This window comes from Alosa pseudoharengus, unplaced genomic scaffold (assembly GCF_046254945.1).
Source record: "Alosa pseudoharengus isolate Yale_2024_CS ecotype anadromous, Long Island Sound unplaced genomic scaffold, YU_APseudo_1.1 YU_APseudo_1.1_scf_8, whole genome shotgun sequence".
Lineage (NCBI taxonomy): Eukaryota > Metazoa > Chordata > Actinopteri > Clupeiformes > Clupeidae > Alosa > Alosa pseudoharengus.
Genome location: NW_027468870.1, coordinates 2,714 through 74,802, shown reverse-complemented (window position 1 = coordinate 74,802; position 72,089 = coordinate 2,714).

Here is a 72,089-nt window from a genome sequence, read left to right as displayed (position 1 = left end):
GTTTAAGGTGGCGTCTTACCCAATCAAGCGGGTGAGGTTCTAGATTAATTAGGCCTAGTGTTGAAATTTAAGTTTTATTATTGGATTTAGGTGTATGGTTAAAACAAGAGTCTAAGAAAGTTATTATTTACTCAGTTGTTCCAGTCAGAAGAGAAACACAAGTGCTACAGAGAAGAACTCTTCGCGGCACCCAAGGCGTCCACGGCTTTATGTGTTCTCAGACCAGACTTTGAGTAAGGATTGGGGGCGTAAATTTAAGATATCTAATTAAGGTTAGCGAGGTGTTGAGTTTTAGGAGTCAGGCCGTGTAGGGGTTAAGCTCAGAATTAAGTTTGGATATAGGGTTACATTTTTTAGGTGTATGGTTAAAACGAAAGACTAAGAAAGTTATTATTTACTCAGTCGTTCAAGTCAGAAGAGAAACACAAGTGCTACAGAGAAGAACTCTTCGCGGCACCCGAGGCGTCCACGGCTTTATGTGTTCTCAGACCAGACTCTGAGCAAGGATTGGGGGCGTAAATTTAAGATATCCAGTTAAGGTTAGCGAGGTGTTGAGTTTTAGGAGTCAGGCCGTGTAGGGGTTAACCTCAGAATTAAGTTTATATATAGGGTTAAATTTTAGGTGTATGGTTAAAACGAAAGACTAAGAAAGTTATTATTTACTCAGTCGTTCAAGTCAGAAGAGAAACACCAGTGCTACAGAGAAGAACTCTTCGCGGCACCCAAGGCGTCCACGGCTTTATGTGTTCTCAGACCAGACTTTGAGTAAGGATTGGGGGCGTAAATTTAAGATATCTAATTAAGGTTAGCGAGGTGTTGAGTTTTAGGAGTCAGGCCGTGTAGGGGTTAAGCTCAGAATTAAGTTTTAGATATAGGGTTACATTTTTTAGGTGTATGGTTAAAACGAAAGACTAAGAAGGTTATTATTTACTCAGTCGTTCAAGTCAGAAGAGAAACACAAGTGCTACAGAGAAGAACTCTTCGCGGCACCCAAGGCGTCCACGGCTTTATGTGTTCTCAGACCAGACTCTGAGCAAAGATTGGGGGTGTAAATTTAAGATATCAGGTTAAGGTTAACGAGGTGTTGAGTTTTAGGAGTCAGGCCGTGTAGGGCTTAAGTTCAGAATTAAGTTTAGATACAGGGTTAAATTTTAGGTGTATGGTTAAAACGAAAGACTAAGAAAATTATTATCGACTCAGTTGTTCAAGTCAGATGAGAAACACAAGTGCTACAGAGGGAACCTCTTCGCGGCACCCAAGGCGTCCACGGCTTTATGTGTTCTCAGACCAGACTCTGAGTGAGGATTGGGGGCGGAGTAGGATTAGTTATTTTTGTATGTAAAAATTATTTTGGGGTGTGATGAAAGGGTTAAGTTAAGGATAAGGGCATGTAATGGCATTACATTTTAGATTTAGAAGCGATGGTTGAGGGTGTTACGAAAAGGGGGTCGACTCATGATTAGAGGGGGATATTACGTGGGGAAGAGTCACCACAGTGAGCTGTTATCACCACTGTGCCAAGATCGGCATCTAAGAATTTTAGACCTCCAACAATTCATTGCCCCAGGCGGGGAATGGAGCATCAGGAGGTTTGATGAAAGGAATTTTTATTTTTTCAACCTTGTGTCTTTGTAACAGGCTTGGTCCGATAGGCTCTGGCGGGTTAGGTGTTAGACAATGTACAACGATCCTCCCCAAACTTAGATTTACTCCAAGCGAGGTTGAAAGGAGGAGTCGAGGGAAATGCACGGGCCGGCGCTTGTTAAGCATTGTCACAAGACTTGTGGTTATTTCTGGTGTGGAAAGCTTTTATGGGCTTAGAATTCCTCTTAATCCTATCTACATATCAATTTTTAAGGTGGCGACTTAACGGATCAAAATGGTGAGTTTCTAGAATAATTGGTCATAGTGTTGAGTTTTAGGAGGTCAGACCGTTTTCAGGTTAAATTTAGAGTTAAATTTAAATGTAGGATTACAAGAAGAGACCATATAGTGTTGAGTTTTAAGAGTCAGGCCCTACTGGGTTAATTTTAGGATTGAATTTTTAGGTGTAGGGTCAAGGTGAGAAACCCTATTGCTGTGGGTTGGTTAAGTTAAGGGTTAAGATTAGGCATAATGTTGCAGTGACAGGTTAAGGTTAGTAGTTGGGTTAGATTCAGGGATACAATACATATGTGTTTTTGGTTAAGATTAGGTATAATGTTGCAGTGACAGGTTAAGGTTAGTAGTTGGGTAAGATTCAGGGATACAATACATATATGTTTTTGGTTAAGATTTAGGCATAATGTTGCAGTGACAGGTTAAGGTTAGTAGTTGGGTAAGATTCAGGGATACAATACATATGTGTTTTTGGTTAAGACTAGGCATAATGTTCCAGTGACAGGTTAAGGTTAGTAGTTGGGTTAGATTCAGGGATACAATACATATGTGTTTTTGGTTAAGATTAGGTATAATGTTGCAGTGATAGGTTAAGGTTAGTAGTTGGGTAAGATTCAGGGATACAATACATATGTGTTTTTGGTTAAGATTTAGGCATAATGTTGCAGTGACAGGTTAAGGTTAGTAGTTGGGTTAGATTCAGGGATACAATACATACTTTGAGTAAGGATTGGGGGCGTAAATTTAAGATATCTAATTAAGGTTAGCGAGGTGTTGAGTTTTAGGAGTCAGGTCGTGTAGGGGTTAAGCTCAGAATTAAGTTTTAGATATAGGGTTAAATTTTTTAGGTGTATGGTTAAAACGAAAGACTAAGAAGGTTATTATTTACTCAGTCGTTCAAGTCAGAAGAGAAACACAAGTGCTACAGAGAAAAACTCTTCGCGGCACCCGAGGCGTCCACGGCTTTATGTGTTCTCAGACCAGACTCTGAGCAAAGATTGGGGGCGTAAATTTAAGATATCCAGTTAAGGTTAGCGAGGTGTTGAGTTTTAGGAGTCAGGCCGTGTAGGGCTTAAGCTCAGAATTAAGTTTAGATATAGGGTTAAATTTTAGGTGTATGGTTAAAACGAAAGACTAAGAAAGTTATTATTTACTCAGTTGTTCAAGTCAGAAGAGAAACACAAGTGCTACAGAGAAGAACTCTTCGCGGCACCCAAGGCGTCCACGGCTTTATGTGTTCTCAGACCAGACTCTGAGCAAAGATTGGGGGTGTAAATTTAAGATATCAGGTTAAGGTTAGCGAGGTGTTGAGTTTTAGGAGTCAGGCCGTGTAGGGCTTAAGTTCAGAATTAAGTTTAGATATAGGGTTAAATTTTAGGTGTATGGTTAAAACGAAAGACTAAGAAAGTTATTATCGACTCAGTTGTTCAAGTCAGATGAGAAACACAAGTGCTACAGAGGGAACCTCTTCGCGGCACCCAAGGCGTCCACGGCTTTATGTGTTCTCAGACCAGACTCTGAGCGAGGATTGGGGGCGGAGTAGGATTAGTTATTTTTGTATGTAAAAATTATTTTGGGGTGTGATGAAAAGGTTAAGTTAAGGATAAGGGCATGTAATGGCATTACATTTTAGATTTAGAAGCGATGGTTGAGGGTGTTACGAAAAGGGGTCGACTCATGATTAGGGGGGGATATTACGTGGGGAAGAGTCACCACAGTGAGCTGTTATCACCACTCTGCCAAGATCGGCATCTAAGAATTTTAGACCTCCAACAATTCATTGCCCCAGGCGGGGAATGGAGCCTCAGGAGGTTTGATGAAAGGAATTTTTATTTTTTCAACCTTGTGTCTTTGTAACAGGCTTGGTCCGATAGGCTCTGGCGGGTTAGGTGTTAGACAATGTACAACGATCCTCCCCAAACTTAGATTTACTCCAAGCGAGGTTGAAAGGAGGAGTCGAGGGAAATGCACGGGCCAGCGCTTGTTAAGCATTGTCACAAGACTTGTGGTTATTTCTGGTGTGGAAAGCTTTTATGGGCTTAGAATTCCTCTTAATCCTATCTACATATCAATTTTTAAGGTGGCGACTTAACGGATCAAAATGGTGAGTTTCTAGAATAATTGGTCATAGTGTTGAGTTTTAGGAGGTCAGACCGTTTTCAGGTTAAATTTAGAGTTAATTTTAGATGTAGGATTACCAGAAGAGACCATATAGTGTTGAGTTTTAAGAGTCAGGCCCTACTGGGTTAATTTTAGGATTGAATTTTTAGGTGTAGGGTCAAGGTGAGAAACCCTACTGATGTGGGTTGGTTAAGTTAAGGGTTAAGATTAGGCATAATGTTGCAGTGACAGGTTAAGGTTAGTAGTTGGGTTAGATTCAGGGATACAATACATATGTGTTTTTGGTTAAGATTAGGTATAATGTTGCAGTGACAGGTTAAGGTTAGTAGTTGGGTAAGATTCAGGGATACAATACATATGTGTTTTTGGTTAAGATTTAGGTATAATGTTGCAGTGACAGGTTAAGGTTAGTAGTTGGGTAAGATTCAGGGATACAATACATATGTGTTTTTGGTTAAGATTAGGCATAATGTTCCAGTGACAGGTTAAGGTTAGTAGTTGGGTTAGATTCAGGGATACAATACATATGTGTTTTTGGTTAAGATTTAGGCATAATGTTGCAGTGACAGGTTAAGGTTAGTAGTTGGGTTAGATTCAGGGATACAATACATATGTGTTTTTGGTTAAGATTAGGTATAATGTTGCAGTGACAGGTTAAGGTTAGTAGTTGGGTAAGATTCAGGGATACAATACATATGTGTTTTTGGTTAAGCTTAGGCATAATGTTGTAATGACAGGTTAAGGTTAGTAGTTGGGTTAGATTCAGGGATACAATCCCTATGTGTTTCGAGTGAGTCTGTAATTGGGTTTGGCTTGACGTCTATTTAGATAAGCCATTTTGGAGTGGGTTGGTACAGATAGGGGTTAAATTTAATTATAATGTTGAGTTTAAGGGGGTTTTCAGATTAAGTTTATAGTTTATAGTTAAGAAGAGCTTTAGGGATACCTAAAGTTAGAAAGTAAGTGAAACGTTGGACTTTTTGATGAATCAGTGACAGGTTAAGGTTAGGAATTGGAATCAGTGACCGGTTAAGATGAGGAATTGGATTAGGTTCAGGAATATAGACACTATGTGCTCGGAGTGAGTCTGGAGTTGATTTTGATATGTCATTTAAGAAGTTCTAAACTTCAAAGATTTTTCATGCGGAATTGTTTTTGATTTTGTATAAACCTTGTATAAATAAAGATGAAAGAGTCCGACTGTATTTCTTTGAAAAGTCCTATTTTCACAGAAACTAAGTGGGAGGCCCCACCAGACTGTGAAATGTTTTGTAGGACACATCTTCAGTAGTGCTCCTCAGAATCATCGGATGTTTCAGGCCTTTAATCACTATACACCCTCATCTGAGGCGGCCTCGCTATAGGATGATCAGTCCTTAGCGTGTGTCCCCTGTCCAATTGGGTTAACCTATTACGACAAAAATGGAGTGAAAATTCGCAGTAAAGGTTGAGTAGAACCATAGTAGAACCTGTGGAGTTGGTTTTAAATCATGATAGTGCTGTTTGTCTTTTATGGGGGGCCCGTGAATGGTATTGTGCACCATCCCCAATGAGGGGCTAAGCAGAACATTTTGAATGTTTTGAGGCTCCTATTAAAGGATACAGAATGTTTGATAGATAAAGCATATGGTCCAGCTTCTCTGTTTTTATTGTTCCATAAGTTGAGAGTGGTTTGAATAGGGTAGGGTAATCGCCGGTTGCGTTAGCTGGGAGTAAGAGTTGTTGACCTGGAATTGGGATAAATGGTGCTGGTAAATGTTGTCCAGATTAGTGCCGATGAGGTGCAAAGGAGGCTAACGATTCAGGAGTAGGGAGGTCATTGTTTAATGTAATTATCACTTAAAGGGTGGAATAATAACGATCTCAAAACGTGGCTACTGGGGTTGATATCCTAATTAGTTTAATAGTAGAGATTGTGCTCTTTATAACGTAAAAAACCGGAAGTTTTTAACTGTTACCGTTCCAGAGATATAAGCTTTTTTATGTCCTTAATTTAAACTGCATCTTAAGATTGGAAAATCGCGATTTCAAAAAAAACGGTTGTAGGGGTTGCTGACCTAGTCAGTTTAATAGTAGAGACTGTGCTCTTTACAATGCAAAAAACTAGAAGTTTCTAACCCTTTTGGTTCTCGAGATATGGGGGGTTTTGTGCTTAGTGTTTACCACATTTTCATATTACCTACATTTTGAACTTCGTCTTCGATCCGTCGTTGCGGGATTATGACGATTGTTCTCTTAGTGGGTTTAAAAGTAGAGAAGAGGCTCTTTTTAATGCAAAAAACTAGAAGTTAGTAGCTTTTGTTGTTCCCGAGATACGGAGGCTCAAACGTGGTGAGGTTGATCTCTCACTCACTTCCTGGTTCTGAGGTTTGTTGAACTTCCGGTTTACGATTCCGTCTTTGGTTCGCTGATTCGGGATTATTAAGGTTGCACAATCAGTCGGTTTACATGAGAAAAATCAGCTCTTTTCAATGTAACAAACCCCGAGTTTCTATCTATTACGGTTCCAAAGATATAAGCGTATTTGTGTTTCCACATGTTAAGTTCCATTGATAGAGAATAAACTGCAATGTTATTATGCTGGTGCCCTCTAGTGGACAATGAAAAAGTAAACAGATTGCCATTTTCACCTGACTCAGAAAAGAAGGTTAGAAATATTTTGTTTACTGATTATCTCTTGCCAGTATCTTGTGTTTTAATTGATGTTAACTTGTTTTTTTCCTTTTATTATGGTGTTTATTTTTTACTATAATCTTTATCTATTAAATGTTTTAGAATATATTGTCCTTCTATGCTTCCATTTGTTGTCATTGTTTGTTTTTTGTTTGTGTAAAGCGCATTAAGTGAATCCTGTGAATCCGACGCGCTGCATAGAAGGTTTTTAAGGAGTCAGCGTATTGGTTCCATCAGATGAGACCCGTTTGCACCATGGCGTAGGTGTTCCAAATCAACCTCTAGTGGGTTTATATTAGGTTTATCCACCTTATCCTAAAAGGAAGTAAAGATCAGACAGGATTAATTTGTACTTTTGTGTAAAATAAGTAAGTCAATCATTTTTATTAATAAAGAACATTTACGGCAGTGCAAAAACAACCAAAGTGTTGTACAGTGACTAGCTAGAATGAAAATAGAAAAATAAAAGCAACCAGTGTACAGTTGCAACACTGGCCTTCCAATAGATAAGCAGGATAAGGAAAAACTCTGTCCAAAGTGTACAGTTGCCACACTGACAGTATTGATTAAAATGATACACAACGTGAGCTAAGGGCAATTTAGATACATAGAGTGTTTAAAACAGTGTCTTAAAGGAAGAAAGAAGCTAAAAACTAAGAGGCAAAGGCCAATTGTATATATAGTTAGAATGAAATCAGATAATTAAATGGATAAATAAATAAGAGTATGCAGTGTACCGTTACAACACTGGCATTCCAATATACTAAAGGGAAAAAAACATCTGCAAAAAGTGTACAGTTGCAACACTGACAGTATTGATTAATAGGATACATAACGTGAGCTAAGAGCGATTTAGATACATAAGGTATTTTTTCACATTGTATTAAAAAAGGTTGGATTCTGATGTGAGCGGCGTGGTATTTATTAGATGATCAACTCTATGGTTTTCTGTGGTTTGGTATATAGGGGTTTTTATTTTCCGTTCTACTTACCTGTGATAATTTCGTTTCTGATTTGAGACTAATTTGATCACTTTTCCGAGCGGTATTCGATTCTGATGTGCGCGGCGTGGCGTTTGTTGGACGATCAACTCTATGGCCCTCTGTGGCTTGGTATCTAGGGGTTTTTATTTTCCGTTCTACTTACCTGTAATAATTTCATTTCTGATTTGAGACTAATTTGATCACTTTTCAGAGCGGTATTCGATTCTGACGTGTGCGGCGTGGCGTTTATTGCAAATTCCAAAAAAGCGGAGGTGAAGGAGCCAATTTTAGAAACTTTTATACGACACAGGTGTATCAAACGGTCTTGTGACGAGAAGCCGTGAGGGAAGATCACCAGATTGGGCAGGCCTCCCTTGATGCCGGGATTGGCATTCATACGGCCACCTCCCCAATCCTCCAGAACCCCCACAGGGGATGGAGGGCCGGAGAGGTGTGGAAAGATACAAAATAACCTGGTCACAGATCCGGTGTGGAACATGATACAACGGTCCTCACTCACGACTGGATTTACTCCAAGCGAGGTTAATGGAGGGAACGAGGGAAATGCACGGGCCAGCGCTTGTTAAGTATTTTTATAGAATCCGCGGTTATTTCCGGTGTGGAAAGCTTTTATGGGCTTGGAATTCCTCTTAATCCTATCTCTATAACCGCTGTTTAAGGTGGCGTCTTACCCAATCAAGCGGGTGAGGTTCTAGATTAATTAGGCCTAGTGTTGAAATTTAAGTTTTATTATTGGATTTAGGTGTATGGTTAAAACAAGAGTCTAAGAAAGTTATTATTTACTCAGTTGTTCCAGTCAGAAGAGAAACACAAGTGCTACAGAGAAGAACTCTTCGCGGCACCCAAGGCGTCCACGGCTTTATGTGTTCTCAGACCAGACTTTGAGTAAGGATTGGGGGCGTAAATTTAAGATATCTAATTAAGGTTAGCGAGGTGTTGAGTTTTAGGAGTCAGGCCGTGTAGGGGTTAAGCTCAGAATTAAGTTTGGATATAGGGTTACATTTTTTAGGTGTATGGTTAAAACGAAAGACTAAGAAAGTTATTATTTACTCAGTCGTTCAAGTCAGAAGAGAAACACAAGTGCTACAGAGAAGAACTCTTCGCGGCACCCGAGGCGTCCACGGCTTTATGTGTTCTCAGACCAGACTCTGAGCAAGGATTGGGGGCGTAAATTTAAGATATCCAGTTAAGGTTAGCGAGGTGTTGAGTTTTAGGAGTCAGGCCGTGTAGGGGTTAACCTCAGAATTAAGTTTATATATAGGGTTAAATTTTAGGTGTATGGTTAAAACGAAAGACTAAGAAAGTTATTATTTACTCAGTCGTTCAAGTCAGAAGAGAAACACCAGTGCTACAGAGAAGAACTCTTCGCGGCACCCAAGGCGTCCACGGCTTTATGTGTTCTCAGACCAGACTTTGAGTAAGGATTGGGGGCGTAAATTTAAGATATCTAATTAAGGTTAGCGAGGTGTTGAGTTTTAGGAGTCAGGCCGTGTAGGGGTTAAGCTCAGAATTAAGTTTTAGATATAGGGTTACATTTTTTAGGTGTATGGTTAAAACGAAAGACTAAGAAGGTTATTATTTACTCAGTCGTTCAAGTCAGAAGAGAAACACAAGTGCTACAGAGAAGAACTCTTCGCGGCACCCAAGGCGTCCACGGCTTTATGTGTTCTCAGACCAGACTCTGAGCAAAGATTGGGGGTGTAAATTTAAGATATCAGGTTAAGGTTAACGAGGTGTTGAGTTTTAGGAGTCAGGCCGTGTAGGGCTTAAGTTCAGAATTAAGTTTAGATACAGGGTTAAATTTTAGGTGTATGGTTAAAACGAAAGACTAAGAAAATTATTATCGACTCAGTTGTTCAAGTCAGATGAGAAACACAAGTGCTACAGAGGGAACCTCTTCGCGGCACCCAAGGCGTCCACGGCTTTATGTGTTCTCAGACCAGACTCTGAGTGAGGATTGGGGGCGGAGTAGGATTAGTTATTTTTGTATGTAAAAATTATTTTGGGGTGTGATGAAAGGGTTAAGTTAAGGATAAGGGCATGTAATGGCATTACATTTTAGATTTAGAAGCGATGGTTGAGGGTGTTACGAAAAGGGGGTCGACTCATGATTAGAGGGGGATATTACGTGGGGAAGAGTCACCACAGTGAGCTGTTATCACCACTGTGCCAAGATCGGCATCTAAGAATTTTAGACCTCCAACAATTCATTGCCCCAGGCGGGGAATGGAGCATCAGGAGGTTTGATGAAAGGAATTTTTATTTTTTCAACCTTGTGTCTTTGTAACAGGCTTGGTCCGATAGGCTCTGGCGGGTTAGGTGTTAGACAATGTACAACGATCCTCCCCAAACTTAGATTTACTCCAAGCGAGGTTGAAAGGAGGAGTCGAGGGAAATGCACGGGCCGGCGCTTGTTAAGCATTGTCACAAGACTTGTGGTTATTTCTGGTGTGGAAAGCTTTTATGGGCTTAGAATTCCTCTTAATCCTATCTACATATCAATTTTTAAGGTGGCGACTTAACGGATCAAAATGGTGAGTTTCTAGAATAATTGGTCATAGTGTTGAGTTTTAGGAGGTCAGACCGTTTTCAGGTTAAATTTAGAGTTAAATTTAAATGTAGGATTACAAGAAGAGACCATATAGTGTTGAGTTTTAAGAGTCAGGCCCTACTGGGTTAATTTTAGGATTGAATTTTTAGGTGTAGGGTCAAGGTGAGAAACCCTATTGCTGTGGGTTGGTTAAGTTAAGGGTTAAGATTAGGCATAATGTTGCAGTGACAGGTTAAGGTTAGTAGTTGGGTTAGATTCAGGGATACAATACATATGTGTTTTTGGTTAAGATTAGGTATAATGTTGCAGTGACAGGTTAAGGTTAGTAGTTGGGTAAGATTCAGGGATACAATACATATATGTTTTTGGTTAAGATTTAGGCATAATGTTGCAGTGACAGGTTAAGGTTAGTAGTTGGGTAAGATTCAGGGATACAATACATATGTGTTTTTGGTTAAGACTAGGCATAATGTTCCAGTGACAGGTTAAGGTTAGTAGTTGGGTTAGATTCAGGGATACAATACATATGTGTTTTTGGTTAAGATTAGGTATAATGTTGCAGTGATAGGTTAAGGTTAGTAGTTGGGTAAGATTCAGGGATACAATACATATGTGTTTTTGGTTAAGATTTAGGCATAATGTTGCAGTGACAGGTTAAGGTTAGTAGTTGGGTTAGATTCAGGGATACAATACATACTTTGAGTAAGGATTGGGGGCGTAAATTTAAGATATCTAATTAAGGTTAGCGAGGTGTTGAGTTTTAGGAGTCAGGTCGTGTAGGGGTTAAGCTCAGAATTAAGTTTTAGATATAGGGTTAAATTTTTTAGGTGTATGGTTAAAACGAAAGACTAAGAAGGTTATTATTTACTCAGTCGTTCAAGTCAGAAGAGAAACACAAGTGCTACAGAGAAAAAATCTTCGCGGCACCCGAGGCGTCCACGGCTTTATGTGTTCTCAGACCAGACTCTGAGCAAAGATTGGGGGCGTAAATTTAAGATATCCAGTTAAGGTTAGCGAGGTGTTGAGTTTTAGGAGTCAGGCCGTGTAGGGCTTAAGCTCAGAATTAAGTTTAGATATAGGGTTAAATTTTAGGTGTATGGTTAAAACGAAAGACTAAGAAAGTTATTATTTACTCAGTTGTTCAAGTCAGAAGAGAAACACAAGTGCTACAGAGAAGAACTCTTCGCGGCACCCAAGGCGTCCACGGCTTTATGTGTTCTCAGACCAGACTCTGAGCAAAGATTGGGGGTGTAAATTTAAGATATCAGGTTAAGGTTAGCGAGGTGTTGAGTTTTAGGAGTCAGGCCGTGTAGGGCTTAAGTTCAGAATTAAGTTTAGATATAGGGTTAAATTTTAGGTGTATGGTTAAAACGAAAGACTAAGAAAGTTATTATCGACTCAGTTGTTCAAGTCAGATGAGAAACACAAGTGCTACAGAGGGAACCTCTTCGCGGCACCCAAGGCGTCCACGGCTTTATGTGTTCTCAGACCAGACTCTGAGCGAGGATTGGGGGCGGAGTAGGATTAGTTATTTTTGTATGTAAAAATTATTTTGGGGTGTGATGAAAAGGTTAAGTTAAGGATAAGGGCATGTAATGGCATTACATTTTAGATTTAGAAGCGATGGTTGAGGGTGTTACGAAAAGGGGTCGACTCATGATTAGGGGGGGATATTACGTGGGGAAGAGTCACCACAGTGAGCTGTTATCACCACTCTGCCAAGATCGGCATCTAAGAATTTTAGACCTCCAACAATTCATTGCCCCAGGCGGGGAATGGAGCCTCAGGAGGTTTGATGAAAGGAATTTTTATTTTTTCAACCTTGTGTCTTTGTAACAGGCTTGGTCCGATAGGCTCTGGCGGGTTAGGTGTTAGACAATGTACAACGATCCTCCCCAAACTTAGATTTACTCCAAGCGAGGTTGAAAGGAGGAGTCGAGGGAAATGCACGGGCCAGCGCTTGTTAAGCATTGTCACAAGACTTGTGGTTATTTCTGGTGTGGAAAGCTTTTATGGGCTTAGAATTCCTCTTAATCCTATCTACATATCAATTTTTAAGGTGGCGACTTAACGGATCAAAATGGTGAGTTTCTAGAATAATTGGTCATAGTGTTGAGTTTTAGGAGGTCAGACCGTTTTCAGGTTAAATTTAGAGTTAATTTTAGATGTAGGATTACCAGAAGAGACCATATAGTGTTGAGTTTTAAGAGTCAGGCCCTACTGGGTTAATTTTAGGATTGAATTTTTAGGTGTAGGGTCAAGGTGAGAAACCCTACTGATGTGGGTTGGTTAAGTTAAGGGTTAAGATTAGGCATAATGTTGCAGTGACAGGTTAAGGTTAGTAGTTGGGTTAGATTCAGGGATACAATACATATGTGTTTTTGGTTAAGATTAGGTATAATGTTGCAGTGACAGGTTAAGGTTAGTAGTTGGGTAAGATTCAGGGATACAATACATATGTGTTTTTGGTTAAGATTTAGGTATAATGTTGCAGTGACAGGTTAAGGTTAGTAGTTGGGTAAGATTCAGGGATACAATACATATGTGTTTTTGGTTAAGATTAGGCATAATGTTCCAGTGACAGGTTAAGGTTAGTAGTTGGGTTAGATTCAGGGATACAATACATATGTGTTTTTGGTTAAGATTTAGGCATAATGTTGCAGTGACAGGTTAAGGTTAGTAGTTGGGTTAGATTCAGGGATACAATACATATGTGTTTTTGGTTAAGATTAGGTATAATGTTGCAGTGACAGGTTAAGGTTAGTAGTTGGGTAAGATTCAGGGATACAATACATATGTGTTTTTGGTTAAGCTTAGGCATAATGTTGTAATGACAGGTTAAGGTTAGTAGTTGGGTTAGATTCAGGGATACAATCCCTATGTGTTTCGAGTGAGTCTGTAATTGGGTTTGGCTTGACGTCTATTTAGATAAGCCATTTTGGAGTGGGTTGGTACAGATAGGGGTTAAATTTAATTATAATGTTGAGTTTAAGGGGGTTTTCAGATTAAGTTTATAGTTTATAGTTAAGAAGAGCTTTAGGGATACCTAAAGTTAGAAAGTAAGTGAAACGTTGGACTTTTTGATGAATCAGTGACAGGTTAAGGTTAGGAATTGGAATCAGTGACCGGTTAAGATGAGGAATTGGATTAGGTTCAGGAATATAGACACTATGTGCTCGGAGTGAGTCTGGAGTTGATTTTGATATGTCATTTAAGAAGTTCTAAACTTCAAAGATTTTTCATGCGGAATTGTTTTTGATTTTGTATAAACCTTGTATAAATAAAGATGAAAGAGTCCGACTGTATTTCTTTGAAAAGTCCTATTTTCACAGAAACTAAGTGGGAGGCCCCACCAGACTGTGAAATGTTTTGTAGGACACATCTTCAGTAGTGCTCCTCAGAATCATCGGATGTTTCAGGCCTTTAATCACTATACACCCTCATCTGAGGCGGCCTCGCTATAGGATGATCAGTCCTTAGCGTGTGTCCCCTGTCCAATTGGGTTAACCTATTACGACAAAAATGGAGTGAAAATTCGCAGTAAAGGTTGAGTAGAACCATAGTAGAACCTGTGGAGTTGGTTTTAAATCATGATAGTGCTGTTTGTCTTTTATGGGGGGCCCGTGAATGGTATTGTGCACCATCCCCAATGAGGGGCTAAGCAGAACATTTTGAATGTTTTGAGGCTCCTATTAAAGGATACAGAATGTTTGATAGATAAAGCATATGGTCCAGCTTCTCTGTTTTTATTGTTCCATAAGTTGAGAGTGGTTTGAATAGGGTAGGGTAATCGCCGGTTGCGTTAGCTGGGAGTAAGAGTTGTTGACCTGGAATTGGGATAAATGGTGCTGGTAAATGTTGTCCAGATTAGTGCCGATGAGGTGCAAAGGAGGCTAACGATTCAGGAGTAGGGAGGTCATTGTTTAATGTAATTATCACTTAAAGGGTGGAATAATAACGATCTCAAAACGTGGCTACTGGGGTTGATATCCTAATTAGTTTAATAGTAGAGATTGTGCTCTTTATAACGTAAAAAACCGGAAGTTTTTAACTGTTACCGTTCCAGAGATATAAGCTTTTTTATGTCCTTAATTTAAACTGCATCTTAAGATTGGAAAATCGCGATTTCAAAAAAAACGGTTGTAGGGGTTGCTGACCTAGTCAGTTTAATAGTAGAGACTGTGCTCTTTACAATGCAAAAAACTAGAAGTTTCTAACCCTTTTGGTTCTCGAGATATGGGGGGTTTTGTGCTTAGTGTTTACCACATTTTCATATTACCTACATTTTGAACTTCGTCTTCGATCCGTCGTTGCGGGATTATGACGATTGTTCTCTTAGTGGGTTTAAAAGTAGAGAAGAGGCTCTTTTTAATGCAAAAAACTAGAAGTTAGTAGCTTTTGTTGTTCCCGAGATACGGAGGCTCAAACGTGGTGAGGTTGATCTCTCACTCACTTCCTGGTTCTGAGGTTTGTTGAACTTCCGGTTTACGATTCCGTCTTTGGTTCGCTGATTCGGGATTATTAAGGTTGCACAATCAGTCGGTTTACATGAGAAAAATCAGCTCTTTTCAATGTAACAAACCCCGAGTTTCTATCTATTACGGTTCCAAAGATATAAGCGTATTTGTGTTTCCACATGTTAAGTTCCATTGATAGAGAATAAACTGCAATGTTATTATGCTGGTGCCCTCTAGTGGACAATGAAAAAGTAAACAGATTGCCATTTTCACCTGACTCAGAAAAGAAGGTTAGAAATATTTTGTTTACTGATTATCTCTTGCCAGTATCTTGTGTTTTAATTGATGTTAACTTGTTTTTTTCCTTTTATTATGGTGTTTATTTTTTACTATAATCTTTATCTATTAAATGTTTTAGAATATATTGTCCTTCTATGCTTCCATTTGTTGTCATTGTTTGTTTTTTGTTTGTGTAAAGCGCATTAAGTGAATCCTGTGAATCCGACGCGCTGCATAGAAGGTTTTTAAGGAGTCAGCGTATTGGTTCCATCAGATGAGACCCGTTTGCACCATGGCGTAGGTGTTCCAAATCAACCTCTAGTGGGTTTATATTAGGTTTATCCACCTTATCCTAAAAGGAAGTAAAGATCAGACAGGATTAATTTGTACTTTTGTGTAAAATAAGTAAGTCAATCATTTTTATTAATAAAGAACATTTACGGCAGTGCAAAAACAACCAAAGTGTTGTACAGTGACTAGCTAGAATGAAAATAGAAAAATAAAAGCAACCAGTGTACAGTTGCAACACTGGCCTTCCAATAGATAAGCAGGATAAGGAAAAACTCTGTCCAAAGTGTACAGTTGCCACACTGACAGTATTGATTAAAATGATACACAACGTGAGCTAAGGGCAATTTAGATACATAGAGTGTTTAAAACAGTGTCTTAAAGGAAGAAAGAAGCTAAAAACTAAGAGGCAAAGGCCAATTGTATATATAGTTAGAATGAAATCAGATAATTAAATGGATAAATAAATAAGAGTATGCAGTGTACCGTTACAACACTGGCATTCCAATATACTAAAGGGAAAAAAAATATCTGCAAAAAGTGTACAGTTGCAACACTGACAGTATTGATTAATAGGATACATAACGTGAGCTAAGAGCGATTTAGATACATAAGGTATTTTTTCACATTGTATTAAAAAAGGTTGGATTCTGATGTGAGCGGCGTGGTATTTATTAGATGATCGATCAACTCTATGGTTTTCTGTGGTTTGGTATATAGGGGTTTTTATTTTCCGTTCTACTTACCTGTGATAATTTCGTTTCTGATTTGAGACTAATTTGATCACTTTTCCGAGCGGTATTCGATTCTGATGTGCGCGGCGTGGCGTTTGTTGGACGATCAACTCTATGGCCCTCTGTGGCTTGGTATCTAGGGGTTTTTATTTTCCGTTCTACTTACCTGTAATAATTTCATTTCTGATTTGAGACTAATTTGATCACTTTTCAGAGCGGTATTCGATTCTGACGTGTGCGGCGTGGCGTTTATTGCAAATTCCAAAAAAGCGGAGGTGAAGGAGCCAATTTTAGAAACTTTTATACGACACAGGTGTATCAAACGGTCTTGTGACGAGAAGCCGTGAGGGAAGATCACCAGATTGGGCAGGCCTCCCTTGATGCCGGGATTGGCATTCATACGGCCACCTCCCCAATCCTCCAGAACCCCCACAGGGGATGGAGGGCCGGAGAGGTGTGGAAAGATACAAAATAACCTGGTCACAGATCCGGTGTGGAACATGATACAACGGTCCTCACTCACGACTGGATTTACTCCAAGCGAGGTTAATGGAGGGAACGAGGGAAATGCACGGGCCAGCGCTTGTTAAGTATTTTTATAGAATCCGCGGTTATTTCCGGTGTGGAAAGCTTTTATGGGCTTGGAATTCCTCTTAATCCTATCTCTATAACCGCTGTTTAAGGTGGCGTCTTACCCAATCAAGCGGGTGAGGTTCTAGATTAATTAGGCCTAGTGTTGAAATTTAAGTTTTATTATTGGATTTAGGTGTATGGTTAAAACAAGAGTCTAAGAAAGTTATTATTTACTCAGTTGTTCCAGTCAGAAGAGAAACACAAGTGCTACAGAGAAGAACTCTTCGCGGCACCCAAGGCGTCCACGGCTTTATGTGTTCTCAGACCAGACTTTGAGTAAGGATTGGGGGCGTAAATTTAAGATATCTAATTAAGGTTAGCGAGGTGTTGAGTTTTAGGAGTCAGGCCGTGTAGGGGTTAAGCTCAGAATTAAGTTTGGATATAGGGTTACATTTTTTAGGTGTATGGTTAAAACGAAAGACTAAGAAAGTTATTATTTACTCAGTCGTTCAAGTCAGAAGAGAAACACAAGTGCTACAGAGAAGAACTCTTCGCGGCACCCGAGGCGTCCACGGCTTTATGTGTTCTCAGACCAGACTCTGAGCAAGGATTGGGGGCGTAAATTTAAGATATCCAGTTAAGGTTAGCGAGGTGTTGAGTTTTAGGAGTCAGGCCGTGTAGGGGTTAACCTCAGAATTAAGTTTATATATAGGGTTAAATTTTAGGTGTATGGTTAAAACGAAAGACTAAGAAAGTTATTATTTACTCAGTCGTTCAAGTCAGAAGAGAAACACCAGTGCTACAGAGAAGAACTCTTCGCGGCACCCAAGGCGTCCACGGCTTTATGTGTTCTCAGACCAGACTTTGAGTAAGGATTGGGGGCGTAAATTTAAGATATCTAATTAAGGTTAGCGAGGTGTTGAGTTTTAGGAGTCAGGCCGTGTAGGGGTTAAGCTCAGAATTAAGTTTTAGATATAGGGTTACATTTTTTAGGTGTATGGTTAAAACGAAAGACTAAGAAGGTTATTATTTACTCAGTCGTTCAAGTCAGAAGAGAAACACAAGTGCTACAGAGAAGAACTCTTCGCGGCACCCAAGGCGTCCACGGCTTTATGTGTTCTCAGACCAGACTCTGAGCAAAGATTGGGGGTGTAAATTTAAGATATCAGGTTAAGGTTAACGAGGTGTTGAGTTTTAGGAGTCAGGCCGTGTAGGGCTTAAGTTCAGAATTAAGTTTAGATACAGGGTTAAATTTTAGGTGTATGGTTAAAACGAAAGACTAAGAAAATTATTATCGACTCAGTTGTTCAAGTCAGATGAGAAACACAAGTGCTACAGAGGGAACCTCTTCGCGGCACCCAAGGCGTCCACGGCTTTATGTGTTCTCAGACCAGACTCTGAGTGAGGATTGGGGGCGGAGTAGGATTAGTTATTTTTGTATGTAAAAATTATTTTGGGGTGTGATGAAAGGGTTAAGTTAAGGATAAGGGCATGTAATGGCATTACATTTTAGATTTAGAAGCGATGGTTGAGGGTGTTACGAAAAGGGGGTCGACTCATGATTAGAGGGGGATATTACGTGGGGAAGAGTCACCACAGTGAGCTGTTATCACCACTGTGCCAAGATCGGCATCTAAGAATTTTAGACCTCCAACAATTCATTGCCCCAGGCGGGGAATGGAGCATCAGGAGGTTTGATGAAAGGAATTTTTATTTTTTCAACCTTGTGTCTTTGTAACAGGCTTGGTCCGATAGGCTCTGGCGGGTTAGGTGTTAGACAATGTACAACGATCCTCCCCAAACTTAGATTTACTCCAAGCGAGGTTGAAAGGAGGAGTCGAGGGAAATGCACGGGCCGGCGCTTGTTAAGCATTGTCACAAGACTTGTGGTTATTTCTGGTGTGGAAAGCTTTTATGGGCTTAGAATTCCTCTTAATCCTATCTACATATCAATTTTTAAGGTGGCGACTTAACGGATCAAAATGGTGAGTTTCTAGAATAATTGGTCATAGTGTTGAGTTTTAGGAGGTCAGACCGTTTTCAGGTTAAATTTAGAGTTAAATTTAAATGTAGGATTACAAGAAGAGACCATATAGTGTTGAGTTTTAAGAGTCAGGCCCTACTGGGTTAATTTTAGGATTGAATTTTTAGGTGTAGGGTCAAGGTGAGAAACCCTATTGCTGTGGGTTGGTTAAGTTAAGGGTTAAGATTAGGCATAATGTTGCAGTGACAGGTTAAGGTTAGTAGTTGGGTTAGATTCAGGGATACAATACATATGTGTTTTTGGTTAAGATTAGGTATAATGTTGCAGTGACAGGTTAAGGTTAGTAGTTGGGTAAGATTCAGGGATACAATACATATATGTTTTTGGTTAAGATTTAGGCATAATGTTGCAGTGACAGGTTAAGGTTAGTAGTTGGGTAAGATTCAGGGATACAATACATATGTGTTTTTGGTTAAGACTAGGCATAATGTTCCAGTGACAGGTTAAGGTTAGTAGTTGGGTTAGATTCAGGGATACAATACATATGTGTTTTTGGTTAAGATTAGGTATAATGTTGCAGTGATAGGTTAAGGTTAGTAGTTGGGTAAGATTCAGGGATACAATACATATGTGTTTTTGGTTAAGATTTAGGCATAATGTTGCAGTGACAGGTTAAGGTTAGTAGTTGGGTTAGATTCAGGGATACAATACATACTTTGAGTAAGGATTGGGGGCGTAAATTTAAGATATCTAATTAAGGTTAGCGAGGTGTTGAGTTTTAGGAGTCAGGTCGTGTAGGGGTTAAGCTCAGAATTAAGTTTTAGATATAGGGTTAAATTTTTTAGGTGTATGGTTAAAACGAAAGACTAAGAAGGTTATTATTTACTCAGTCGTTCAAGTCAGAAGAGAAACACAAGTGCTACAGAGAAAAACTCTTCGCGGCACCCGAGGCGTCCACGGCTTTATGTGTTCTCAGACCAGACTCTGAGCAAAGATTGGGGGCGTAAATTTAAGATATCCAGTTAAGGTTAGCGAGGTGTTGAGTTTTAGGAGTCAGGCCGTGTAGGGCTTAAGCTCAGAATTAAGTTTAGATATAGGGTTAAATTTTAGGTGTATGGTTAAAACGAAAGACTAAGAAAGTTATTATTTACTCAGTTGTTCAAGTCAGAACAGAAACACAAGTGCTACAGAGAAGAACTCTTCGCGGCACCCAAGGCGTCCACGGCTTTATGTGTTCTCAGACCAGACTCTGAGCAAAGATTGGGGGTGTAAATTTAAGATATCAGGTTAAGGTTAGCGAGGTGTTGAGTTTTAGGAGTCAGGCCGTGTAGGGCTTAAGTTCAGAATTAAGTTTAGATATAGGGTTAAATTTTAGGTGTATGGTTAAAACGAAAGACTAAGAAAGTTATTATCGACTCAGTTGTTCAAGTCAGATGAGAAACACAAGTGCTACAGAGGGAACCTCTTCGCGGCACCCAAGGCGTCCACGGCTTTATGTGTTCTCAGACCAGACTCTGAGCGAGGATTGGGGGCGGAGTAGGATTAGTTATTTTTGTATGTAAAAATTATTTTGGGGTGTGATGAAAAGGTTAAGTTAAGGATAAGGGCATGTAATGGCATTACATTTTAGATTTAGAAGCGATGGTTGAGGGTGTTACGAAAAGGGGTCGACTCATGATTAGGGGGGGATATTACGTGGGGAAGAGTCACCACAGTGAGCTGTTATCACCACTCTGCCAAGATCGGCATCTAAGAATTTTAGACCTCCAACAATTCATTGCCCCAGGCGGGGAATGGAGCCTCAGGAGGTTTGATGAAAGGAATTTTTATTTTTTCAACCTTGTGTCTTTGTAACAGGCTTGGTCCGATAGGCTCTGGCGGGTTAGGTGTTAGACAATGTACAACGATCCTCCCCAAACTTAGATTTACTCCAAGCGAGGTTGAAAGGAGGAGTCGAGGGAAATGCACGGGCCAGCGCTTGTTAAGCATTGTCACAAGACTTGTGGTTATTTCTGGTGTGGAAAGCTTTTATGGGCTTAGAATTCCTCTTAATCCTATCTACATATCAATTTTTAAGGTGGCGACTTAACGGATCAAAATGGTGAGTTTCTAGAATAATTGGTCATAGTGTTGAGTTTTAGGAGGTCAGACCGTTTTCAGGTTAAATTTAGAGTTAATTTTAGATGTAGGATTACCAGAAGAGACCATATAGTGTTGAGTTTTAAGAGTCAGGCCCTACTGGGTTAATTTTAGGATTGAATTTTTAGGTGTAGGGTCAAGGTGAGAAACCCTACTGATGTGGGTTGGTTAAGTTAAGGGTTAAGATTAGGCATAATGTTGCAGTGACAGGTTAAGGTTAGTAGTTGGGTTAGATTCAGGGATACAATACATATGTGTTTTTGGTTAAGATTAGGTATAATGTTGCAGTGACAGGTTAAGGTTAGTAGTTGGGTAAGATTCAGGGATACAATACATATGTGTTTTTGGTTAAGATTTAGGTATAATGTTGCAGTGACAGGTTAAGGTTAGTAGTTGGGTAAGATTCAGGGATACAATACATATGTGTTTTTGGTTAAGATTAGGCATAATGTTCCAGTGACAGGTTAAGGTTAGTAGTTGGGTTAGATTCAGGGATACAATACATATGTGTTTTTGGTTAAGATTTAGGCATAATGTTGCAGTGACAGGTTAAGGTTAGTAGTTGGGTTAGATTCAGGGATACAATACATATGTGTTTTTGGTTAAGATTAGGTATAATGTTGCAGTGACAGGTTAAGGTTAGTAGTTGGGTAAGATTCAGGGATACAATACATATGTGTTTTTGGTTAAGCTTAGGCATAATGTTGTAATGACAGGTTAAGGTTAGTAGTTGGGTTAGATTCAGGGATACAATCCCTATGTGTTTCGAGTGAGTCTGTAATTGGGTTTGGCTTGACGTCTATTTAGATAAGCCATTTTGGAGTGGGTTGGTACAGATAGGGGTTAAATTTAATTATAATGTTGAGTTTAAGGGGGTTTTCAGATTAAGTTTATAGTTTATAGTTAAGAAGAGCTTTAGGGATACCTAAAGTTAGAAAGTAAGTGAAACGTTGGACTTTTTGATGAATCAGTGACAGGTTAAGGTTAGGAATTGGAATCAGTGACCGGTTAAGATGAGGAATTGGATTAGGTTCAGGAATATAGACACTATGTGCTCGGAGTGAGTCTGGAGTTGATTTTGATATGTCATTTAAGAAGTTCTAAACTTCAAAGATTTTTCATGCGGAATTGTTTTTGATTTTGTATAAACCTTGTATAAATAAAGATGAAAGAGTCCGACTGTATTTCTTTGAAAAGTCCTATTTTCACAGAAACTAAGTGGGAGGCCCCACCAGACTGTGAAATGTTTTGTAGGACACATCTTCAGTAGTGCTCCTCAGAATCATCGGATGTTTCAGGCCTTTAATCACTATACACCCTCATCTGAGGCGGCCTCGCTATAGGATGATCAGTCCTTAGCGTGTGTCCCCTGTCCAATTGGGTTAACCTATTACGACAAAAATGGAGTGAAAATTCGCAGTAAAGGTTGAGTAGAACCATAGTAGAACCTGTGGAGTTGGTTTTAAATCATGATAGTGCTGTTTGTCTTTTATGGGGGGCCCGTGAATGGTATTGTGCACCATCCCCAATGAGGGGCTAAGCAGAACATTTTGAATGTTTTGAGGCTCCTATTAAAGGATACAGAATGTTTGATAGATAAAGCATATGGTCCAGCTTCTCTGTTTTTATTGTTCCATAAGTTGAGAGTGGTTTGAATAGGGTAGGGTAATCGCCGGTTGCGTTAGCTGGGAGTAAGAGTTGTTGACCTGGAATTGGGATAAATGGTGCTGGTAAATGTTGTCCAGATTAGTGCCGATGAGGTGCAAAGGAGGCTAACGATTCAGGAGTAGGGAGGTCATTGTTTAATGTAATTATCACTTAAAGGGTGGAATAATAACGATCTCAAAACGTGGCTACTGGGGTTGATATCCTAATTAGTTTAATAGTAGAGATTGTGCTCTTTATAACGTAAAAAACCGGAAGTTTTTAACTGTTACCGTTCCAGAGATATAAGCTTTTTTATGTCCTTAATTTAAACTGCATCTTAAGATTGGAAAATCGCGATTTCAAAAAAAACGGTTGTAGGGGTTGCTGACCTAGTCAGTTTAATAGTAGAGACTGTGCTCTTTACAATGCAAAAAACTAGAAGTTTCTAACCCTTTTGGTTCTCGAGATATGGGGGGTTTTGTGCTTAGTGTTTACCACATTTTCATATTACCTACATTTTGAACTTCGTCTTCGATCCGTCGTTGCGGGATTATGACGATTGTTCTCTTAGTGGGTTTAAAAGTAGAGAAGAGGCTCTTTTTAATGCAAAAAACTACAAGTTAGTAGCTTTTGTTGTTCCCGAGATACGGAGGCTCAAACGTGGTGAGGTTGATCTCTCACTCACTTCCTGGTTCTGAGGTTTGTTGAACTTCCGGTTTACGATTCCGTCTTTGGTTCGCTGATTCGGGATTATTAAGGTTGCACAATCAGTCGGTTTACATGAGAAAAATCAGCTCTTTTCAATGTAACAAACCCCGAGTTTCTATCTATTACGGTTCCAAAGATATAAGCGTATTTGTGTTTCCACATGTTAAGTTCCATTGATAGAGAATAAACTGCAATGTTATTATGCTGGTGCCCTCTAGTGGACAATGAAAAAGTAAACAGATTGCCATTTTCACCTGACTCAGAAAAGAAGGTTAGAAATATTTTGTTTACTGATTATCTCTTGCCAGTATCTTGTGTTTTAATTGATGTTAACTTGTTTTTTTCCTTTTATTATGGTGTTTATTTTTTACTATAATCTTTATCTATTAAATGTTTTAGAATATATTGTCCTTCTATGCTTCCATTTGTTGTCATTGTTTGTTTTTTGTTTGTGTAAAGCGCATTAAGTGAATCCTGTGAATCCGACGCGCTGCATAGAAGGTTTTTAAGGAGTCAGCGTATTGGTTCCATCAGATGAGACCCGTTTGCACCATGGCGTAGGTGTTCCAAATCAACCTCTAGTGGGTTTATATTAGGTTTATCCACCTTATCCTAAAAGGAAGTAAAGATCAGACAGGATTAATTTGTACTTTTGTGTAAAATAAGTAAGTCAATCATTTTTATTAATAAAGAACATTTACGGCAGTGCAAAAACAACCAAAGTGTTGTACAGTGACTAGCTAGAATGAAAATAGAAAAATAAAAGCAACCAGTGTACAGTTGCAACACTGGCCTTCCAATAGATAAGCAGGATAAGGAAAAACTCTGTCCAAAGTGTACAGTTGCCACACTGACAGTATTGATTAAAATGATACACAACGTGAGCTAAGGGCAATTTAGATACATAGAGTGTTTAAAACAGTGTCTTAAAGGAAGAAAGAAGCTAAAAACTAAGAGGCAAAGGCCAATTGTATATATAGTTAGAATGAAATCAGATAATTAAATGGATAAATAAATAAGAGTATGCAGTGTACCGTTACAACACTGGCATTCCAATATACTAAAGGGAAAAAAACATCTGCAAAAAGTGTACAGTTGCAACACTGACAGTATTGATTAATAGGATACATAACGTGAGCTAAGAGCGATTTAGATACATAAGGTATTTTTTCACATTGTATTAAAAAAGGTTGGATTCTGATGTGAGCGGCGTGGTATTTATTAGATGATCAACTCTATGGTTTTCTGTGGTTTGGTATATAGGGGTTTTTATTTTCCGTTCTACTTACCTGTGATAATTTCGTTTCTGATTTGAGACTAATTTGATCACTTTTCCGAGCGGTATTCGATTCTGATGTGCGCGGCGTGGCGTTTGTTGGACGATCAACTCTATGGCCCTCTGTGGCTTGGTATCTAGGGGTTTTTATTTTCCGTTCTACTTACCTGTAATAATTTCATTTCTGATTTGAGACTAATTTGATCACTTTTCAGAGCGGTATTCGATTCTGACGTGTGCGGCGTGGCGTTTATTGCAAATTCCAAAAAAGCGGAGGTGAAGGAGCCAATTTTAGAAACTTTTATACGACACAGGTGTATCAAACGGTCTTGTGACGAGAAGCCGTGAGGGAAGATCACCAGATTGGGCAGGCCTCCCTTGATGCCGGGATTGGCATTCATACGGCCACCTCCCCAATCCTCCAGAACCCCCACAGGGGATGGAGGGCCGGAGAGGTGTGGAAAGATACAAAATAACCTGGTCACAGATCCGGTGTGGAACATGATACAACGGTCCTCACTCACGACTGGATTTACTCCAAGCGAGGTTAATGGAGGGAACGAGGGAAATGCACGGGCCAGCGCTTGTTAAGTATTTTTATAGAATCCGCGGTTATTTCCGGTGTGGAAAGCTTTTATGGGCTTGGAATTCCTCTTAATCCTATCTCTATAACCGCTGTTTAAGGTGGCGTCTTACCCAATCAAGCGGGTGAGGTTCTAGATTAATTAGGCCTAGTGTTGAAATTTAAGTTTTATTATTGGATTTAGGTGTATGGTTAAAACAAGAGTCTAAGAAAGTTATTATTTACTCAGTTGTTCCAGTCAGAAGAGAAACACAAGTGCTACAGAGAAGAACTCTTCGCGGCACCCAAGGCGTCCACGGCTTTATGTGTTCTCAGACCAGACTTTGAGTAAGGATTGGGGGCGTAAATTTAAGATATCTAATTAAGGTTAGCGAGGTGTTGAGTTTTAGGAGTCAGGCCGTGTAGGGGTTAAGCTCAGAATTAAGTTTGGATATAGGGTTACATTTTTTAGGTGTATGGTTAAAACGAAAGACTAAGAAAGTTATTATTTACTCAGTCGTTCAAGTCAGAAGAGAAACACAAGTGCTACAGAGAAGAACTCTTCGCGGCACCCGAGGCGTCCACGGCTTTATGTGTTCTCAGACCAGACTCTGAGCAAGGATTGGGGGCGTAAATTTAAGATATCCAGTTAAGGTTAGCGAGGTGTTGAGTTTTAGGAGTCAGGCCGTGTAGGGGTTAACCTCAGAATTAAGTTTATATATAGGGTTAAATTTTAGGTGTATGGTTAAAACGAAAGACTAAGAAAGTTATTATTTACTCAGTCGTTCAAGTCAGAAGAGAAACACCAGTGCTACAGAGAAGAACTCTTCGCGGCACCCAAGGCGTCCACGGCTTTATGTGTTCTCAGACCAGACTTTGAGTAAGGATTGGGGGCGTAAATTTAAGATATCTAATTAAGGTTAGCGAGGTGTTGAGTTTTAGGAGTCAGGCCGTGTAGGGGTTAAGCTCAGAATTAAGTTTTAGATATAGGGTTACATTTTTTAGGTGTATGGTTAAAACGAAAGACTAAGAAGGTTATTATTTACTCAGTCGTTCAAGTCAGAAGAGAAACACAAGTGCTACAGAGAAGAACTCTTCGCGGCACCCAAGGCGTCCACGGCTTTATGTGTTCTCAGACCAGACTCTGAGCAAAGATTGGGGGTGTAAATTTAAGATATCAGGTTAAGGTTAACGAGGTGTTGAGTTTTAGGAGTCAGGCCGTGTAGGGCTTAAGTTCAGAATTAAGTTTAGATACAGGGTTAAATTTTAGGTGTATGGTTAAAACGAAAGACTAAGAAAATTATTATCGACTCAGTTGTTCAAGTCAGATGAGAAACACAAGTGCTACAGAGGGAACCTCTTCGCGGCACCCAAGGCGTCCACGGCTTTATGTGTTCTCAGACCAGACTCTGAGTGAGGATTGGGGGCGGAGTAGGATTAGTTATTTTTGTATGTAAAAATTATTTTGGGGTGTGATGAAAGGGTTAAGTTAAGGATAAGGGCATGTAATGGCATTACATTTTAGATTTAGAAGCGATGGTTGAGGGTGTTACGAAAAGGGGGTCGACTCATGATTAGAGGGGGATATTACGTGGGGAAGAGTCACCACAGTGAGCTGTTATCACCACTGTGCCAAGATCGGCATCTAAGAATTTTAGACCTCCAACAATTCATTGCCCCAGGCGGGGAATGGAGCATCAGGAGGTTTGATGAAAGGAATTTTTATTTTTTCAACCTTGTGTCTTTGTAACAGGCTTGGTCCGATAGGCTCTGGCGGGTTAGGTGTTAGACAATGTACAACGATCCTCCCCAAACTTAGATTTACTCCAAGCGAGGTTGAAAGGAGGAGTCGAGGGAAATGCACGGGCCGGCGCTTGTTAAGCATTGTCACAAGACTTGTGGTTATTTCTGGTGTGGAAAGCTTTTATGGGCTTAGAATTCCTCTTAATCCTATCTACATATCAATTTTTAAGGTGGCGACTTAACGGATCAAAATGGTGAGTTTCTAGAATAATTGGTCATAGTGTTGAGTTTTAGGAGGTCAGACCGTTTTCAGGTTAAATTTAGAGTTAAATTTAAATGTAGGATTACAAGAAGAGACCATATAGTGTTGAGTTTTAAGAGTCAGGCCCTACTGGGTTAATTTTAGGATTGAATTTTTAGGTGTAGGGTCAAGGTGAGAAACCCTATTGCTGTGGGTTGGTTAAGTTAAGGGTTAAGATTAGGCATAATGTTGCAGTGACAGGTTAAGGTTAGTAGTTGGGTTAGATTCAGGGATACAATACATATGTGTTTTTGGTTAAGATTAGGTATAATGTTGCAGTGACAGGTTAAGGTTAGTAGTTGGGTAAGATTCAGGGATACAATACATATATGTTTTTGGTTAAGATTTAGGCATAATGTTGCAGTGACAGGTTAAGGTTAGTAGTTGGGTAAGATTCAGGGATACAATACATATGTGTTTTTGGTTAAGACTAGGCATAATGTTCCAGTGACAGGTTAAGGTTAGTAGTTGGGTTAGATTCAGGGATACAATACATATGTGTTTTTGGTTAAGATTAGGTATAATGTTGCAGTGATAGGTTAAGGTTAGTAGTTGGGTAAGATTCAGGGATACAATACATATGTGTTTTTGGTTAAGATTTAGGCATAATGTTGCAGTGACAGGTTAAGGTTAGTAGTTGGGTTAGATTCAGGGATACAATACATACTTTGAGTAAGGATTGGGGGCGTAAATTTAAGATATCTAATTAAGGTTAGCGAGGTGTTGAGTTTTAGGAGTCAGGTCGTGTAGGGGTTAAGCTCAGAATTAAGTTTTAGATATAGGGTTAAATTTTTTAGGTGTATGGTTAAAACGAAAGACTAAGAAGGTTATTATTTACTCAGTCGTTCAAGTCAGAAGAGAAACACAAGTGCTACAGAGAAAAACTCTTCGCGGCACCCGAGGCGTCCACGGCTTTATGTGTTCTCAGACCAGACTCTGAGCAAAGATTGGGGGCGTAAATTTAAGATATCCAGTTAAGGTTAGCGAGGTGTTGAGTTTTAGGAGTCAGGCCGTGTAGGGCTTAAGCTCAGAATTAAGTTTAGATATAGGGTTAAATTTTAGGTGTATGGTTAAAACGAAAGACTAAGAAAGTTATTATTTACTCAGTTGTTCAAGTCAGAAGAGAAACACAAGTGCTACAGAGAAGAACTCTTCGCGGCACCCAAGGCGTCCACGGCTTTATGTGTTCTCAGACCAGACTCTGAGCAAAGATTGGGGGTGTAAATTTAAGATATCAGGTTAAGGTTAGCGAGGTGTTGAGTTTTAGGAGTCAGGCCGTGTAGGGCTTAAGTTCAGAATTAAGTTTAGATATAGGGTTAAATTTTAGGTGTATGGTTAAAACGAAAGACTAAGAAAGTTATTATCGACTCAGTTGTTCAAGTCAGATGAGAAACACAAGTGCTACAGAGGGAACCTCTTCGCGGCACCCAAGGCGTCCACGGCTTTATGTGTTCTCAGACCAGACTCTGAGCGAGGATTGGGGGCGGAGTAGGATTAGTTATTTTTGTATGTAAAAATTATTTTGGGGTGTGATGAAAAGGTTAAGTTAAGGATAAGGGCATGTAATGGCATTACATTTTAGATTTAGAAGCGATGGTTGAGGGTGTTACGAAAAGGGGTCGACTCATGATTAGGGGGGGATATTACGTGGGGAAGAGTCACCACAGTGAGCTGTTATCACCACTCTGCCAAGATCGGCATCTAAGAATTTTAGACCTCCAACAATTCATTGCCCCAGGCGGGGAATGGAGCCTCAGGAGGTTTGATGAAAGGAATTTTTATTTTTTCAACCTTGTGTCTTTGTAACAGGCTTGGTCCGATAGGCTCTGGCGGGTTAGGTGTTAGACAATGTACAACGATCCTCCCCAAACTTAGATTTACTCCAAGCGAGGTTGAAAGGAGGAGTCGAGGGAAATGCACGGGCCAGCGCTTGTTAAGCATTGTCACAAGACTTGTGGTTATTTCTGGTGTGGAAAGCTTTTATGGGCTTAGAATTCCTCTTAATCCTATCTACATATCAATTTTTAAGGTGGCGACTTAACGGATCAAAATGGTGAGTTTCTAGAATAATTGGTCATAGTGTTGAGTTTTAGGAGGTCAGACCGTTTTCAGGTTAAATTTAGAGTTAATTTTAGATGTAGGATTACCAGAAGAGACCATATAGTGTTGAGTTTTAAGAGTCAGGCCCTACTGGGTTAATTTTAGGATTGAATTTTTAGGTGTAGGGTCAAGGTGAGAAACCCTACTGATGTGGGTTGGTTAAGTTAAGGGTTAAGATTAGGCATAATGTTGCAGTGACAGGTTAAGGTTAGTAGTTGGGTTAGATTCAGGGATACAATACATATGTGTTTTTGGTTAAGATTAGGTATAATGTTGCAGTGACAGGTTAAGGTTAGTAGTTGGGTAAGATTCAGGGATACAATACATATGTGTTTTTGGTTAAGATTTAGGTATAATGTTGCAGTGACAGGTTAAGGTTAGTAGTTGGGTAAGATTCAGGGATACAATACATATGTGTTTTTGGTTAAGATTAGGCATAATGTTCCAGTGACAGGTTAAGGTTAGTAGTTGGGTTAGATTCAGGGATACAATACATATGTGTTTTTGGTTAAGATTTAGGCATAATGTTGCAGTGACAGGTTAAGGTTAGTAGTTGGGTTAGATTCAGGGATACAATACATATGTGTTTTTGGTTAAGATTAGGTATAATGTTGCAGTGACAGGTTAAGGTTAGTAGTTGGGTAAGATTCAGGGATACAATACATATGTGTTTTTGGTTAAGCTTAGGCATAATGTTGTAATGACAGGTTAAGGTTAGTAGTTGGGTTAGATTCAGGGATACAATCCCTATGTGTTTCGAGTGAGTCTGTAATTGGGTTTGGCTTGACGTCTATTTAGATAAGCCATTTTGGAGTGGGTTGGTACAGATAGGGGTTAAATTTAATTATAATGTTGAGTTTAAGGGGGTTTTCAGATTAAGTTTATAGTTTATAGTTAAGAAGAGCTTTAGGGATACCTAAAGTTAGAAAGTAAGTGAAACGTTGGACTTTTTGATGAATCAGTGACAGGTTAAGGTTAGGAATTGGAATCAGTGACCGGTTAAGATGAGGAATTGGATTAGGTTCAGGAATATAGACACTATGTGCTCGGAGTGAGTCTGGAGTTGATTTTGATATGTCATTTAAGAAGTTCTAAACTTCAAAGATTTTTCATGCGGAATTGTTTTTGATTTTGTATAAACCTTGTATAAATAAAGATGAAAGAGTCCGACTGTATTTCTTTGAAAAGTCCTATTTTCACAGAAACTAAGTGGGAGGCCCCACCAGACTGTGAAATGTTTTGTAGGACACATCTTCAGTAGTGCTCCTCAGAATCATCGGATGTTTCAGGCCTTTAATCACTATACACCCTCATCTGAGGCGGCCTCGCTATAGGATGATCAGTCCTTAGCGTGTGTCCCCTGTCCAATTGGGTTAACCTATTACGACAAAAATGGAGTGAAAATTCGCAGTAAAGGTTGAGTAGAACCATAGTAGAACCTGTGGAGTTGGTTTTAAATCATGATAGTGCTGTTTGTCTTTTATGGGGGGCCCGTGAATGGTATTGTGCACCATCCCCAATGAGGGGCTAAGCAGAACATTTTGAATGTTTTGAGGCTCCTATTAAAGGATACAGAATGTTTGATAGATAAAGCATATGGTCCAGCTTCTCTGTTTTTATTGTTCCATAAGTTGAGAGTGGTTTGAATAGGGTAGGGTAATCGCCGGTTGCGTTAGCTGGGAGTAAGAGTTGTTGACCTGGAATTGGGATAAATGGTGCTGGTAAATGTTGTCCAGATTAGTGCCGATGAGGTGCAAAGGAGGCTAACGATTCAGGAGTAGGGAGGTCATTGTTTAATGTAATTATCACTTAAAGGGTGGAATAATAACGATCTCAAAACGTGGCTACTGGGGTTGATATCCTAATTAGTTTAATAGTAGAGATTGTGCTCTTTATAACGTAAAAAACCGGAAGTTTTTAACTGTTACCGTTCCAGAGATATAAGCTTTTTTATGTCCTTAATTTAAACTGCATCTTAAGATTGGAAAATCGCGATTTCAAAAAAAACGGTTGTAGGGGTTGCTGACCTAGTCAGTTTAATAGTAGAGACTGTGCTCTTTACAATGCAAAAAACTAGAAGTTTCTAACCCTTTTGGTTCTCGAGATATGGGGGGTTTTGTGCTTAGTGTTTACCACATTTTCATATTACCTACATTTTGAACTTCGTCTTCGATCCGTCGTTGCGGGATTATGACGATTGTTCTCTTAGTGGGTTTAAAAGTAGAGAAGAGGCTCTTTTTAATGCAAAAAACTAGAAGTTAGTAGCTTTTGTTGTTCCCGAGATACGGAGGCTCAAACGTGGTGAGGTTGATCTCTCACTCACTTCCTGGTTCTGAGGTTTGTTGAACTTCCGGTTTACGATTCCGTCTTTGGTTCGCTGATTCGGGATTATTAAGGTTGCACAATCAGTCGGTTTACATGAGAAAAATCAGCTCTTTTCAATGTAACAAACCCCGAGTTTCTATCTATTACGGTTCCAAAGATATAAGCGTATTTGTGTTTCCACATGTTAAGTTCCATTGATAGAGAATAAACTGCAATGTTATTATGCTGGTGCCCTCTAGTGGACAATGAAAAAGTAAACAGATTGCCATTTTCACCTGACTCAGAAAAGAAGGTTAGAAATATTTTGTTTACTGATTATCTCTTGCCAGTATCTTGTGTTTTAATTGATGTTAACTTGTTTTTTTCCTTTTATTATGGTGTTTATTTTTTACTATAATCTTTATCTATTAAATGTTTTAGAATATATTGTCCTTCTATGCTTCCATTTGTTGTCATTGTTTGTTTTTTGTTTGTGTAAAGCGCATTAAGTGAATCCTGTGAATCCGACGCGCTGCATAGAAGGTTTTTAAGGAGTCAGCGTATTGGTTCCATCAGATGAGACCCGTTTGCACCATGGCGTAGGTGTTCCAAATCAACCTCTAGTGGGTTTATATTAGGTTTATCCACCTTATCCTAAAAGGAAGTAAAGATCAGACAGGATTAATTTGTACTTTTGTGTAAAATAAGTAAGTCAATCATTTTTATTAATAAAGAACATTTACGGCAGTGCAAAAACAACCAAAGTGTTGTACAGTGACTAGCTAGAATGAAAATAGAAAAATAAAAGCAACCAGTGTACAGTTGCAACACTGGCCTTCCAATAGATAAGCAGGATAAGGAAAAACTCTGTCCAAAGTGTACAGTTGCCACACTGACAGTATTGATTAAAATGATACACAACGTGAGCTAAGGGCAATTTAGATACATAGAGTGTTTAAAACAGTGTCTTAAAGGAAGAAAGAAGCTAAAAACTAAGAGGCAAAGGCCAATTGTATATATAGTTAGAATGAAATCAGATAATTAAATGGATAAATAAATAAGAGTATGCAGTGTACCGTTACAACACTGGCATTCCAATATACTAAAGGGAAAAAAACATCTGCAAAAAGTGTACAGTTGCAACACTGACAGTATTGATTAATAGGATACATAACGTGAGCTAAGAGCGATTTAGATACATAAGGTATTTTTTCACATTGTATTAAAAAAGGTTGGATTCTGATGTGAGCGGCGTGGTATTTATTAGATGATCAACTCTATGGTTTTCTGTGGTTTGGTATATAGGGGTTTTTATTTTCCGTTCTACTTACCTGTGATAATTTCGTTTCTGATTTGAGACTAATTTGATCACTTTTCCGAGCGGTATTCGATTCTGATGTGCGCGGCGTGGCGTTTGTTGGACGATCAACTCTATGGCCCTCTGTGGCTTGGTATCTAGGGGTTTTTATTTTCCGTTCTACTTACCTGTAATAATTTCATTTCTGATTTGAGACTAATTTGATCACTTTTCAGAGCGGTATTCGATTCTGACGTGTGCGGCGTGGCGTTTATTGCAAATTCCAAAAAAGCGGAGGTGAAGGAGCCAATTTTAGAAACTTTTATACGACACAGGTGTATCAAACGGTCTTGTGACGAGAAGCCGTGAGGGAAGATCACCAGATTGGGCAGGCCTCCCTTGATGCCGGGATTGGCATTCATACGGCCACCTCCCCAATCCTCCAGAACCCCCACAGGGGATGGAGGGCCGGAGAGGTGTGGAAAGATACAAAATAACCTGGTCACAGATCCGGTGTGGAACATGATACAACGGTCCTCACTCACGACTGGATTTACTCCAAGCGAGGTTAATGGAGGGAACGAGGGAAATGCACGGGCCAGCGCTTGTTAAGTATTTTTATAGAATCCGCGGTTATTTCCGGTGTGGAAAGCTTTTATGGGCTTGGAATTCCTCTTAATCCTATCTCTATAACCGCTGTTTAAGGTGGCGTCTTACCCAATCAAGCGGGTGAGGTTCTAGATTAATTAGGCCTAGTGTTGAAATTTAAGTTTTATTATTGGATTTAGGTGTATGGTTAAAACAAGAGTCTAAGAAAGTTATTATTTACTCAGTTGTTCCAGTCAGAAGAGAAACACAAGTGCTACAGAGAAGAACTCTTCGCGGCACCCAAGGCGTCCACGGCTTTATGTGTTCTCAGACCAGACTTTGAGTAAGGATTGGGGGCGTAAATTTAAGATATCTAATTAAGGTTAGCGAGGTGTTGAGTTTTAGGAGTCAGGCCGTGTAGGGGTTAAGCTCAGAATTAAGTTTGGATATAGGGTTACATTTTTTAGGTGTATGGTTAAAACGAAAGACTAAGAAAGTTATTATTTACTCAGTCGTTCAAGTCAGAAGAGAAACACAAGTGCTACAGAGAAGAACTCTTCGCGGCACCCGAGGCGTCCACGGCTTTATGTGTTCTCAGACCAGACTCTGAGCAAGGATTGGGGGCGTAAATTTAAGATATCCAGTTAAGGTTAGCGAGGTGTTGAGTTTTAGGAGTCAGGCCGTGTAGGGGTTAACCTCAGAATTAAGTTTATATATAGGGTTAAATTTTAGGTGTATGGTTAAAACGAAAGACTAAGAAAGTTATTATTTACTCAGTCGTTCAAGTCAGAAGAGAAACACCAGTGCTACAGAGAAGAACTCTTCGCGGCACCCAAGGCGTCCACGGCTTTATGTGTTCTCAGACCAGACTTTGAGTAAGGATTGGGGGCGTAAATTTAAGATATCTAATTAAGGTTAGCGAGGTGTTGAGTTTTAGGAGTCAGGCCGTGTAGGGGTTAAGCTCAGAATTAAGTTTTAGATATAGGGTTACATTTTTTAGGTGTATGGTTAAAACGAAAGACTAAGAAGGTTATTATTTACTCAGTCGTTCAAGTCAGAAGAGAAACACAAGTGCTACAGAGAAGAACTCTTCGCGGCACCCAAGGCGTCCACGGCTTTATGTGTTCTCAGACCAGACTCTGAGCAAAGATTGGGGGTGTAAATTTAAGATATCAGGTTAAGGTTAACGAGGTGTTGAGTTTTAGGAGTCAGGCCGTGTAGGGCTTAAGTTCAGAATTAAGTTTAGATACAGGGTTAAATTTTAGGTGTATGGTTAAAACGAAAGACTAAGAAAATTATTATCGACTCAGTTGTTCAAGTCAGATGAGAAACACAAGTGCTACAGAGGGAACCTCTTCGCGGCACCCAAGGCGTCCACGGCTTTATGTGTTCTCAGACCAGACTCTGAGTGAGGATTGGGGGCGGAGTAGGATTAGTTATTTTTGTATGTAAAAATTATTTTGGGGTGTGATGAAAGGGTTAAGTTAAGGATAAGGGCATGTAATGGCATTACATTTTAGATTTAGAAGCGATGGTTGAGGGTGTTACGAAAAGGGGGTCGACTCATGATTAGAGGGGGATATTACGTGGGGAAGAGTCACCACAGTGAGCTGTTATCACCACTGTGCCAAGATCGGCATCTAAGAATTTTAGACCTCCAACAATTCATTGCCCCAGGCGGGGAATGGAGCATCAGGAGGTTTGATGAAAGGAATTTTTATTTTTTCAACCTTGTGTCTTTGTAACAGGCTTGGTCCGATAGGCTCTGGCGGGTTAGGTGTTAGACAATGTACAACGATCCTCCCCAAACTTAGATTTACTCCAAGCGAGGTTGAAAGGAGGAGTCGAGGGAAATGCACGGGCCGGCGCTTGTTAAGCATTGTCACAAGACTTGTGGTTATTTCTGGTGTGGAAAGCTTTTATGGGCTTAGAATTCCTCTTAATCCTATCTACATATCAATTTTTAAGGTGGCGACTTAACGGATCAAAATGGTGAGTTTCTAGAATAATTGGTCATAGTGTTGAGTTTTAGGAGGTCAGACCGTTTTCAGGTTAAATTTAGAGTTAAATTTAAATGTAGGATTACAAGAAGAGACCATATAGTGTTGAGTTTTAAGAGTCAGGCCCTACTGGGTTAATTTTAGGATTGAATTTTTAGGTGTAGGGTCAAGGTGAGAAACCCTATTGCTGTGGGTTGGTTAAGTTAAGGGTTAAGATTAGGCATAATGTTGCAGTGACAGGTTAAGGTTAGTAGTTGGGTTAGATTCAGGGATACAATACATATGTGTTTTTGGTTAAGATTAGGTATAATGTTGCAGTGACAGGTTAAGGTTAGTAGTTGGGTAAGATTCAGGGATACAATACATATATGTTTTTGGTTAAGATTTAGGCATAATGTTGCAGTGACAGGTTAAGGTTAGTAGTTGGGTAAGATTCAGGGATACAATACATATGTGTTTTTGGTTAAGACTAGGCATAATGTTCCAGTGACAGGTTAAGGTTAGTAGTTGGGTTAGATTCAGGGATACAATACATATGTGTTTTTGGTTAAGATTAGGTATAATGTTGCAGTGATAGGTTAAGGTTAGTAGTTGGGTAAGATTCAGGGATACAATACATATGTGTTTTTGGTTAAGATTTAGGCATAATGTTGCAGTGACAGGTTAAGGTTAGTAGTTGGGTTAGATTCAGGGATACAATACATACTTTGAGTAAGGATTGGGGGCGTAAATTTAAGATATCTAATTAAGGTTAGCGAGGTGTTGAGTTTTAGGAGTCAGGTCGTGTAGGGGTTAAGCTCAGAATTAAGTTTTAGATATAGGGTTAAATTTTTTAGGTGTATGGTTAAAACGAAAGACTAAGAAGGTTATTATTTACTCAGTCGTTCAAGTCAGAAGAGAAACACAAGTGCTACAGAGAAAAACTCTTCGCGGCACCCGAGGCGTCCACGGCTTTATGTGTTCTCAGACCAGACTCTGAGCAAAGATTGGGGGCGTAAATTTAAGATATCCAGTTAAGGTTAGCGAGGTGTTGAGTTTTAGGAGTCAGGCCGTGTAGGGCTTAAGCTCAGAATTAAGTTTAGATATAGGGTTAAATTTTAGGTGTATGGTTAAAACGAAAGACTAAGAAAGTTATTATTTACTCAGTTGTTCAAGTCAGAAGAGAAACACAAGTGCTACAGAGAAGAACTCTTCGCGGCACCCAAGGCGTCCACGGCTTTATGTGTTCTCAGACCAGACTCTGAGCAAAGATTGGGGGTGTAAATTTAAGATATCAGGTTAAGGTTAGCGAGGTGTTGAGTTTTAGGAGTCAGGCCGTGTAGGGCTTAAGTTCAGAATTAAGTTTAGATATAGGGTTAAATTTTAGGTGTATGGTTAAAACGAAAGACTAAGAAAGTTATTATCGACTCAGTTGTTCAAGTCAGATGAGAAACACAAGTGCTACAGAGGGAACCTCTTCGCGGCACCCAAGGCGTCCACGGCTTTATGTGTTCTCAGACCAGACTCTGAGCGAGGATTGGGGGCGGAGTAGGATTAGTTATTTTTGTATGTAAAAATTATTTTGGGGTGTGATGAAAAGGTTAAGTTAAGGATAAGGGCATGTAATGGCATTACATTTTAGATTTAGAAGCGATGGTTGAGGGTGTTACGAAAAGGGGTCGACTCATGATTAGGGGGGGATATTACGTGGGGAAGAGTCACCACAGTGAGCTGTTATCACCACTCTGCCAAGATCGGCATCTAAGAATTTTAGACCTCCAACAATTCATTGCCCCAGGCGGGGAATGGAGCCTCAGGAGGTTTGATGAAAGGAATTTTTATTTTTTCAACCTTGTGTCTTTGTAACAGGCTTGGTCCGATAGGCTCTGGCGGGTTAGGTGTTAGACAATGTACAACGATCCTCCCCAAACTTAGATTTACTCCAAGCGAGGTTGAAAGGAGGAGTCGAGGGAAATGCACGGGCCAGCGCTTGTTAAGCATTGTCACAAGACTTGTGGTTATTTCTGGTGTGGAAAGCTTTTATGGGCTTAGAATTCCTCTTAATCCTATCTACATATCAATTTTTAAGGTGGCGACTTAACGGATCAAAATGGTGAGTTTCTAGAATAATTGGTCATAGTGTTGAGTTTTAGGAGGTCAGACCGTTTTCAGGTTAAATTTAGAGTTAATTTTAGATGTAGGATTACCAGAAGAGACCATATAGTGTTGAGTTTTAAGAGTCAGGCCCTACTGGGTTAATTTTAGGATTGAATTTTTAGGTGTAGGGTCAAGGTGAGAAACCCTACTGATGTGGGTTGGTTAAGTTAAGGGTTAAGATTAGGCATAATGTTGCAGTGACAGGTTAAGGTTAGTAGTTGGGTTAGATTCAGGGATACAATACATATGTGTTTTTGGTTAAGATTAGGTATAATGTTGCAGTGACAGGTTAAGGTTAGTAGTTGGGTAAGATTCAGGGATACAATACATATGTGTTTTTGGTTAAGATTTAGGTATAATGTTGCAGTGACAGGTTAAGGTTAGTAGTTGGGTAAGATTCAGGGATACAATACATATGTGTTTTTGGTTAAGATTAGGCATAATGTTCCAGTGACAGGTTAAGGTTAGTAGTTGGGTTAGATTCAGGGATACAATACATATGTGTTTTTGGTTAAGATTTAGGCATAATGTTGCAGTGACAGGTTAAGGTTAGTAGTTGGGTTAGATTCAGGGATACAATACATATGTGTTTTTGGTTAAGATTAGGTATAATGTTGCAGTGACAGGTTAAGGTTAGTAGTTGGGTAAGATTCAGGGATACAATACATATGTGTTTTTGGTTAAGCTTAGGCATAATGTTGTAATGACAGGTTAAGGTTAGTAGTTGGGTTAGATTCAGGGATACAATCCCTATGTGTTTCGAGTGAGTCTGTAATTGGGTTTGGCTTGACGTCTATTTAGATAAGCCATTTTGGAGTGGGTTGGTACAGATAGGGGTTAAATTTAATTATAATGTTGAGTTTAAGGGGGTTTTCAGATTAAGTTTATAGTTTATAGTTAAGAAGAGCTTTAGGGATACCTAAAGTTAGAAAGTAAGTGAAACGTTGGACTTTTTGATGAATCAGTGACAGGTTAAGGTTAGGAATTGGAATCAGTGACCGGTTAAGATGAGGAATTGGATTAGGTTCAGGAATATAGACACTATGTGCTCGGAGTGAGTCTGGAGTTGATTTTGATATGTCATTTAAGAAGTTCTAAACTTCAAAGATTTTTCATGCGGAATTGTTTTTGATTTTGTATAAACCTTGTATAAATAAAGATGAAAGAGTCCGACTGTATTTCTTTGAAAAGTCCTATTTTCACAGAAACTAAGTGGGAGGCCCCACCAGACTGTGAAATGTTTTGTAGGACACATCTTCAGTAGTGCTCCTCAGAATCATCGGATGTTTCAGGCCTTTAATCACTATACACCCTCATCTGAGGCGGCCTCGCTATAGGATGATCAGTCCTTAGCGTGTGTCCCCTGTCCAATTGGGTTAACCTATTACGACAAAAATGGAGTGAAAATTCGCAGTAAAGGTTGAGTAGAACCATAGTAGAACCTGTGGAGTTGGTTTTAAATCATGATAGTGCTGTTTGTCTTTTATGGGGGGCCCGTGAATGGTATTGTGCACCATCCCCAATGAGGGGCTAAGCAGAACATTTTGAATGTTTTGAGGCTCCTATTAAAGGATACAGAATGTTTGATAGATAAAGCATATGGTCCAGCTTCTCTGTTTTTATTGTTCCATAAGTTGAGAGTGGTTTGAATAGGGTAGGGTAATCGCCGGTTGCGTTAGCTGGGAGTAAGAGTTGTTGACCTGGAATTGGGATAAATGGTGCTGGTAAATGTTGTCCAGATTAGTGCCGATGAGGTGCAAAGGAGGCTAACGATTCAGGAGTAGGGAGGTCATTGTTTAATGTAATTATCACTTAAAGGGTGGAATAATAACGATCTCAAAACGTGGCTACTGGGGTTGATATCCTAATTAGTTTAATAGTAGAGATTGTGCTCTTTATAACGTAAAAAACCGGAAGTTTTTAACTGTTACCGTTCCAGAGATATAAGCTTTTTTATGTCCTTAATTTAAACTGCATCTTAAGATTGGAAAATCGCGATTTCAAAAAAAACGGTTGTAGGGGTTGCTGACCTAGTCAGTTTAATAGTAGAGACTGTGCTCTTTACAATGCAAAAAACTAGAAGTTTCTAACCCTTTTGGTTCTCGAGATATGGGGGGTTTTGTGCTTAGTGTTTACCACATTTTCATATTACCTACATTTTGAACTTCGTCTTCGATCCGTCGTTGCGGGATTATGACGATTGTTCTCTTAGTGGGTTTAAAAGTAGAGAAGAGGCTCTTTTTAATGCAAAAAACTAGAAGTTAGTAGCTTTTGTTGTTCCCGAGATACGGAGGCTCAAACGTGGTGAGGTTGATCTCTCACTCACTTCCTGGTTCTGAGGTTTGTTGAACTTCCGGTTTACGATTCCGTCTTTGGTTCGCTGATTCGGGATTATTAAGGTTGCACAATCAGTCGGTTTACATGAGAAAAATCAGCTCTTTTCAATGTAACAAACCCCGAGTTTCTATCTATTACGGTTCCAAAGATATAAGCGTATTTGTGTTTCCACATGTTAAGTTCCATTGATAGAGAATAAACTGCAATGTTATTATGCTGGTGCCCTCTAGTGGACAATGAAAAAGTAAACAGATTGCCATTTTCACCTGACTCAGAAAAGAAGGTTAGAAATATTTTGTTTACTGATTATCTCTTGCCAGTATCTTGTGTTTTAATTGATGTTAACTTGTTTTTTTCCTTTTATTATGGTGTTTATTTTTTACTATAATCTTTATCTATTAAATGTTTTAGAATATATTGTCCTTCTATGCTTCCATTTGTTGTCATTGTTTGTTTTTTGTTTGTGTAAAGCGCATTAAGTGAATCCTGTGAATCCGACGCGCTGCATAGAAGGTTTTTAAGGAGTCAGCGTATTGGTTCCATCAGATGAGACCCGTTTGCACCATGGCGTAGGTGTTCCAAATCAACCTCTAGTGGGTTTATATTAGGTTTATCCACCTTATCCTAAAAGGAAGTAAAGATCAGACAGGATTAATTTGTACTTTTGTGTAAAATAAGTAAGTCAATCATTTTTATTAATAAAGAACATTTACGGCAGTGCAAAAACAACCAAAGTGTTGTACAGTGACTAGCTAGAATGAAAATAGAAAAATAAAAGCAACCAGTGTACAGTTGCAACACTGGCCTTCCAATAGATAAGCAGGATAAGGAAAAACTCTGTCCAAAGTGTACAGTTGCCACACTGACAGTATTGATTAAAATGATACACAACGTGAGCTAAGGGCAATTTAGATACATAGAGTGTTTAAAACAGTGTCTTAAAGGAAGAAAGAAGCTAAAAACTAAGAGGCAAAGGCCAATTGTATATATAGTTAGAATGAAATCAGATAATTAAATGGATAAATAAATAAGAGTATGCAGTGTACCGTTACAACACTGGCATTCCAATATACTAAAGGGAAAAAAACATCTGCAAAAAGTGTACAGTTGCAACACTGACAGTATTGATTAATAGGATACATAACGTGAGCTAAGAGCGATTTAGATACATAAGGTATTTTTTCACATTGTATTAAAAAAGGTTGGATTCTGATGTGAGCGGCGTGGTATTTATTAGATGATCAACTCTATGGTTTTCTGTGGTTTGGTATATAGGGGTTTTTATTTTCCGTTCTACTTACCTGTGATAATTTCGTTTCTGATTTGAGACTAATTTGATCACTTTTCCGAGCGGTATTCGATTCTGATGTGCGCGGCGTGGCGTTTGTTGGACGATCAACTCTATGGCCCTCTGTGGCTTGGTATCTAGGGGTTTTTATTTTCCGTTCTACTTACCTGTAATAATTTCATTTCTGATTTGAGACTAATTTGATCACTTTTCAGAGCGGTATTCGATTCTGACGTGTGCGGCGTGGCGTTTATTGCAAATTCCAAAAAAGCGGAGGTGAAGGAGCCAATTTTAGAAACTTTTATACGACACAGGTGTATCAAACGGTCTTGTGACGAGAAGCCGTGAGGGAAGATCACCAGATTGGGCAGGCCTCCCTTGATGCCGGGATTGGCATTCATACGGCCACCTCCCCAATCCTCCAGAACCCCCACAGGGGATGGAGGGCCGGAGAGGTGTGGAAAGATACAAAATAACCTGGTCACAGATCCGGTGTGGAACATGATACAACGGTCCTCACTCACGACTGGATTTACTCCAAGCGAGGTTAATGGAGGGAACGAGGGAAATGCACGGGCCAGCGCTTGTTAAGTATTTTTATAGAATCCGCGGTTATTTCCGGTGTGGAAAGCTTTTATGGGCTTGGAATTCCTCTTAATCCTATCTCTATAACCGCTGTTTAAGGTGGCGTCTTACCCAATCAAGCGGGTGAGGTTCTAGATTAATTAGGCCTAGTGTTGAAATTTAAGTTTTATTATTGGATTTAGGTGTATGGTTAAAACAAGAGTCTAAGAAAGTTATTATTTACTCAGTTGTTCCAGTCAGAAGAGAAACACAAGTGCTACAGAGAAGAACTCTTCGCGGCACCCAAGGCGTCCACGGCTTTATGTGTTCTCAGACCAGACTTTGAGTAAGGATTGGGGGCGTAAATTTAAGATATCTAATTAAGGTTAGCGAGGTGTTGAGTTTTAGGAGTCAGGCCGTGTAGGGGTTAAGCTCAGAATTAAGTTTGGATATAGGGTTACATTTTTTAGGTGTATGGTTAAAACGAAAGACTAAGAAAGTTATTATTTACTCAGTCGTTCAAGTCAGAAGAGAAACACAAGTGCTACAGAGAAGAACTCTTCGCGGCACCCGAGGCGTCCACGGCTTTATGTGTTCTCAGACCAGACTCTGAGCAAGGATTGGGGGCGTAAATTTAAGATATCCAGTTAAGGTTAGCGAGGTGTTGAGTTTTAGGAGTCAGGCCGTGTAGGGGTTAACCTCAGAATTAAGTTTATATATAGGGTTAAATTTTAGGTGTATGGTTAAAACGAAAGACTAAGAAAGTTATTATTTACTCAGTCGTTCAAGTCAGAAGAGAAACACCAGTGCTACAGAGAAGAACTCTTCGCGGCACCCAAGGCGTCCACGGCTTTATGTGTTCTCAGACCAGACTTTGAGTAAGGATTGGGGGCGTAAATTTAAGATATCTAATTAAGGTTAGCGAGGTGTTGAGTTTTAGGAGTCAGGCCGTGTAGGGGTTAAGCTCAGAATTAAGTTTTAGATATAGGGTTACATTTTTTAGGTGTATGGTTAAAACGAAAGACTAAGAAGGTTATTATTTACTCAGTCGTTCAAGTCAGAAGAGAAACACAAGTGCTACAGAGAAGAACTCTTCGCGGCACCCAAGGCGTCCACGGCTTTATGTGTTCTCAGACCAGACTCTGAGCAAAGATTGGGGGTGTAAATTTAAGATATCAGGTTAAGGTTAACGAGGTGTTGAGTTTTAGGAGTCAGGCCGTGTAGGGCTTAAGTTCAGAATTAAGTTTAGATACAGGGTTAAATTTTAGGTGTATGGTTAAAACGAAAGACTAAGAAAATTATTATCGACTCAGTTGTTCAAGTCAGATGAGAAACACAAGTGCTACAGAGGGAACCTCTTCGCGGCACCCAAGGCGTCCACGGCTTTATGTGTTCTCAGACCAGACTCTGAGTGAGGATTGGGGGCGGAGTAGGATTAGTTATTTTTGTATGTAAAAATTATTTTGGGGTGTGATGAAAGGGTTAAGTTAAGGATAAGGGCATGTAATGGCATTACATTTTAGATTTAGAAGCGATGGTTGAGGGTGTTACGAAAAGGGGGTCGACTCATGATTAGAGGGGGATATTACGTGGGGAAGAGTCACCACAGTGAGCTGTTATCACCACTGTGCCAAGATCGGCATCTAAGAATTTTAGACCTCCAACAATTCATTGCCCCAGGCGGGGAATGGAGCATCAGGAGGTTTGATGAAAGGAATTTTTATTTTTTCAACCTTGTGTCTTTGTAACAGGCTTGGTCCGATAGGCTCTGGCGGGTTAGGTGTTAGACAATGTACAACGATCCTCCCCAAACTTAGATTTACTCCAAGCGAGGTTGAAAGGAGGAGTCGAGGGAAATGCACGGGCCGGCGCTTGTTAAGCATTGTCACAAGACTTGTGGTTATTTCTGGTGTGGAAAGCTTTTATGGGCTTAGAATTCCTCTTAATCCTATCTACATATCAATTTTTAAGGTGGCGACTTAACGGATCAAAATGGTGAGTTTCTAGAATAATTGGTCATAGTGTTGAGTTTTAGGAGGTCAGACCGTTTTCAGGTTAAATTTAGAGTTAAATTTAAATGTAGGATTACAAGAAGAGACCATATAGTGTTGAGTTTTAAGAGTCAGGCCCTACTGGGTTAATTTTAGGATTGAATTTTTAGGTGTAGGGTCAAGGTGAGAAACCCTATTGCTGTGGGTTGGTTAAGTTAAGGGTTAAGATTAGGCATAATGTTGCAGTGACAGGTTAAGGTTAGTAGTTGGGTTAGATTCAGGGATACAATACATATGTGTTTTTGGTTAAGATTAGGTATAATGTTGCAGTGACAGGTTAAGGTTAGTAGTTGGGTAAGATTCAGGGATACAATACATATATGTTTTTGGTTAAGATTTAGGCATAATGTTGCAGTGACAGGTTAAGGTTAGTAGTTGGGTAAGATTCAGGGATACAATACATATGTGTTTTTGGTTAAGACTAGGCATAATGTTCCAGTGACAGGTTAAGGTTAGTAGTTGGGTTAGATTCAGGGATACAATACATATGTGTTTTTGGTTAAGATTAGGTATAATGTTGCAGTGATAGGTTAAGGTTAGTAGTTGGGTAAGATTCAGGGATACAATACATATGTGTTTTTGGTTAAGATTTAGGCATAATGTTGCAGTGACAGGTTAAGGTTAGTAGTTGGGTTAGGGTTAGGGTTAGGGTTAGGGTTAGGGTTAGGGTTAGGGTTAGGGTTAGGGTTAGGGTTAGGGTTAGGGTTAGGATAGGGGGTAATAGCCACAAGTGCACCGGGGTGCAGTTGGTTTTTTGGCCACAAGTCGTGCAGCGTTGGTGTTAGACTGGCGGCACCCCCATGCACCCCCATGTTTTCTGACGCTCCGGACGCAATGGCGCCACTCCCGTCTCGCTGTGACCTTGCGTCGCGGAGATAGGCGGTTGGCTAGGGCCAGAATCGTATGTGAATCCGCAGCTAGCGTGACATGTTCATCACATACGACTCCCGAGTTAGCGGGTTTTCACTCTTGGCCCCTTAGTGGCAGTATGGGAGAATGACAGTCTGTTCCATTTTTCATCACATACGACTCCCGAGATAGCGCGTATTCACTCTAAGAGTGCAAGTTGTTTTTTTGGCCACAAGTCGTGCAGCGTTGGTGTTAGACTGGCGGCACCCCCGTGCACCCCCATGTTTTCTGACGCTCCGGACGCAATGGCGCCACTCCCGTCTCGCTGTGACCTTGCGTCGCGGAGATAGGCGGTTGGCTAGGGCCAGAATCGTATGTGAATCCGCAGCTAGCGTGACATGTTCATCACATACGACTCCCGAGTTAGCGGGTATTCACTCTTGGCCCCTTAGTGGCAGTATGGGAGAATGACAGTCTGTTCCATTTTTCATCACATACGACTCCCGAGATAGCGCGTATTCACTCTAAGAGTGCAAGTTGGTTTTTTGGCCACAAGTCGTGCAGCGTTGGTGTTAGACTGGCGGCACCCCCATGCACCCCCATGTTTTCTGACGCTCCGGACGCAACGGCGCCACCCCCGTCTCGCTGTGACCTTGCGTCGCGGAGCTAGGCGGTTGGCTAGGGCCAGAATCATATACGAATCCGCAGTTAGCGTGCTTCCACATGCGGGGGGGGGTCGGGATTCACATGTGAGCACCTCCCTAGCGTGACTAGTGTCGCCCTCGTGTGGAAATCAGGCAGCTATGCCTCAGTGTTTTCACTCCTACTATCCCTGACTATGATAGGGGGTAATAGCCACAAGTGCACCGGGGTGCAGTTGGTTTTTTGGCCACAAGTCGTGCAGCGTTGGTGTTAGACTGGCGGCACCCCCATGCACCCCCATGTTTTCTGACGCTCCGGACGCAATGGCGCCACTCCCGTCTCGCTGTGACCTTGCGTCGCGGAGATAGGCGGTTGGCTAGGGCCAGAATCGTATGTGAATCCGCAGCTAGCGTGACATGTTCATCACATACGACTCCCGAGTTAGCGGGTTTTCACTCTTGGCCCCTTAGTGGCAGTATGGGAGAATGACAGTCTGTTCCATTTTTCATCACATACGACTCCCGAGATAGCGCGTATTCACTCTAAGAGTGCAAGTTGGTTTTTTGGCCACAAGTCGTGCAGCGTTGGTGTTAGACTGGCGGCACCCCCATGCACCCCCATGTTTTCTGACGCTCCGGACGCAACGGCGCCACCCCCGTCTCGCTGTGACCTTGCGTCGCGGAGCTAGGCGGTTGGCTAGGGCCAGAATCATATACGAATCCGCAGTTAGCGTGCTTCCACATGCGGGGGGGGGTCGGGATTCACATGTGAGCACCTCCCTAGCGTGACTAGTGTCGCCCTCGTGTGGAAATCAGGCAGCTATGCCTCAGTGTTTTCACTCCTACTATCCCTGACTATGATAGGGGGTAATAGCCACAAGTGCACCGGGGTGCAGTTGGTTTTTTGGCCACAAGTCGTGCAGCGTTGGTGTTAGACTGGCGGCACCCCCATGCACCCCCATGTTTTCTGACGCTCCGGACGCAATGGCGCCACTCCCGTCTCGCTGTGACCTTGCGTCGCGGAGATAGGCGGTTGGCTAGGGCCAGAATCGTATGTGAATCCGCAGCTAGCGTGACATGTTCATCACATACGACTCCCGAGTTAGCGGGTTTTCACTCTTGGCCCCTTAGTGGCAGTATGGGAGAATGACAGTCTGTTCCATTTTTCATCACATACGACTCCCGAGATAGCGCGTATTCACTCTAAGAGTGCAAGTTGGTTTTTTGGCCACAAGTCGTGCAGCGTTGGTGTTAGACTGGCGGCACCCCCATGCACCCCCATGTTTTCTGACGCTCCGGACGCAACGGCGCCACCCCCGTCTCGCTGTGACCTTGCGTCGCGGAGCTAGGCGGTTGGCTAGGGCCAGAATCATATACGAATCCGCAGTTAGCGTGCTTCCACATGCGGGGGGGGGTCGGGATTCACATGTGAGCACCTCCCTAGCGTGACTAGTGTCGCCCTCGTGTGGAAATCAGGCAGCTATGCCTCAGTGTTTTCACTCCTACTATCCCTGACTATGATAGGGGGTAATAGCCACAAGTGCACCGGGGTGCAGTTGGTTTTTTGGCCACAAGTCGTGCAGCGTTGGTGTTAGACTGGCGGCACCCCCATGCACCCCCATGTTTTCTGACGCTCCGGACGCAATGGCGCCACTCCCGTCTCGCTGTGACCTTGCGTCGCGGAGATAGGCGGTTGGCTAGGGCCAGAATCGTATGTGAATCCGCAGCTAGCGTGACATGTTCATCACATACGACTCCCGAGTTAGCGGGTTTTCACTCTTGGCCCCTTAGTGGCAGTATGGGAGAATGACAGTCTGTTCCATTTTTCATCACATACGACTCCCGAGATAGCGCGTATTCACTCTAAGAGTGCAAGTTGGTTTTTTGGCCACAAGTCGTGCAGCGTTGGTGTTAGACTGGCGGCACCCCCATGCACCCCCATGTTTTCTGACGCTCCGGACGCAACGGCGCCACCCCCGTCTCGCTGTGACCTTGCGTCGCGGAGCTAGGCGGTTGGCTAGGGCCAGAATCATATACGAATCCGCAGTTAGCGTGCTTCCACATGCGGGGGGGGGTCGGGATTCACATGTGAGCACCTCCCTAGCGTGACTAGTGTCGCCCTCGTGTGGAAATCAGGCAGCTATGCCTCAGTGTTTTCACTCCTACTATCCCTGACTATGATAGGGGGTAATAGCCACAAGTGCACCGGGGTGCAGTTGGTTTTTTGGCCACAAGTCGTGCAGCGTTGGTGTTAGACTGGCGGCACCCCCATGCACCCCCATGTTTTCTGACGCTCCGGACGCAATGGCGCCACTCCCGTCTCGCTGTGACCTTGCGTCGCGGAGATAGGCGGTTGGCTAGGGCCAGAATCGTATGTGAATCCGCAGCTAGCGTGACATGTTCATCACATACGACTCCCGAGTTAGCGGGTTTTCACTCTTGGCCCCTTAGTGGCAGTATGGGAGAATGACAGTCTGTTCCATTTTTCATCACATACGACTCCCGAGATAGCGCGTATTCACTCTAAGAGTGCAAGTTGGTTTTTTGGCCACAAGTCGTGCAGCGTTGGTGTTAGACTGGCGGCACCCCCATGCACCCCCATGTTTTCTGACGCTCCGGACGCAACGGCGCCACCCCCGTCTCGCTGTGACCTTGCGTCGCGGAGCTAGGCGGTTGGCTAGGGCCAGAATCATATACGAATCCGCAGTTAGCGTGCTTCCACATGCGGGGGGGGGTCGGGATTCACATGTGAGCACCTCCCTAGCGTGACTAGTGTCGCCCTCGTGTGGAAATCAGGCAGCTATGCCTCAGTGTTTTCACTCCTACTATCCCTGACTATGATAGGGGGTAATAGCCACAAGTGCACCGGGGTGCAGTTGGTTTTTTGGCCACAAGTCGTGCAGCGTTGGTGTTAGACTGGCGGCACCCCCATGCACCCCCATGTTTTCTGACGCTCCGGACGCAATGGCGCCACTCCCGTCTCGCTGTGACCTTGCGTCGCGGAGATAGGCGGTTGGCTAGGGCCAGAATCGTATGTGAATCCGCAGCTAGCGTGACATGTTCATCACATACGACTCCCGAGATAGCGCGTATTCACTCTAAGAGTGCAAGTTGGTTTTTTGGCCACAAGTCGTGCAGCGTTGGTGTTAGACTGGCGGCACCCCCATGCACCCCCATGTTTTCTGACGCTCCGGACGCAATGCCGCCATCCCCGTCTCGCTGTGACCTTGCGTCGCGGAGATAGGCGGTTGCTAGGGCCAGAATCGTATGTGAATCCGCAGCTAGCGTGCACCAGTCCCTGACTATGATAGGGGGTAATAGCCACAAGTGCACCGGGGTGCAGTTGGTTTTTTGGCCACAAGTCGTGCAGCGTTGGTGTTAGACTGGCGGCACCCCCATGCACCCCCATGTTTTCTGACGCTCCGGACGCAACGGCGCCACCCCCGTCTCGCTGTGACCTTGCGTCGCGGAGCTAGGCGGTTGGCTAGGGCCAGAATCATATACGAATCCGCAGTTAGCGTGCTTCCACATGCGGGGGGGGGTCGGGATTCACATGTGAGCACCTCCCTAGCGTGACTAGTGTCGCCCTCGTGTGGAAATCAGGCAGCTATGCCTCAGTGTTTTCACTCCTACTATCCCTGACTATGATAGGGGGTAATAGCCACAAGTGCACCGGGGTGCAGTTGGTTTTTTGGCCACAAGTCGTGCAGCGTTGGTGTTAGACTGGCGGCACCCCCATGCACCCCCATGTTTTCTGACGCTCCGGACGCAATGGCGCCACTCCCGTCTCGCTGTGACCTTGCGTCGCGGAGATAGGCGGTTGGCTAGGGCCAGAATCGTATGTGAATCCGCAGCTAGCGTGACATGTTCATCACATACGACTCCCGAGATAGCGCGTATTCACTCTAAGAGTGCAAGTTGGTTTTTTGGCCACAAGTCGTGCAGCGTTGGTGTTAGACTGGCGGCACCCCCATGCACCCCCATGTTTTCTGACGCTCCGGACGCAATGCCGCCATCCCCGTCTCGCTGTGACCTTGCGTCGCGGAGATAGGCGGTTGCTAGGGCCAGAATCGTATGTGAATCCGCAGCTAGCGTGCACCAGTCCCTGACTATGATAGGGGGTAATAGCCACAAGTGCACCGGGGTGCAGTTGGTTTTTTGGCCACAAGTCGTGCAGCGTTGGTGTTAGACTGGCGGCACCCCCATGCACCCCCATGTTTTCTGACGCTCCGGACGCAATGGCGCCACTCCCGTCTCGCTGTGACCTTGCGTCGCGGAGATAGGCGGTTGGCTAGGGCCAGAATCGTATGTGAATCCGCAGCTAGCGTGACATGTTCATCACATACGACTCCCGAGTTAGCGGGTTTTCACTCTTGGCCCCTTAGTGGCAGTATGGGAGAATGACAGTCTGTTCCATTTTTCATCACATACGACTCCCGAGATAGCGCGTATTCACTCTTGGCCCCTTAGTGGCAGTATGGGAGAATGACAGTCTGTTACATGTTCATCACATACGGCTCTTGAGTTAGCGCTTGGAGGTTTGCTAGGGCCGGAATCATATACGAACCCGCAGGTATACCATGGGTTTGAGATTTTTTCGGCTCTGCTTAAGGCTTTAACCCTTGCGAGGTTAGCTTAAGTGGGGCACAGTGCACCAGTACTTATCGGTGCTTAAGCCTGGTTGTCCGTGGGGGGGTGGTACCCAGAGGGGGGGGGTGTTTGCCACTTTGTGTTGCGGGCTTAGCATAGAGGGTGTTAGCTAGTTTGATTAGCGTGTTTAATTTGGGTTAAGTTTAGGAGTAGGATACAGGGTAATGCTCCCAGGCTCACACACACGCGCGCAGGGGACAGAGAGGAGTCTTTGGAGCCTCTGTGAGCAGCAGCAGCCTGTGTGAGAACATGCACTGTCTCCTAGGCCTCTCTGTGCCTCTCCAAGCGTCAGGGGTCAAACCAGAGGTCAAGCTGTTGCGGGCTTAGCATAGAGGGTGTTAGCTAGTTTGATTAGTGTGTTTAATTTGGGTTAAGTTTAGGAGTAGGATACAGGGTAATGCTCCCAGGCTCACACACACGCGCGCAGGGGACAGAGAGGAGTCTTTGGAGCCTCTGTGAGCAGCTGCAGCCTGTGTGAGCAACAGGCCCCTCTCTCTGTCCCTCTCTATCACCTGCGCGCGCGTGTGTGCGTGTGTGTGGCTGTGCCTGCTGTGGGGGGTCTAGCGCAGCTCTCTGTGTCTCTCCCTGCTCCTAGGCCCAAGTTGAGCCCGTCTGAGCACAAGCACTCATCCCCAGGCCTCTCCCGGCCCGTCCCATCACAGTAGCTAGTAGGCCTCTCACAAGGCCTTAGCTTAAGCTAATGTGTGTGTGTTTGGGGGGGAGGGGGGGGGGGCGCTCAGGATTGGGTGAGATTCTAGATTAATTTTGACGCTCCGGACGCAATGCCGCCATCCCCGTCTCGCTGTGACCTTGCGTCGCGGAGCTAGGAGGTTTGCTAGGGCCGGAATCATATACGAACCCGCAGGTATACCATGGGTTTGAGATTTTTTCGGCTCTGCTTAAGGCTTTAACCCTTGCGAGGTTAGCTTAAGTGGGGCACAGTGCACCAGTACTTATCGGTGCTTAAGCCTGGTTGTCCGTGGGGGGGTGGTACCCAGAGGGGGGGGGGTGTTTGCCACTTTGTGTTGCGGGCTTAGCATAGAGGGTGTTAGCTAGTTTGATTAGCGTGTTTAATTTGGGTTAAGTTTAGGAGTAGGATACAGGGTAATGCTCCCAGGCTCACACACACGCGCGCAGGGGACAGAGAGGAGTCTTTGGAGCCTCTGTGAGCAGCAGCAGCCTGTGTGAGAACATGCACTGTCTCCTAGGCCTCTCTGTGCCTCTCCAAGCGTCAGGGGTCAAACCAGAGGTCAAGCTGTAGCTAGTAGGCCTCTGACAAGGCCTCGGCCTAAGTTGGGGCCTCTGTGAGTAGCTGCAGGCTGTGTGAGCACAAGCACTCTTCCCCAAGCCTCTCCAAGCATCAGGGGTCAAGTCAGAGGTCAGCAGTAGCTAGTAGGCCTCTCACAAGGCCTCAGTCTAAGTTGGGGCCTCTGTGAGCAGCTGGGGCCTGTGGGTGGGTGTGTGTGTGTGTAGGGGTGCTGCAGTGGGTCTAGCACAGCTCTCTGTGTCTCCCCAAGCATCTAGGCCCAAGGTGGGGCCTCTCTGAGCAGCTGGAGCCTCTCTGAGCAACAGGCCCCTCTCTCTGTCCCTCTCTATCACCTGCGCGCGCGTGTGTGCGTGTGTGTGGCTGTGCTTGCTGGGGGGGGTCTAGCGCAGCTCTCTGTGTCTCTCCCTGCTCCTAGGCCCAAGTTGAGCCCGTCTGAGCACAAGCACTCATCCCCAGGCCTCTCCCGGCCCGTCCCATCACAGTAGCTAGTAGGCCTCTCACAAGGCCTTAGCTTAAGCTAATGTGTGTGTGTTTGGGGGGGAGGGGGGGGGGGCGCTCAGGATTGGGTGAGATTCTAGATTAATTTTGACGCTCCGGACGCAATGCCGCCATCCCCGTCTCGCTGTGACCTTGCGTCGCGGAGATAGGCGGTTGCTAGGGCCAGAATCGTATGTGAATCCGCAGCTAGCGTGCACCAGTCCCTGACTATGATAGGGGGTAATAGCCACAAGTGCACCGGGGTGCAGTTGGTTTTTTGGCCACAAGTCGTGCAGCGTTGGTGTTAGACTGGCGGCACCCCCATGCACCCCCATGTTTTCTGACGCTCCGGACGCAATGGCGCCACTCCCGTCTCGCTGTGACCTTGCGTCGCGGAGATAGGCGGTTGGCTAGGGCCAGAATCGTATGTGAATCCGCAGCTAGCGTGACATGTTCATCACATACGACTCCCGAGTTAGCGGGTTTTCACTCTTGGCCCCTTAGTGGCAGTATGGGAGAATGACAGTCTGTTCCATTTTTCATCACATACGACTCCCGAGATAGCGCGTATTCACTCTAAGAGTGCAAGTTGGTTTTTTGGCCACAAGTCGTGCAGCGTTGGTGTTAGACTGGCGGCACCCCCATGCACCCCCATGTTTTCTGACGCTCCGGACGCAACGGCGCCACCCCCGTCTCGCTGTGACCTTGCGTCGCGGAGCTAGGCGGTTGGCTAGGGCCAGAATCATATACGAATCCGCAGTTAGCGTGCTTCCACATGCGGGGGGGGGTCGGGATTCACATGTGAGCACCTCCCTAGCGTGACTAGTGTCGCCCTCGTGTGGAAATCAGGCAGCTATGCCTCAGTGTTTTCACTCCTACTATCCCTGACTATGATAGGGGGTAATAGCCACAAGTGCACCGGGGTGCAGTTGGTTTTTTGGCCACAAGTCGTGCAGCGTTGGTGTTAGACTGGCGGCACCCCCATGCACCCCCATGTTTTCTGACGCTCCGGACGCAATGGCGCCACTCCCGTCTCGCTGTGACCTTGCGTCGCGGAGATAGGCGGTTGGCTAGGGCCAGAATCGTATGTGAATCCGCAGCTAGCGTGACATGTTCATCACATACGACTCCCGAGTTAGCGGGTTTTCACTCTTGGCCCCTTAGTGGCAGTATGGGAGAATGACAGTCTGTTCCATTTTTCATCACATACGACTCCCGAGATAGCGCGTATTCACTCTTGGCCCCTTAGTGGCAGTATGGGAGAATGACAGTCTGTTACATGTTCATCACATACGGCTCTTGAGTTAGCGCTTGGAGGTTTGCTAGGGCCGGAATCATATACGAACCCGCAGGTATACCATGGGTTTGAGATTTTTTCGGCTCTGCTTAAGGCTTTAACCCTTGCGAGGTTAGCTTAAGTGGGGCACAGTGCACCAGTACTTATCGGTGCTTAAGCCTGGTTGTCCGTGGGGGGGGGTGGTACCCAGAGGGGGCTGTGTGAGCACAAGCACTCTTCCCCAAGCCTCTCCAAGCATCAGGGGTCAAGTCAGAGGTCAGCAGTAGCTAGTAGGCCTCTCACAAGGCCTCAGTCTAAGTTGGGGCCTCTGTGAGCAGCTGGGTTAGGGTTAGTGTTAGGGTTAGGTTATAGGCTTAAAACTACCTATTAGATGGGCGTCTAATAACTCTGGCTAGGTTAGGGTTAGGTTAGGGGAACATGATCTTTGGTGGAGTGGGTGACTGTGGGTGCACTGGCCGATTGGATCCAACCACACCAACAAGGAGGGGGATAAGGGTAGGAAGAAGTCAACTGTCTATAAAATAAAATAATATATATAAAGAGAATTATTTAATTAGCAACTATGTATATTAGAAAAGGGAAGAAGGAAGAAAAATAAAATAAATAAATAAATAATTAATTGAGGAAGAGTTAGGATGAGGGGTAGGGGTTGGGTTTAGGCCAAGGGGCTGGTTAGGAAAAGGGGTGGGGGGCTGGAGTTGGCCTTGGAGGTTGGGATTAGGCTAAGGGGTTGGGGTTGGAATTTAGCCAAGTGGCTGGAGGTTAGGTTAAGGGATGGGGGTGGAGGTTGGGGTTAGGTTAAGGGATGGGGGTTGGGGTTAGGGTTAGGGTTAGGGTTAGGGTATAGGGCTAAAAGCGAAGTTTCTCCGAGTTGGAGAAGACTAGGGCTTTGAATAACTCAGGATAGGAAGGTGATAGAGACTTGAAACTCATATATGTTATAGATCTCATCGAGATCTTTCATATGAGACCACTCTCGACTTCCTCCGATAACAGGAAGTTGGTTAAAAACCGGAAATAAACCTTAAAATCCTTATATCTCGAGAACGGAAGGTCGTAGAGAGAAGCGGACAAGTTCCCCGGCTTCCTCGTGGCCGGTTTTGGGGAGGCGGAAAAGAAAATATTTGACCTATCACCTTTCGTTCGGAAGTTATAGCCGTTTTTAGATTCCCCATTGAAATGAATGGGAAAAATCAAAAATTCTTCTAAGTCCAAAGTGGGTTTTGAAAAAAGTTCCCCCAGAAAGTGTATAGGAGTACGTTTTAGGTGATTCTGAGTCGAATGGCACACATTTGTAGTGAACTTTTTTTTTTCCCATACAAATTTTTTTTACTGTTTGAGTGGATAGATCTTTGAAAATGACTTACAATTGCACCCCTCCATTTCGCCACTAGGGGTAGGGTTCGAGAGTTATGAAAGAAAATGTGTTTGGGTTAGGGTTAGGGATAGGAATAGGGCTAAAAACCACCAATCAGTCGATGACTGATCTCTGTGGGTTAGGGTTTGGGCTTGGGTTTGGTTTTTTGGTAGGTTATAGGCTTAAAACTACCTATTAGGGTTAGGGTATAGGGCTAAAAGCGAAGTTTCTCCGAGTTAGGGTTAGGGTTAGGGTTAGGAATAGGGCTAAAAACCACCAATCAGTCGATGACTGATCTCTGTGGGTTAGGGTTTGGGCTTGGGTTTGGTTTTTTGGTAGGTTATAGGCTTAAAACCCCGTATTAGATGGGCGTCTAGGGTTAGGGACAGGGTATAGGGCTAAAAGCGAAGTTTCTCCGAGTTGGAGAAGACTAGGGCTTTGAATAACTCAGGATAGGAAGGTGATAGAGACTTGAAACTCATATATGTTATAGATCTCATCGAGATCTTTCATATGAGACCACTCTCGACTTCCTCCGATAACAGGAAGTTGGTTAAAAACCGGAAATAAACCTTAAAATCCTTATATCTCGAGAACGGAAGGTCGTAGAGAGAAGCGGACAAGTTCCCCGGCTTCCTCGTGGCCGGTTTTGGGGAGGCGGAAAAGAAAATATTTGACCTATCACCTTTCGTTCGGAAGTTATAGCCGTTTTTAGATTCCCCATTGAAATGAATGGGAAAAATCAAAAATTCTTCTAAGTCCAAAGTGGGTTTTGAAAAAAGTTCCCCCAGAAAGTGTATAGGAGTACGTTTTAGGTGATTCTGAGTCGAATGGCACACATTTGTAGTGAACTTTTTTTTTTCCCATACAAATTTTTTTTACTGTTTGAGTGGATAGATCTTTGAAAATGACTTACAATTGCACCCCTCCATTTCGCCACTAGGGGTAGGGTTCGAGAGTTATGAAAGAAAATGTGTTTGGGTTAGGGTTAGGGATAGGAATAGGGCTAAAAACCACCAATCAGTCGATGACTGATCTCTGTGGGTTAGGGTTTGGGCTTGGGTTTGGTTTTTTGGTAGGTTATAGGCTTAAAACTACCTATTAGGGTTAGGGTATAGGGCTAAAAGCGAAGTTTCTCCGAGTTAGGGTTAGGGTTAGGGTTAGGAATAGGGCTAAAAACCACCAATCAGTCGATGACTGATCTCTGTGGGTTAGGGTTTGGGCTTGGGTTTGGTTTTTTGGTAGGTTATAGGCTTAAAACCCCGTATTAGATGGGCGTCTAGGGTTAGGGACAGGGTATAGGGCTAAAAGCGAAGTTTCTCCGAGTTGGAGAAGACTAGGGCTTTGAATAACTCAGGATAGGAAGGTGATAGAGACTTGAAACTCATATATGTTATAGATCTCATCGAGATCTTTCATATGAGACCACTCTCGACTTCCTCCGATAACAGGAAGTTGGTTAAAAACCGGAAATAAACCTTAAAATCCTTATATCTCGAGAACGGAAGGTCGTAGAGAGAAGCGGACAAGTTCCCCGGCTTCCTCGTGGCCGGTTTTGGGGAGGCGGAAAAGAAAATATTTGACCTATCACCTTTCGTTCGGAAGTTATAGCCGTTTTTAGATTCCCCATTGAAATGAATGGGAAAAATCAAAAATTCTTCTAAGTCCAAAGTGGGTTTTGAAAAAAGTTCCCCCAGAAAGTGTATAGGAGTACGTTTTAGGTGATTCTGAGTCGAATGGCACACATTTGTAGTGAACTTTTTTTTTTCCCATACAAATTTTTTTTACTGTTTGAGTGGATAGATCTTTGAAAATGACTTACAATTGCACCCCTCCATTTCGCCACTAGGGGTAGGGTTCGAGAGTTATGAAAGAAAATGTGTTTGGGTTAGGGTTAGGGATAGGAATAGGGCTAAAAACCACCAATCAGTCGATGACTGATCTCTGTGGGTTAGGGTTTGGGCTTGGGTTTGGTTTTTTGGTAGGTTATAGGCTTAAAACTACCTATTAGGGTTAGGGTATAGGGCTAAAAGCGAAGTTTCTCCGAGTTAGGGTTAGGGTTAGGGTTAGGAATAGGGCTAAAAACCACCAATCAGTCGATGACTGATCTCTGTGGGTTAGGGTTTGGGCTTGGGTTTGGTTTTTTGGTAGGTTATAGGCTTAAAACCCCGTATTAGATGGGCGTCTAGGGTTAGGGACAGGGTATAGGGCTAAAAGCGAAGTTTCTCCGAGTTGGAGAAGACTAGGGCTTTGAATAACTCAGGATAGGAAGGTGATAGAGACTTGAAACTCATATATGTTATAGATCTCATCGAGATCTTTCATATGAGACCACTCTCGACTTCCTCCGATAACAGGAAGTTGGTTAAAAACCGGAAATAAACCTTAAAATCCTTATATCTCGAGAACGGAAGGTCGTAGAGAGAAGCGGACAAGTTCCCCGGCTTCCTCGTGGCCGGTTTTGGGGAGGCGGAAAAGAAAATATTTGACCTATCACCTTTCGTTCGGAAGTTATAGCCGTTTTTAGATTCCCCATTGAAATGAATGGGAAAAATCAAAAATTCTTCTAAGTCCAAAGTGGGTTTTGAAAAAAGTTCCCCCAGAAAGTGTATAGGAGTACGTTTTAGGTGATTCTGAGTCGAATGGCACACATTTGTAGTGAACTTTTTTTTTTCCCATACAAATTTTTTTTACTGTTTGAGTGGATAGATCTTTGAAAATGACTTACAATTGCACCCCTCCATTTCGCCACTAGGGGTAGGGTTCGAGAGTTATGAAAGAAAATGTGTTTGGGTTAGGGTTAGGGATAGGAATAGGGCTAAAAACCACCAATCAGTCGATGACTGATCTCTGTGGGTTAGGGTTTGGGCTTGGGTTTGGTTTTTTGGTAGGTTATAGGCTTAAAACTACCTATTAGGGTTAGGGTATAGGGCTAAAAGCGAAGTTTCTCCGAGTTAGGGTTAGGGTTAGGGTTAGGAATAGGGCTAAAAACCACCAATCAGTCGATGACTGATCTCTGTGGGTTAGGGTTTGGGCTTGGGTTTGGTTTTTTGGTAGGTTATAGGCTTAAAACCCCGTATTAGATGGGCGTCTAGGGTTAGGGACAGGGTATAGGGCTAAAAGCGAAGTTTCTCCGAGTTGGAGAAGACTAGGGCTTTGAATAACTCAGGATAGGAAGGTGATAGAGACTTGAAACTCATATATGTTATAGATCTCATCGAGATCTTTCATATGAGACCACTCTCGACTTCCTCCGATAACAGGAAGTTGGTTAAAAACCGGAAATAAACCTTAAAATCCTTATATCTCGAGAACGGAAGGTCGTAGAGAGAAGCGGACAAGTTCCCCGGCTTCCTCGTGGCCGGTTTTGGGGAGGCGGAAAAGAAAATATTTGACCTATCACCTTTCGTTCGGAAGTTATAGCCGTTTTTAGATTCCCCATTGAAATGAATGGGAAAAATCAAAAATTCTTCTAAGTCCAAAGTGGGTTTTGAAAAAAGTTCCCCCAGAAAGTGTATAGGAGTACGTTTTAGGTGATTCTGAGTCGAATGGCACACATTTGTAGTGAACTTTTTTTTTTCCCATACAAATTTTTTTTACTGTTTGAGTGGATAGATCTTTGAAAATGACTTACAATTGCACCCCTCCATTTCGCCACTAGGGGTAGGGTTCGAGAGTTATGAAAGAAAATGTGTTTGGGTTAGGGTTAGGGATAGGAATAGGGCTAAAAACCACCAATCAGTCGATGACTGATCTCTGTGGGTTAGGGTTTGGGCTTGGGTTTGGTTTTTTGGTAGGTTATAGGCTTAAAACTACCTATTAGGGTTAGGGTATAGGGCTAAAAGCGAAGTTTCTCCGAGTTAGGGTTAGGGTTAGGGTTAGGAATAGGGCTAAAAACCACCAATCAGTCGATGACTGATCTCTGTGGGTTAGGGTTTGGGCTTGGGTTTGGTTTTTTGGTAGGTTATAGGCTTAAAACCCCGTATTAGATGGGCGTCTAGGGTTAGGGACAGGGTATAGGGCTAAAAGCGAAGTTTCTCCGAGTTGGAGAAGACTAGGGCTTTGAATAACTCAGGATAGGAAGGTGATAGAGACTTGAAACTCATATATGTTATAGATCTCATCGAGATCTTTCATATGAGACCACTCTCGACTTCCTCCGATAACAGGAAGTTGGTTAAAAACCGGAAATAAACCTTAAAATCCTTATATCTCGAGAACGGAAGGTCGTAGAGAGAAGCGGACAAGTTCCCCGGCTTCCTCGTGGCCGGTTTTGGGGAGGCGGAAAAGAAAATATTTGACCTATCACCTTTCGTTCGGAAGTTATAGCCGTTTTTAGATTCCCCATTGAAATGAATGGGAAAAATCAAAAATTCTTCTAAGTCCAAAGTGGGTTTTGAAAAAAGTTCCCCCAGAAAGTGTATAGGAGTACGTTTTAGGTGATTCTGAGTCGAATGGCACACATTTGTAGTGAACTTTTTTTTTTCCCATACAAATTTTTTTTACTGTTTGAGTGGATAGATCTTTGAAAATGACTTACAATTGCACCCCTCCATTTCGCCACTAGGGGTAGGGTTCGAGAGTTATGAAAGAAAATGTGTTTGGGTTAGGGTTAGGGATAGGAATAGGGCTAAAAACCACCAATCAGTCGATGACTGATCTCTGTGGGTTAGGGTTTGGGCTTGGGTTTGGTTTTTTGGTAGGTTATAGGCTTAAAACTACCTATTAGGGTTAGGGTATAGGGCTAAAAGCGAAGTTTCTCCGAGTTAGGGTTAGGGTTAGGGTTAGGAATAGGGCTAAAAACCACCAATCAGTCGATGACTGATCTCTGTGGGTTAGGGTTTGGGCTTGGGTTTGGTTTTTTGGTAGGTTATAGGCTTAAAACCCCGTATTAGATGGGCGTCTAGGGTTAGGGACAGGGTATAGGGCTAAAAGCGAAGTTTCTCCGAGTTGGAGAAGACTAGGGCTTTGAATAACTCAGGATAGGAAGGTGATAGAGACTTGAAACTCATATATGTTATAGATCTCATCGAGATCTTTCATATGAGACCACTCTCGACTTCCTCCGATAACAGGAAGTTGGTTAAAAACCGGAAATAAACCTTAAAATCCTTATATCTCGAGAACGGAAGGTCGTAGAGAGAAGCGGACAAGTTCCCCGGCTTCCTCGTGGCCGGTTTTGGGGAGGCGGAAAAGAAAATATTTGACCTATCACCTTTCGTTCGGAAGTTATAGCCGTTTTTAGATTCCCCATTGAAATGAATGGGAAAAATCAAAAATTCTTCTAAGTCCAAAGTGGGTTTTGAAAAAAGTTCCCCCAGAAAGTGTATAGGAGTACGTTTTAGGTGATTCTGAGTCGAATGGCACACATTTGTAGTGAACTTTTTTTTTTCCCATACAAATTTTTTTTACTGTTTGAGTGGATAGATCTTTGAAAATGACTTACAATTGCACCCCTCCATTTCGCCACTAGGGGTAGGGTTCGAGAGTTATGAAAGAAAATGTGTTTGGGTTAGGGTTAGGGATAGGAATAGGGCTAAAAACCACCAATCAGTCGATGACTGATCTCTGTGGGTTAGGGTTTGGGCTTGGGTTTGGTTTTTTGGTAGGTTATAGGCTTAAAACTACCTATTAGGGTTAGGGTATAGGGCTAAAAGCGAAGTTTCTCCGAGTTAGGGTTAGGGTTAGGGTTAGGAATAGGGCTAAAAACCACCAATCAGTCGATGACTGATCTCTGTGGGTTAGGGTTTGGGCTTGGGTTTGGTTTTTTGGTAGGTTATAGGCTTAAAACCCCGTATTAGATGGGCGTCTAGGGTTAGGGACAGGGTATAGGGCTAAAAGCGAAGTTTCTCCGAGTTGGAGAAGACTAGGGCTTTGAATAACTCAGGATAGGAAGGTGATAGAGACTTGAAACTCATATATGTTATAGATCTCATCGAGATCTTTCATATGAGACCACTCTCGACTTCCTCCGATAACAGGAAGTTGGTTAAAAACCGGAAATAAACCTTAAAATCCTTATATCTCGAGAACGGAAGGTCGTAGAGAGAAGCGGACAAGTTCCCCGGCTTCCTCGTGGCCGGTTTTGGGGAGGCGGAAAAGAAAATATTTGACCTATCACCTTTCGTTCGGAAGTTATAGCCGTTTTTAGATTCCCCATTGAAATGAATGGGAAAAATCAAAAATTCTTCTAAGTCCAAAGTGGGTTTTGAAAAAAGTTCCCCCAGAAAGTGTATAGGAGTACGTTTTAGGTGATTCTGAGTCGAATGGCACACATTTGTAGTGAACTTTTTTTTTTCCCATACAAATTTTTTTTACTGTTTGAGTGGATAGATCTTTGAAAATGACTTACAATTGCACCCCTCCATTTCGCCACTAGGGGTAGGGTTCGAGAGTTATGAAAGAAAATGTGTTTGGGTTAGGGTTAGGGATAGGAATAGGGCTAAAAACCACCAATCAGTCGATGACTGATCTCTGTGGGTTAGGGTTTGGGCTTGGGTTTGGTTTTTTGGTAGGTTATAGGCTTAAAACTACCTATTAGGGTTAGGGTATAGGGCTAAAAGCGAAGTTTCTCCGAGTTAGGGTTAGGGTTAGGGTTAGGAATAGGGCTAAAAACCACCAATCAGTCGATGACTGATCTCTGTGGGTTAGGGTTTGGGCTTGGGTTTGGTTTTTTGGTAGGTTATAGGCTTAAAACCCCGTATTAGATGGGCGTCTAGGGTTAGGGACAGGGTATAGGGCTAAAAGCGAAGTTTCTCCGAGTTGGAGAAGACTAGGGCTTTGAATAACTCAGGATAGGAAGGTGATAGAGACTTGAAACTCATATATGTTATAGATCTCATCGAGATCTTTCATATGAGACCACTCTCGACTTCCTCCGATAACAGGAAGTTGGTTAAAAACCGGAAATAAACCTTAAAATCCTTATATCTCGAGAACGGAAGGTCGTAGAGAGAAGCGGACAAGTTCCCCGGCTTCCTCGTGGCCGGTTTTGGGGAGGCGGAAAAGAAAATATTTGACCTATCACCTTTCGTTCGGAAGTTATAGCCGTTTTTAGATTCCCCATTGAAATGAATGGGAAAAATCAAAAATTCTTCTAAGTCCAAAGTGGGTTTTGAAAAAAGTTCCCCCAGAAAGTGTATAGGAGTACGTTTTAGGTGATTCTGAGTCGAATGGCACACATTTGTAGTGAACTTTTTTTTTTCCCATACAAATTTTTTTTACTGTTTGAGTGGATAGATCTTTGAAAATGACTTACAATTGCACCCCTCCATTTCGCCACTAGGGGTAGGGTTCGAGAGTTATGAAAGAAAATGTGTTTGGGTTAGGGTTAGGGATAGGAATAGGGCTAAAAACCACCAATCAGTCGATGACTGATCTCTGTGGGTTAGGGTTTGGGCTTGGGTTTGGTTTTTTGGTAGGTTATAGGCTTAAAACTACCTATTAGGGTTAGGGTATAGGGCTAAAAGCGAAGTTTCTCCGAGTTAGGGTTAGGGTTAGGGTATAGGGCTAAAAGCGAAGTTTCTCCGAGTTGGAGAAGACTAGGGCTTTGAATAACTCAGGATAGGAAGGTGATAGAGACTTGAAACTCATATATGTTATAGATCTCATCGAGATCTTTCATATGAGACCACTCTCGACTTCCTCCGATAACAGGAAGTTGGTTAAAAACCGGAAATAAACCTTAAAATCCTTATATCTCGAGAACGGAAGGTCGTAGAGAGAAGCGGACAAGTTCCCCGGCTTCCTCGTGGCCGGTTTTGGGGAGGCGGAAAAGAAAATATTTGACCTATCACCTTTCGTTCGGAAGTTATAGCCGTTTTTAGATTCCCCATTGAAATGAATGGGAAAAATCAAAAATTCTTCTAAGTCCAAAGTGGGTTTTGAAAAAAGTTCCCCCAGAAAGTGTATAGGAGTACGTTTTAGGTGATTCTGAGTCGAATGGCACACATTTGTAGTGAACTTTTTTTTTTCCCATACAAATTTTTTTTACTGTTTGAGTGGATAGATCTTTGAAAATGACTTACAATTGCACCCCTCCATTTCGCCACTAGGGGTAGGGTTCGAGAGTTATGAAAGAAAATGTGTTTGGGTTAGGGTTAGGGATAGGAATAGGGCTAAAAACCACCAATCAGTCGATGACTGATCTCTGTGGGTTAGGGTTTGGGCTTGGGTTTGGTTTTTTGGTAGGTTATAGGCTTAAAACTACCTATTAGGGTTAGGGTATAGGGCTAAAAGCGAAGTTTCTCCGAGTTAGGGTTAGGGTTAGGGTTAGGAATAGGGCTAAAAACCACCAATCAGTCGATGACTGATCTCTGTGGGTTAGGGTTTGGGCTTGGGTTTGGTTTTTTGGTAGGTTATAGGCTTAAAACCCCGTATTAGATGGGCGTCTAGGGTTAGGGACAGGGTATAGGGCTAAAAGCGAAGTTTCTCCGAGTTGGAGAAGACTAGGGCTTTGAATAACTCAGGATAGGAAGGTGATAGAGACTTGAAACTCATATATGTTATAGATCTCATCGAGATCTTTCATATGAGACCACTCTCGACTTCCTCCGATAACAGGAAGTTGGTTAAAAACCGGAAATAAACCTTAAAATCCTTATATCTCGAGAACGGAAGGTCGTAGAGAGAAGCGGACAAGTTCCCCGGCTTCCTCGTGGCCGGTTTTGGGGAGGCGGAAAAGAAAATATTTGACCTATCACCTTTCGTTCGGAAGTTATAGCCGTTTTTAGATTCCCCATTGAAATGAATGGGAAAAATCAAAAATTCTTCTAAGTCCAAAGTGGGTTTTGAAAAAAGTTCCCCCAGAAAGTGTATAGGAGTACGTTTTAGGTGATTCTGAGTCGAATGGCACACATTTGTAGTGAACTTTTTTTTTTCCCATACAAATTTTTTTTACTGTTTGAGTGGATAGATCTTTGAAAATGACTTACAATTGCACCCCTCCATTTCGCCACTAGGGGTAGGGTTCGAGAGTTATGAAAGAAAATGTGTTTGGGTTAGGGTTAGGGATAGGAATAGGGCTAAAAACCACCAATCAGTCGATGACTGATCTCTGTGGGTTAGGGTTTGGGCTTGGGTTTGGTTTTTTGGTAGGTTATAGGCTTAAAACTACCTATTAGGGTTAGGGTATAGGGCTAAAAGCGAAGTTTCTCCGAGTTAGGGTTAGGGTTAGGGTTAGGAATAGGGCTAAAAACCACCAATCAGTCGATGACTGATCTCTGTGGGTTAGGGTTTGGGCTTGGGTTTGGTTTTTTGGTAGGTTATAGGCTTAAAACCCCGTATTAGATGGGCGTCTAGGGTTAGGGACAGGGTATAGGGCTAAAAGCGAAGTTTCTCCGAGTTGGAGAAGACTAGGGCTTTGAATAACTCAGGATAGGAAGGTGATAGAGACTTGAAACTCATATATGTTATAGATCTCATCGAGATCTTTCATATGAGACCACTCTCGACTTCCTCCGATAACAGGAAGTTGGTTAAAAACCGGAAATAAACCTTAAAATCCTTATATCTCGAGAACGGAAGGTCGTAGAGAGAAGCGGACAAGTTCCCCGGCTTCCTCGTGGCCGGTTTTGGGGAGGCGGAAAAGAAAATATTTGACCTATCACCTTTCGTTCGGAAGTTATAGCCGTTTTTAGATTCCCCATTGAAATGAATGGGAAAAATCAAAAATTCTTCTAAGTCCAAAGTGGGTTTTGAAAAAAGTTCCCCCAGAAAGTGTATAGGAGTACGTTTTAGGTGATTCTGAGTCGAATGGCACACATTTGTAGTGAACTTTTTTTTTTCCCATACAAATTTTTTTTACTGTTTGAGTGGATAGATCTTTGAAAATGACTTACAATTGCACCCCTCCATTTCGCCACTAGGGGTAGGGTTCGAGAGTTATGAAAGAAAATGTGTTTGGGTTAGGGTTAGGGATAGGAATAGGGCTAAAAACCACCAATCAGTCGATGACTGATCTCTGTGGGTTAGGGTTTGGGCTTGGGTTTGGTTTTTTGGTAGGTTATAGGCTTAAAACTACCTATTAGGGTTAGGGTATAGGGCTAAAAGCGAAGTTTCTCCGAGTTAGGGTTAGGGTTAGGGTTAGGAATAGGGCTAAAAACCACCAATCAGTCGATGACTGATCTCTGTGGGTTAGGGTTTGGGCTTGGGTTTGGTTTTTTGGTAGGTTATAGGCTTAAAACCCCGTATTAGATGGGCGTCTAGGGTTAGGGACAGGGTATAGGGCTAAAAGCGAAGTTTCTCCGAGTTGGAGAAGACTAGGGCTTTGAATAACTCAGGATAGGAAGGTGATAGAGACTTGAAACTCATATATGTTATAGATCTCATCGAGATCTTTCATATGAGACCACTCTCGACTTCCTCCGATAACAGGAAGTTGGTTAAAAACCGGAAATAAACCTTAAAATCCTTATATCTCGAGAACGGAAGGTCGTAGAGAGAAGCGGACAAGTTCCCCGGCTTCCTCGTGGCCGGTTTTGGGGAGGCGGAAAAGAAAATATTTGACCTATCACCTTTCGTTCGGAAGTTATAGCCGTTTTAAGTTTCCCCATTGAAATGAATGGGAAAAATCAAAAATTCTTCTAAGTCCAAAGTGGGTTTTGAAAAAAGTTCCCCCAGAAAGTGTATAGGAGTACGTTTTAGGTGATTCTGAGTCGAATGGCACACATTTGTAGTGAACTTTTTTTTTTCCCATACAAATTTTTTTTACTGTTTGAGTGGATAGATCTTTGAAAATGACTTACAATTGCACCCCTCCATTTCGCCACTAGGGGTAGGGTTCGAGAGTTATGAAAGAAAATGTGTTTGGGTTAGGGTTAGGGTTAGGAATAGGGCTAAAAACCACCAATCAGTCGATGACTGATCTCTGTGGGTTAGGGTTAGGGTTAGGGTTAGGGTTAGGGTTAGGGTATAGGGCAAAAAACGAACTTTCTCCGAGTTGGAGAAGACTAGGGCTTTGAATAACTCAGGATAGGAAGGTGATAGAGACTTGAAACTCATATATGTTATAGATCTCATCGAGATCTTTCATATGAGACCACTCTCGACTTCCTCCGATAACAGGAAGTTGGTTAAAAACCGGAAATAAACCTTAAAATCCTTATATCTCGAGAACGGAAGGTCGTAGAGAGAAGCGGACAAGTTCCCCGGCTTCCTCGTGGCCGGTTTTGGGGAGGCGGAAAAGAAAATATTTGACCTATCACCTTTCGTTCGGAAGTTATAGCCGTTTTTAGATTCCCCATTGAAATGAATGGGAAAAATCAAAAATTCTTCTAAGTCCAAAGTGGGTTTTGAAAAAAGTTCCCCCAGAAAGTGTATAGGAGTACGTTTTAGGTGATTCTGAGTCGAATGGCACACATTTGTAGTGAACTTTTTTTTTTCCCATACAAATTTTTTTTACTGTTTGAGTGGATAGATCTTTGAAAATGACTTACAATTGCACCCCTCCATTTCGCCACTAGGGGTAGGGTTCGAGAGTTATGAAAGAAAATGTGTTTGGGTTAGGGTTAGGGATAGGAATAGGGCTAAAAACCACCAATCAGTCGATGACTGATCTCTGTGGGTTAGGGTTTGGGCTTGGGTTTGGTTTTTTGGTAGGTTATAGGCTTAAAACTACCTATTAGGGTTAGGGTATAGGGCTAAAAGCGAAGTTTCTCCGAGTTAGGGTTAGGGTTAGGGTTAGGAATAGGGCTAAAAACCACCAATCAGTCGATGACTGATCTCTGTGGGTTAGGGTTTGGGCTTGGGTTTGGTTTTTTGGTAGGTTATAGGCTTAAAACCCCGTATTAGATGGGCGTCTAGGGTTAGGGACAGGGTATAGGGCTAAAAGCGAAGTTTCTCCGAGTTGGAGAAGACTAGGGCTTTGAATAACTCAGGATAGGAAGGTGATAGAGACTTGAAACTCATATATGTTATAGATCTCATCGAGATCTTTCATATGAGACCACTCTCGACTTCCTCCGATAACAGGAAGTTGGTTAAAAACCGGAAATAAACCTTAAAATCCTTATATCTCGAGAACGGAAGGTCGTAGAGAGAAGCGGACAAGTTCCCCGGCTTCCTCGTGGCCGGTTTTGGGGAGGCGGAAAAGAAAATATTTGACCTATCACCTTTCGTTCGGAAGTTATAGCCGTTTTTAGATTCCCCATTGAAATGAATGGGAAAAATCAAAAATTCTTCTAAGTCCAAAGTGGGTTTTGAAAAAAGTTCCCCCAGAAAGTGTATAGGAGTACGTTTTAGGTGATTCTGAGTCGAATGGCACACATTTGTAGTGAACTTTTTTTTTTCCCATACAAATTTTTTTTACTGTTTGAGTGGATAGATCTTTGAAAATGACTTACAATTGCACCCCTCCATTTCGCCACTAGGGGTAGGGTTCGAGAGTTATGAAAGAAAATGTGTTTGGGTTAGGGTTAGGGATAGGAATAGGGCTAAAAACCACCAATCAGTCGATGACTGATCTCTGTGGGTTAGGGTTTGGGCTTGGGTTTGGTTTTTTGGTAGGTTATAGGCTTAAAACTACCTATTAGGGTTAGGGTATAGGGCTAAAAGCGAAGTTTCTCCGAGTTAGGGTTAGGGTTAGGGTTAGGAATAGGGCTAAAAACCACCAATCAGTCGATGACTGATCTCTGTGGGTTAGGGTTTGGGCTTGGGTTTGGTTTTTTGGTAGGTTATAGGCTTAAAACCCCGTATTAGATGGGCGTCTAGGGTTAGGGACAGGGTATAGGGCTAAAAGCGAAGTTTCTCCGAGTTGGAGAAGACTAGGGCTTTGAATAACTCAGGATAGGAAGGTGATAGAGACTTGAAACTCATATATGTTATAGATCTCATCGAGATCTTTCATATGAGACCACTCTCGACTTCCTCCGATAACAGGAAGTTGGTTAAAAACCGGAAATAAACCTTAAAATCCTTATATCTCGAGAACGGAAGGTCGTAGAGAGAAGCGGACAAGTTCCCCGGCTTCCTCGTGGCCGGTTTTGGGGAGGCGGAAAAGAAAATATTTGACCTATCACCTTTCGTTCGGAAGTTATAGCCGTTTTTAGATTCCCCATTGAAATGAATGGGAAAAATCAAAAATTCTTCTAAGTCCAAAGTGGGTTTTGAAAAAAGTTCCCCCAGAAAGTGTATAGGAGTACGTTTTAGGTGATTCTGAGTCGAATGGCACACATTTGTAGTGAACTTTTTTTTTTCCCATACAAATTTTTTTTACTGTTTGAGTGGATAGATCTTTGAAAATGACTTACAATTGCACCCCTCCATTTCGCCACTAGGGGTAGGGTTCGAGAGTTATGAAAGAAAATGTGTTTGGGTTAGGGTTAGGGATAGGAATAGGGCTAAAAACCACCAATCAGTCGATGACTGATCTCTGTGGGTTAGGGTTTGGGCTTGGGTTTGGTTTTTTGGTAGGTTATAGGCTTAAAACTACCTATTAGGGTTAGGGTATAGGGCTAAAAGCGAAGTTTCTCCGAGTTAGGGTTAGGGTTAGGGTTAGGAATAGGGCTAAAAACCACCAATCAGTCGATGACTGATCTCTGTGGGTTAGGGTTTGGGCTTGGGTTTGGTTTTTTGGTAGGTTATAGGCTTAAAACCCCGTATTAGATGGGCGTCTAGGGTTAGGGACAGGGTATAGGGCTAAAAGCGAAGTTTCTCCGAGTTGGAGAAGACTAGGGCTTTGAATAACTCAGGATAGGAAGGTGATAGAGACTTGAAACTCATATATGTTATAGATCTCATCGAGATCTTTCATATGAGACCACTCTCGACTTCCTCCGATAACAGGAAGTTGGTTAAAAACCGGAAATAAACCTTAAAATCCTTATATCTCGAGAACGGAAGGTCGTAGAGAGAAGCGGACAAGTTCCCCGGCTTCCTCGTGGCCGGTTTTGGGGAGGCGGAAAAGAAAATATTTGACCTATCACCTTTCGTTCGGAAGTTATAGCCGTTTTTAGATTCCCCATTGAAATGAATGGGAAAAATCAAAAATTCTTCTAAGTCCAAAGTGGGTTTTGAAAAAAGTTCCCCCAGAAAGTGTATAGGAGTACGTTTTAGGTGATTCTGAGTCGAATGGCACACATTTGTAGTGAACTTTTTTTTTTCCCATACAAATTTTTTTTACTGTTTGAGTGGATAGATCTTTGAAAATGACTTACAATTGCACCCCTCCATTTCGCCACTAGGGGTAGGGTTCGAGAGTTATGAAAGAAAATGTGTTTGGGTTAGGGTTAGGGATAGGAATAGGGCTAAAAACCACCAATCAGTCGATGACTGATCTCTGTGGGTTAGGGTTTGGGCTTGGGTTTGGTTTTTTGGTAGGTTATAGGCTTAAAACTACCTATTAGGGTTAGGGTATAGGGCTAAAAGCGAAGTTTCTCCGAGTTAGGGTTAGGGTTAGGGTTAGGAATAGGGCTAAAAACCACCAATCAGTCGATGACTGATCTCTGTGGGTTAGGGTTTGGGCTTGGGTTTGGTTTTTTGGTAGGTTATAGGCTTAAAACCCCGTATTAGATGGGCGTCTAGGGTTAGGGACAGGGTATAGGGCTAAAAGCGAAGTTTCTCCGAGTTGGAGAAGACTAGGGCTTTGAATAACTCAGGATAGGAAGGTGATAGAGACTTGAAACTCATATATGTTATAGATCTCATCGAGATCTTTCATATGAGACCACTCTCGACTTCCTCCGATAACAGGAAGTTGGTTAAAAACCGGAAATAAACCTTAAAATCCTTATATCTCGAGAACGGAAGGTCGTAGAGAGAAGCGGACAAGTTCCCCGGCTTCCTCGTGGCCGGTTTTGGGGAGGCGGAAAAGAAAATATTTGACCTATCACCTTTCGTTCGGAAGTTATAGCCGTTTTTAGATTCCCCATTGAAATGAATGGGAAAAATCAAAAATTCTTCTAAGTCCAAAGTGGGTTTTGAAAAAAGTTCCCCCAGAAAGTGTATAGGAGTACGTTTTAGGTGATTCTGAGTCGAATGGCACACATTTGTAGTGAACTTTTTTTTTTCCCATACAAATTTTTTTTACTGTTTGAGTGGATAGATCTTTGAAAATGACTTACAATTGCACCCCTCCATTTCGCCACTAGGGGTAGGGTTCGAGAGTTATGAAAGAAAATGTGTTTGGGTTAGGGTTAGGGATAGGAATAGGGCTAAAAACCACCAATCAGTCGATGACTGATCTCTGTGGGTTAGGGTTTGGGCTTGGGTTTGGTTTTTTGGTAGGTTATAGGCTTAAAACTACCTATTAGGGTTAGGGTATAGGGCTAAAAGCGAAGTTTCTCCGAGTTAGGGTTAGGGTTAGGGTTAGGAATAGGGCTAAAAACCACCAATCAGTCGATGACTGATCTCTGTGGGTTAGGGTTTGGGCTTGGGTTTGGTTTTTTGGTAGGTTATAGGCTTAAAACCCCGTATTAGATGGGCGTCTAGGGTTAGGGACAGGGTATAGGGCTAAAAGCGAAGTTTCTCCGAGTTGGAGAAGACTAGGGCTTTGAATAACTCAGGATAGGAAGGTGATAGAGACTTAGGGTTAGGGTTAGGGTTAGGGTTAGGGTTAGGGTTAGGGTTAGGGTTAGGGTTAGGGTTAGGGTTAGGGTTAGGGTTAGGGTTAGGGTTAGGGTTAGGGTATAGGGCTAAAAGCGAAGTTTCTCCGAGTTGGAGAAGACTAGGGCTTTGAATAACTCAGGATAGGAAGGTGATAGAGACTTGAAACTCATATATGTTATAGATCTCATCGAGATCTTTCATATGAGACCACTCTCGACTTCCTCCGATAACAGGAAGTTGGTTAAAAACCGGAAATAAACCTTAAAATCCTTATATCTCGAGAACGGAAGGTCGTAGAGAGAAGCGGACAAGTTCCCCGGCTTCCTCGTGGCCGGTTTTGGGGAGGCGGAAAAGAAAATATTTGACCTATCACCTTTCGTTCGGAAGTTATAGCCGTTTTTAGATTCCCCATTGAAATGAATGGGAAAAATCAAAAATTCTTCTAAGTCCAAAGTGGGTTTTGAAAAAAGTTCCCCCAGAAAGTGTATAGGAGTACGTTTTAGGTGATTCTGAGTCGAATGGCACACATTTGTAGTGAACTTTTTTTTTTCCCATACAAATTTTTTTTACTGTTTGAGTGGATAGATCTTTGAAAATGACTTACAATTGCACCCCTCCATTTCGCCACTAGGGGTAGGGTTCGAGAGTTATGAAAGAAAATGTGTTTGGGTTAGGGTTAGGGATAGGAATAGGGCTAAAAACCACCAATCAGTCGATGACTGATCTCTGTGGGTTAGGGTTTGGGCTTGGGTTTGGTTTTTTGGTAGGTTATAGGCTTAAAACTACCTATTAGGGTTAGGGTATAGGGCTAAAAGCGAAGTTTCTCCGAGTTAGGGTTAGGGTTAGGGTTAGGAATAGGGCTAAAAACCACCAATCAGTCGATGACTGATCTCTGTGGGTTAGGGTTTGGGCTTGGGTTTGGTTTTTTGGTAGGTTATAGGCTTAAAACCCCGTATTAGATGGGCGTCTAGGGTTAGGGACAGGGTATAGGGCTAAAAGCGAAGTTTCTCCGAGTTGGAGAAGACTAGGGCTTTGAATAACTCAGGATAGGAAGGTGATAGAGACTTGAAACTCATATATGTTATAGATCTCATCGAGATCTTTCATATGAGACCACTCTCGACTTCCTCCGATAACAGGAAGTTGGTTAAAAACCGGAAATAAACCTTAAAATCCTTATATCTCGAGAACGGAAGGTCGTAGAGAGAAGCGGACAAGTTCCCCGGCTTCCTCGTGGCCGGTTTTGGGGAGGCGGAAAAGAAAATATTTGACCTATCACCTTTCGTTCGGAAGTTATAGCCGTTTTTAGATTCCCCATTGAAATGAATGGGAAAAATCAAAAATTCTTCTAAGTCCAAAGTGGGTTTTGAAAAAAGTTCCCCCAGAAAGTGTATAGGAGTACGTTTTAGGTGATTCTGAGTCGAATGGCACACATTTGTAGTGAACTTTTTTTTTTCCCATACAAATTTTTTTTACTGTTTGAGTGGATAGATCTTTGAAAATGACTTACAATTGCACCCCTCCATTTCGCCACTAGGGGTAGGGTTCGAGAGTTATGAAAGAAAATGTGTTTGGGTTAGGGTTAGGGATAGGAATAGGGCTAAAAACCACCAATCAGTCGATGACTGATCTCTGTGGGTTAGGGTTTGGGCTTGGGTTTGGTTTTTTGGTAGGTTATAGGCTTAAAACTACCTATTAGGGTTAGGGTATAGGGCTAAAAGCGAAGTTTCTCCGAGTTAGGGTTAGGGTTAGGGTTAGGAATAGGGCTAAAAACCACCAATCAGTCGATGACTGATCTCTGTGGGTTAGGGTTTGGGCTTGGGTTTGGTTTTTTGGTAGGTTATAGGCTTAAAACCCCGTATTAGATGGGCGTCTAGGGTTAGGGACAGGGTATAGGGCTAAAAGCGAAGTTTCTCCGAGTTGGAGAAGACTAGGGCTTTGAATAACTCAGGATAGGAAGGTGATAGAGACTTGAAACTCATATATGTTATAGATCTCATCGAGATCTTTCATATGAGACCACTCTCGACTTCCTCCGATAACAGGAAGTTGGTTAAAAACCGGAAATAAACCTTAAAATCCTTATATCTCGAGAACGGAAGGTCGTAGAGAGAAGCGGACAAGTTCCCCGGCTTCCTCGTGGCCGGTTTTGGGGAGGCGGAAAAGAAAATATTTGACCTATCACCTTTCGTTCGGAAGTTATAGCCGTTTTTAGATTCCCCATTGAAATGAATGGGAAAAATCAAAAATTCTTCTAAGTCCAAAGTGGGTTTTGAAAAAAGTTCCCCCAGAAAGTGTATAGGAGTACGTTTTAGGTGATTCTGAGTCGAATGGCACACATTTGTAGTGAACTTTTTTTTTTCCCATACAAATTTTTTTTACTGTTTGAGTGGATAGATCTTTGAAAATGACTTACAATTGCACC